This window comes from Vigna angularis, chromosome 11 (genome assembly GCF_016808095.1).
Source record: "Vigna angularis cultivar LongXiaoDou No.4 chromosome 11, ASM1680809v1, whole genome shotgun sequence".
Classification (NCBI taxonomy): Eukaryota; Viridiplantae; Streptophyta; class Magnoliopsida; order Fabales; family Fabaceae; genus Vigna; species Vigna angularis.
The window spans coordinates 2,816,268-2,886,290 of NC_068980.1; the positions used below are offsets into that span (position 1 = coordinate 2,816,268).

The 70,023-nt window shown below is 33.3% G+C and overlaps 9 protein-coding genes and 1 non-coding gene across 31 annotated transcripts in view; 5 read left to right on the forward strand and 5 right to left on the reverse strand.

Moving 5' to 3' along the window:
- Positions 1–1,309: 1,309 nt before the first annotated feature.
- Positions 1,310–2,652, forward strand: LOC108334219 (calmodulin-like protein 7). The gene has a single exon (XM_017569944.2). The coding sequence runs from the start codon at positions 1,418–1,420 to the stop codon at positions 2,063–2,065; it is 648 nt and encodes a 215-aa protein (XP_017425433.1). The 5' UTR covers positions 1,310–1,417; the 3' UTR covers positions 2,066–2,652.
- A 595-nt stretch (positions 2,653–3,247) lies between these two features.
- Positions 3,248–7,471, reverse strand: LOC108334218 (protein FAR1-RELATED SEQUENCE 5). 7 transcript variants are annotated; one of them, XM_052870762.1, is made up of 5 exons: positions 7,287–7,460; positions 6,972–7,033; positions 5,597–5,677; positions 4,689–5,247; positions 3,248–3,755 (listed from the first exon to the last, which is right to left on the reverse strand). In XM_052870762.1, exons 4-5 carry the CDS (start codon positions 5,238–5,240, stop codon positions 3,543–3,545), a joined length of 765 nt encoding a protein of 254 aa, XP_052726722.1. In that variant the 5' UTR covers positions 5,241–5,247; positions 5,597–5,677; positions 6,972–7,033; positions 7,287–7,460; the 3' UTR covers positions 3,248–3,542. The 7 variants fall into 7 exon arrangements, with proteins under 7 accessions (XP_052726722.1, XP_052726723.1, XP_017425430.1 ...); XM_052870763.1 differs by having other exon boundaries at positions 7,283–7,460; XM_017569941.2 differs by lacking the exon at positions 5,597–5,677 and having other exon boundaries at positions 4,689–5,299.
- A 2,596-nt stretch (positions 7,472–10,067) lies between these two features.
- On the forward strand, positions 10,068–10,656 carry LOC108333650 (uncharacterized). The gene has a single exon (XM_017569123.2). It carries the CDS (start codon positions 10,133–10,135, stop codon positions 10,502–10,504), a length of 372 nt encoding a protein of 123 aa, XP_017424612.1. The 5' UTR covers positions 10,068–10,132; the 3' UTR covers positions 10,505–10,656.
- A 1,521-nt stretch (positions 10,657–12,177) lies between these two features.
- Positions 12,178–27,023, forward strand: LOC108333935 (protein SEMI-ROLLED LEAF 2). Of its 6 annotated transcripts, none has more exons than XR_001832630.2 (22): positions 12,178–12,329; positions 12,475–12,540; positions 12,800–12,960; positions 13,303–13,377; positions 14,189–14,304; positions 14,767–14,881; positions 15,105–15,233; positions 15,752–15,799; positions 15,982–16,184; positions 16,276–16,472; positions 16,563–16,855; positions 17,020–17,169; positions 17,259–17,579; positions 17,828–17,977; positions 23,718–23,793; positions 24,059–24,186; positions 24,323–24,517; positions 25,245–25,385; positions 25,462–25,590; positions 25,685–25,891; positions 26,305–26,612; positions 26,723–27,023. XR_001832630.2 is itself a non-coding variant. In XM_017569456.2 (22 exons), the coding sequence occupies exons 3-21, from the start codon at positions 12,826–12,828 to the stop codon at positions 26,464–26,466; spliced, it is 2,970 nt and encodes a 989-aa protein (XP_017424945.1). In that variant the 5' UTR covers positions 12,178–12,329; positions 12,475–12,540; positions 12,800–12,825; the 3' UTR covers positions 26,467–26,514; positions 26,723–27,023. The 6 variants fall into 6 exon arrangements, 1 of the variants encoding a protein (XP_017424945.1); XR_001832627.2 differs by having other exon boundaries at positions 26,305–26,589; XR_001832628.2 differs by having other exon boundaries at positions 12,475–12,536; positions 26,305–26,589.
- A 1,604-nt stretch (positions 27,024–28,627) lies between these two features.
- On the forward strand, positions 28,628–32,172 carry LOC108332384 (endonuclease III homolog 1, chloroplastic-like). 5 transcript variants are annotated; one of them, XM_052871144.1, is made up of 10 exons: positions 28,628–28,756; positions 28,832–28,926; positions 29,056–29,158; positions 29,216–29,347; positions 29,950–30,016; positions 30,326–30,417; positions 30,521–30,658; positions 30,925–31,029; positions 31,508–31,591; positions 31,791–32,170. In XM_052871144.1, exons 1-10 carry the CDS (start codon positions 28,703–28,705, stop codon positions 31,932–31,934), a joined length of 1,014 nt encoding a protein of 337 aa, XP_052727104.1. In that variant the 5' UTR covers positions 28,628–28,702; the 3' UTR covers positions 31,935–32,170. The 5 variants fall into 5 exon arrangements, with proteins under 5 accessions (XP_052727104.1, XP_017423111.2, XP_052727105.1 ...); XM_017567622.2 differs by having other exon boundaries at positions 28,634–28,756; positions 29,104–29,158; positions 29,229–29,347; positions 31,791–32,166; XM_052871145.1 differs by having other exon boundaries at positions 28,646–28,756; positions 30,368–30,417; positions 31,791–32,172.
- A 397-nt stretch (positions 32,173–32,569) lies between these two features.
- TRNAP-AGG (transfer RNA proline (anticodon AGG)) lies at positions 32,570–32,641 on the forward strand. The gene has a single exon. It is a non-coding gene; the product is annotated as a tRNA-Pro (tRNA).
- A 1,501-nt stretch (positions 32,642–34,142) lies between these two features.
- On the reverse strand, positions 34,143–37,212 carry LOC108332340 (protein farnesyltransferase/geranylgeranyltransferase type-1 subunit alpha). The gene is made up of 5 exons (XM_017567557.2): positions 36,911–37,212; positions 36,615–36,724; positions 35,860–35,980; positions 35,653–35,748; positions 34,143–34,679 (listed from the first exon to the last, which is right to left on the reverse strand). The coding sequence occupies exons 1-5, from the start codon at positions 37,151–37,153 to the stop codon at positions 34,215–34,217; spliced, it is 1,035 nt and encodes a 344-aa protein (XP_017423046.1). The 5' UTR covers positions 37,154–37,212; the 3' UTR covers positions 34,143–34,214.
- Positions 37,213–38,102: 890 nt separating this feature from the next.
- On the reverse strand, positions 38,103–41,988 carry LOC108332320 (uncharacterized). Of its 7 annotated transcripts, none has more exons than XM_017567517.2 (9): positions 41,829–41,986; positions 41,494–41,559; positions 41,159–41,298; positions 41,003–41,068; positions 40,455–40,521; positions 39,965–40,065; positions 39,614–39,658; positions 38,723–39,193; positions 38,103–38,385 (listed from the first exon to the last, which is right to left on the reverse strand). In XM_017567517.2, the coding sequence occupies exons 3-9, from the start codon at positions 41,291–41,293 to the stop codon at positions 38,212–38,214; spliced, it is 1,059 nt and encodes a 352-aa protein (XP_017423006.1). In that variant the 5' UTR covers positions 41,294–41,298; positions 41,494–41,559; positions 41,829–41,986; the 3' UTR covers positions 38,103–38,211. The 7 variants fall into 7 exon arrangements, with proteins under 7 accessions (XP_017423006.1, XP_017423002.1, XP_017423003.1 ...); XM_017567513.2 differs by having other exon boundaries at positions 41,159–41,318; XM_017567514.2 differs by having other exon boundaries at positions 41,159–41,318; positions 41,494–41,623; positions 41,829–41,973.
- A 2,240-nt stretch (positions 41,989–44,228) lies between these two features.
- Positions 44,229–48,465, reverse strand: LOC128194782 (uncharacterized). Its single transcript, XM_052870883.1, has 2 exons — positions 48,409–48,465; positions 44,229–47,025 (listed from the first exon to the last, which is right to left on the reverse strand). The coding sequence occupies exon 2, from the start codon at positions 47,006–47,008 to the stop codon at positions 44,528–44,530; it is 2,481 nt and encodes an 826-aa protein (XP_052726843.1). The 5' UTR covers positions 47,009–47,025; positions 48,409–48,465; the 3' UTR covers positions 44,229–44,527.
- Positions 48,466–59,647: 11,182 nt separating this feature from the next.
- The window catches only part of LOC108333893 (probable E3 ubiquitin-protein ligase ARI7), a 13,256-nt gene continuing 2,880 nt past the window's right edge, over positions 59,648–70,023 (reverse strand). The window contains exons 8-15 of the mRNA XM_017569387.2: positions 67,301–67,408; positions 62,140–62,230; positions 61,928–62,017; positions 61,736–61,783; positions 61,112–61,183; positions 60,583–60,682; positions 60,372–60,498; positions 59,648–60,288 (exon numbers count right to left, since the gene is read on the reverse strand). Coding sequence (XP_017424876.1) covers positions 60,018–60,288; positions 60,372–60,498; positions 60,583–60,682; positions 61,112–61,183; positions 61,736–61,783; positions 61,928–62,017; positions 62,140–62,230; positions 67,301–67,408 — 907 coding nt within the window. The 3' untranslated portion in view covers positions 59,648–60,017. The remainder of the gene's footprint in view (positions 60,289–60,371; positions 60,499–60,582; positions 60,683–61,111; positions 61,184–61,735; positions 61,784–61,927; positions 62,018–62,139; positions 62,231–67,300; positions 67,409–70,023) is intronic.

Consider the following 70,023-nt stretch of genomic DNA (forward strand, 5'->3'; position numbering starts at 1 on the left):
ATTTTGTGAAATTTATCTAAGATTTTAAACATGTTTCATGATAACATTTGAATTATTTAACTTTTTTAATACTTTTTTTTTCAATACTAGTTATAAAACGTGTTTGAAATCTTTAATAAAATTTGATTAAAAATATTAAATTCACACAATTCTAAATATGATAAATTAAACTAATTCAAAATTTTAAAAATAGATTAATTCTAATTTTAAGTAAAAATTAACAACAAAAAACATATTTAAGTTAAATCATTAACGTATACTTAGATCTCAAAAGCAGGTTTTAGAAGGATTTTACGAGGTCATTGGGTACTCTGGAAGAGAAGAATAATTCAAAAAAATGGTTGTGATTTGAAGGAGGAAAAAAGAATTAATACTTAGGCTCTGATCCATTCAGAGAGGAGAGAGTCATGATTGGCAGACCTACGTTTATTTATTGTATCATGGAACCTCTTCCACATTATATTAATCACTTCATTAATTACATCAAAATCACTGCAACTCAAATTACAGGTAAGCCAACACCATTCATGGCCCCTTCCAAACCCATTATTTAATATCAACGCGTCTTTCAACAACCAAGTCATAACCATCGTTATGTTTCTTTATTCAAACCAACTGCATTTCACTGCTTTCCCTTCTACTGCACTAAAAAATATCTACTTTCTATCAAACACTCTCTTGCATTGTGTCTCAATAATAAAATACGATTCCTTCGACAACATGAATCTGTAACAAAGCGAGAGATGACTGTAATGATTGCAAAAACGCGTGAAAGATAAAGTCACTGAAAGAACGTATAGTTTTGTTGGATATGTGAAAAAAAAGAGGTTCATTGAAAAATACAATATTAGTTAGATTTGAATTCAATCACATAAAAAAACTCATTATTTTCTATCAAAAACTTTAATCAAAAACTTTAAGAGAATGAATTATAAAAAACTTTAAGAGAATGAATTAATGAATCTTTCATCTCTTTATATAATATTCAAGTATTCAACTATTAATTTTATGAGTTTATCCAAAAACAAGTTTATTAAAAAAATACAACATTAATAAAACTTGAATATAATAATTGAAAATACTCTCTCCTCAAAATCGTTAAAACAATATTTTCAATTTTAGATGATACTCAGTGTATTCAATAAATTAATTATGTCACTTTATTTTCTCATTTTTACTCGGAGTTAGACTGACTCTGAAATTCTATAAAGCTCTTCATGAGAAAAAAAAAAGAAGCTTAAGTAAAGTGTCGTTGTAGTTGGAATTGGTTTATGTTATATGTGTGTATATATATATATATATATATATATATATAAATGCAACCAACGAAGCTAATTAGCTAACCTAAGAAGTCTTTATTTAGAAGCCAAAAATCTCTCTTCACCGAAGAAACGAAGCACCACAAACATCTGTTCCGATGCCAACTATTATGCTAAGGTTTTTTCTTCTTTACAACCTCCTTCGTCCATTTCTTCTGTGTCTGGTTCCTAAGAAGGTGCGAGCCATTCTCTCTCCTTCTTGGTTCCGATCCTCCTCCACCACAGCACCAACACCAACACAACCATCTTCTTCTTCTTCTTCTTCGAGTGCCTTCACCAGAATTTCACTCTCGATGGATCCCAACGAGCTGAAGCGCGTGTTTCAGATGTTCGACCGTAATGGCGACGGGAGAATCACGAAGAAGGAGCTGAGCGACTCGTTGGACAATCTGGGCATTTTCATTCCCGACAAGGAGCTGACCGTGATGATCGAGAGAATAGACGTTAACGGAGATGGGTGTGTGGACATCGATGAGTTCGGGGAGCTCTACCAGACGATCATGGACGAGCGTGACGAGGAGGACGACATGCGAGAGGCCTTCAACGTGTTTGATCAGAACGGCGATGGCTTCATCACCGTGGAAGAGTTGAGGACCGTTTTGTCCTCGCTCGGGTTGAAACAGGGAAGAACAGTCGAGGACTGCAAGAAGATGATCATGAAGGTGGACGTCGATGGAGATGGGATGGTCGATTACAAAGAGTTCAAGCAAATGATGAAAGGGGGTGGCTTTAGTGCTCTCACTTGATTTTTCTCCATCTGCTTCCGTTTGCTTTCGTGTTTCGGATCCGTTTTTCTGGAAGCTAATCATTGTGGTTTCCACGTTCGAGAAGTCATCGTTCCATTCTTCAATTCCCATGTTGTAAATAAATCTGGGGAGAAATTGCTACGTGATTTGGGATTAATCTTCAAATGTCAGGTACTTCTGTTATATATACATGTGTCTCCTGAAGATTAGTCCAGAGCATCAACATCTGTGATGTTTTTTTTTTTGTTTTTTTGTTTTATCATGGGAGGGTATAAGATTTAGACCAATCCCATCTCATTCATCTTGTTCTAGGTGTGTAATCTGAGCTCGTGCCTCCCACTTACCATGCATGTCATGTTTTTATGGTTTTGGAAGAGGCAAGCGTCCAAGATTGTGTGCGTGTGTGTGTTATTTTTTCCAATGGACTTTTTGGAGGGTTAGCACCTGGCTTGATAAGCATAAATGAGATGAGCCTTGTTTAATGCAAGGTTTTTTTTTTTTTCTTGACTTTGGATGAAGGACATTGAAATCAGGGAACTACTGCTACTGTTACAACGTGTTGTGTTTGTTGAAGTTTTGAGGTGAGAGAATGAATGATTCTATTTTCCACTCTGCAACACTGTGCTGGATGATTCTGTTGAATTTTGAACACCTTTTTTTTAATCAAGTACAGCGTTAATTTGGGATAAATTCACAGAAAATAAGATGACATGGCTTTAATTAGTTACTTACTATTATTTGGCATGTTTGGTAGTTGGCAAAGCCCGCATATGCATGAATAATGTCCTGCTACAAGCTGCAAGTTTATTTGGCAGTATGTTCGTAAGTCAGCTTCAATGGAATAGAAAACAATGATTTGGACACATTTGCGATTAATGAGCTTACCCCAATGTTTAACCTTCAGGACTCAAGTTCATAGTATGATTATCTTTTAAGTGATATCTAACACGAATTGACAAGATAACAACAAATCATACCTGTACACTGACAATGGAGATAAATTTGACCTTATTAAAAAACTGAAAAGTGATGATTAACCAGAAATTCCAGCTATAATCAATAAATGCGTAAGCAGAATGCGAGCAGGGGAAAGTAGAATCGATAGTTGATGTAAACCACGATCCTACCAACTTGGAAAAGGTTGCGTGATGACCAAGGATCGAAATAGTTTAGTCAAAAGGAAGAATGAAATGGCTAAGTTATACTCACTGCTTTTGGGCAAGAGTAATAAATCATGTACAAATTATAATTTGAGAACCAACATAATCCACGAAATGGTGAACACCAGAAAATGAATTTCCGAGTAAACTATATGGTGCCTGAAGTTTAACTTGAACGGTACATGATCAAACACACTACTTCAAGCAAATCGCATCTAAATGCCGACAGAATAATGTTAGCCTTCAATGTCTAGAAGACGCTTTGACAATCTCAACCAGGATGTCTCCAATGAGGAAACAGGCTATAATAGCACTAATTACCCACCATCCGAATCTGATTTTTCCTCCTCAATCTCTCTAATACTTCGTACTACAGCAGCAACTTTTTCAGAAATATGTTCGGTGTGCTTCTCTAAATCATTCAGAATTATATTTAACTGCTCTTCATATGCAGCACAACGTCGTTTGCACTTTTGCCTTTCATTGTACAACTCAAGTGATAGCTCACGGATTCTCCTATCCTTCTCATCCTGCGGCACTAACAATGAAATCATCAAAAAACTTATCCAAGTAGCTTGAGATGTGCTTTCATTGTTATTCAACAATTTAATCAATCAGATTCACAGCTATTTTCTTCCATTTTTTCTCTTTCTCAATAACGGTCAATGTCATGTAATAATTTACTAAGAGGAGAGTAGCAAGACACTCAATTATTGGTTAAAATTTATGAAAACTACAAAATTATGGTTTGACTCATTTATTTTTTGAAAAAAAAGTGGGACCTAAAAAAGCTTTCTTTAATAAATTTTAATCAAAATAGTTTGTTAAAAGTTACTGACATATCTCATTTACCGATTATCATATCTTCCTGATGCAAGACTGACAGAACTCCCTTATGGTCTAAGGAACATACTGGAAGATGTTTAGGAGAATCAATGGTAAACACTGCCTTCAAATAACTAAAAGCCTGCATGACAGGAATGCTAACAGGAAGGTTTTGCTTGGGCCGGTGGAAGATATAGATAAAAACAGAGACACCAGTAAAAAGGCAGCAAAATATGAGAAAATGGTTGAGGCCAAGACATAACAGACCAAAGTGATAAATGTTTTGCAAACTCAGGGACTATAGTAATTGGCACTCGCAATTTCAACCCAAAATTAAGAATTTACTTGCATTTTGTTAGACCCCTTATCTTAATATGTCTATTTCAATCCCCCCAAAACTGATGTCAAACCACGACACTAGGAGTGAAGATCTTATCAGTTCAATCAAAACATACTTAAATTGTTCATTAAAAGTGCACTGTTTGACTGACCTTTTTGGATTTCATCCGTTTGACGACAACAGAATAACAAATAACAAAGAAAAAAGGATTTGGGAACTGTGCATTCAACTATAGATCACAAATCACTCTTCTTAAGAATCATCTAGTCACATTTGTCATTGCCAAGGAAAGACATACCTCGCTAACCAAGTGCTTCCCAGATCCTCGCCATGGAACTTTACTGGGACTCATTAGCTTATGATTATGCTCCTTTACAAATTTGGTGACAACCCACTTCCCTCCATCCCGTAAAGCCAGCCTTATCATGGCTTGACAACCTTCACGAGTGGCTGGTGGCGGAGGCAGCACCCTATCTTTTCTGTGTACATACTTTTTTGCACGAAAGCCTTCTTTTGAGCAGACAAAATCTTGACCAATAACTTGGTTATTTACTCGTGAACGACGGTTGTGGTGTATTCGTACCGTAAACCCTATTCGCCTACCATAGGCAATGTAGAATTCTCTCGCTTCCTCTCTTGAATTGAACTCCATGCCTATGAATGGTTCAACAGCTTCTATATCTGTTGGAATCTCTGTTGCAGGTGGTTCGACAAACTTCTCATCTTCACTTCCACATAATTCTAGGTCTTTTGAAAATTCATCTATTTTCTGGTGTTTCTCACTAATTTCTGCTTGCATTTCAAGGTCACTATCATCCGAGTCAAATCCTTGGCCAGATTCGTGATCCATAGCCTCACTATGGCAGAAGAATTACTCAATAATTAGATTATTCTTCCAAACCAGTTTACCTAATATAAAAATATATTAAAAAAATCCATGGCATATGCATAACTTTAGTACTCTTGACACAACAATCATGTAACATTTCAATTCCATAATAAAACAAAGTAACAAACCAGTGAGACAGTACGTCATTATTGAAGAAGGTCAAAATACACATGACCAAATCATATATAAATTCATAAAAACATTAGTTCTTAAAGTGAAAACATTTCAAAAAGAGTTATTTTCTTTACATCATTTAAGTCATATTAAAATTTTACTATATGTTGCCTTCAAAAACAGTCATAGCATACAACACTGACCTTGGATTCAATGAGGGGAAATTTGATTTCAATGCCGCTAAATTGCTTCTTGACTTGAGAGTTTATACAATATTCATAGTTCTGCAAGTTTACCAAGATTCTCCAAAAAAGAATTTGGCAAGTTAACTCATTTTCTCAACACATTATTGTTAACTCATAAGAGTCTACGCCTTAACATAAAAGTTTTAGACAAACAATAGCTATTTGATTATCTAACCATAAATACTGATAATAACGTTCAACCAGAAAAGAAAACAACAAAATCTAAGGAGAATTTGAAAGAGTTTCTATGAAGGATTTCTTATAATATGAGGAGTTTGACAAAGCTTGTGAAAATAATAATTAATCCTCCTTCAAGCTTTGTTTAGTTTATAAAAACAAGTGAAGTTAGTATTTGACCTTATTCCTGTTTGACTTCCTATCTCCTTAGAAGAAGCTCCTCCAGTTATACTCTACTTTCCAATTTCAACTTACCAATCATAAAAAAAAAACTACTTCTAGTTTTTATAGATATTCTTAATTTGTCTTCAGCCTAACTTTCCCATTAGAAAGAAGAGAAGCGTAAAAGAAGTTGGGTCAAACATTATCTAAAGGAGCTAGAAGGAGCGCTTGTAACATTAACCTATCAAAGTAATCTCATTGGATTGAGCAATCACAAGTTGAGTCCTCATAAAATGAATTTCGGTTCAAATGTGCAGTTTGCACCTCAACTTCCCAAGGCCATTAGGCGCTAGACTATGTGAAATGAAGGGATAAAGGGCTTCGAGTAGAATCTAATAGTTCTTTATGGGCAGAGAACTTAGGTTCTCTGAAGGAGCTTAGCTCAGTGGTAGCGTGAAAGTTCATTCCCCTGAAGTTCCTACGGTTTTCAGAAATAATATAGACCTTGTTTTCCATAATCGATCTATTTTCTTTGTTAATCGCTATCGTGGCCTTTGGGTTCGTAACATCATCCCTGAGGTGATAAGCTCTTACTGAATAAGCATACACTCAGTTTTTTTATCCAAGCTTCAAATCTAGTATGCTTGGGTGCTAACAACAAAATATAGACTATATGTGGATATTGTCCATCCTATTTATTCAAAATTATTGAATGAATATAAGATATTAGTAGCCTTAATTAGAGCTTATAAGCGAATAGAGATACATATTTCACTAACAAAGATCCCAATCTAGATAAGATACCTGTCAAACCCTAGACTAAAAATAATCTCGGACACGGGATGAGTGTATATTAAGAAAGTACATTGATGAATCTAATTATTATTACTTTGTATAAGTAAACAAACAAGAGCATGCTAAATTTCATTAACTAAGAATATATATATATAGAATTTTTCAAAAATTCGAGAAGATTAAGACAACAGCTTACTACCTGTCCAGCACAAGAACTAACCGAGATAAAATCAGCCAGATTTCAACATTTTACTGTAAAACCTGCAAGAAGAACATGCAAGTTATTAACATTGCATTACAGTTTCCCTTTCAACCATGAACCCCCCATCTAAATTCTGAATTGTCTGTCAAATTGACTGCTCACAAAAACTAGTATTTCCTGATGGAATGTTTCTAAATAGCCGAAAAATTCAAAGCACGAGGTCTAGAAAAAAAAAGTTGGTTTTCTTGATGAATACAAATTCGGAGCAGAAAAATGACACGGGGAAGAAAAGGTTGAAGAAGCCTTACTTACCCCTCCTCCGATTAGGTCCGCCAACCTAGAGTGGTTAATTTGGATCGGGTCGGGTTTATCAATTTGGGTCTCTCCGAATCCCAAAGAGTCGCAAACACTCAGTCACCATTGATGTACGGACGCATGACCAACAGTGACACCACGGACTGATGCAGTACACGCTCGCAGGTGTCATTTATTTATTTCAAAATTAAAAAATAAATAGGGACAGTTCAAATTATTATTTCCACCACCTGACTACTATTTAAAGACCCACCTACATCTATAAATGACCTTTTTACCCCCACACGACCCTTTCACAACTTTTTCCGGTCACCTGCGCTAACATTCTTTACTCCTCTTGTTTAATAATTATTGTATGCACTGCGAATATAAAAATTAAATTTAAATATAATTTTAAAAAGCAAGCAAAATTATATGCACGAGTAAATTAAAGAACAAACATATAACTAGTATGAAAATTATATTATTTAAAATCATGTCTATATAATAAATAAAATTATAAAAATTAATTATTATGCTAACTGATAGAAATAAGTATATAAGGACAAATTTTAATAAGTTGCGATTGTCGATGGAATTTGATGATGGTAAGGTTTTAATTAATAACTTGTGTTTAGAAATTATATGTTAACAATTTTTAAAAGAATATTAAGTGCATAAAACTCAGTAACTTAAGTGTTATAACAACTAAATCCCTTGATAAAAAAAAAACATGTAATTTAGTAAAAAAATTACGTAATTTAATCTTATAAATATATCATGTTCGGTTGGGACAAACTTTGATGTATAGTTTTGTTTTCCTTAATAGAAGAAGGAAAATATTCTTTTTACAAGATAAACATCTTTATTAACAAATTATTTTTGTTTCGGGTAGAGGGTAAAGTAATTTCTATGAACATTTTCATAATTTCCTTTTAAGAGTCGTAATTTGACTCTATCTTACCTTCGTTTCAATTGATGGGGAGTATCTGTCAAAGGTATTTCAATATTTAAGTCAGTAAATAAATAGTCCATGTTCAGGGTTAGAGCAACCATCTTAAATATACAATAAGTTGGATCACCTACTTCTTTATTTATAGTTTTTGAGGTTAGCCTAAGATTAACAGAATGTTAGTGACGGTCCAATCTTAACCTATTATACTAATTAATACTTATGTTTAAATTTGTTTCTTAATGTCTCTTTTACTCATAGCAGGCCGAACGAGTTCTAAGTTTGTTTTAGTTCCATCTCGAGTATTTATTAAGTTGGGTCGTTCGTCCTTTCTTTCCATATAGGGTCATCCGACCATAATAAAAGATTTAAAAGTATGGATAATTGATGGAATATACACAAATTTCATTATCCACGTTTATTTCTAAAGTAAAAATATATCATTTTTTATTCTTATATTTAAATTAATTTCCCATCTTTAATTTTTTTGTACAATAAATATATTCTATGTGTATTTGTTTTTTTTATTATTTTAATATCAATTTATTAATTTTTGTAGTGAATAAAAATTATAAAAATAAAAATAATATTATCAAATAGTTAATGTTAAAACATTACATTTTCATTTTTTTTATATCATAGAAAATAAAGAAGATATTTGTTTTATATTATAAATTAAATAATGAAGGAATTTATATTACACCATTAAGCACTTAATTGAGAGTACAAAATTATTATTTATATAAAAAAATAGTAAAATAATTAAATGTGAAACTTAAAATTTATTTGATTCAAAATATACCATTTAAACATATTTACACAAAAGATGTCTAACCAAAATAGTGATAAGAAGAAAAAATTTAAGTTGAATGGTGATAAATCTGATTCATAAATATTATATTATTGTATTATAATAAATTAAACGTCTTTATATAATTGCAGTGGTAAAATTATAATAATTTTAAAAGTAAAAATAATCACATAAAAAAATCTCAAAATTATATTTTTCATTATAATAATAGATAATAAATAAAAATAGAAAAAAGAAATGAATATCCAAAAAAAAATTAATATACTGTTTATAATTAAAAATATAATAAAATTGAAAATACTCTAAGGATCTAAGCAAAAATTATACTGATATTAAACTTATCAAAACCATTAGGAGATAATAAAAATTATACTAATGAAACCAAAAAAATTTTAAATAAAACAAAAATTCAAAATGAAAAAGTAAATTTTGTATAGAAGTTTTTTAAGTTAATTAATAAATTAAGAATGTTTTAATAATTTAAACAAAGATGAAAATATAAATAAAAATTTATATTGAAATAATACAAAAACAAAAGACAAAGTAATACATGTATATCCTATTTCCATATTCAATTAAAAAAATTTAATACTATTCATATTTACATCCATACTAATAAATATGAAAATTCATGTTAGAATGGATATATATATATATATATATACTGACTTGCAATCGAAATGAAACTGATTTATATTTATTGGGAGAAATTTGTCTAATTATATTTATTGAATATATTAGTTTGGTTAAATTTAAATATTGATTGCCAAATATTTTATTAATATCTTAACGTATTTTACTAATATAAAAGGTTACTTTAAAACTGTAATCATTTTAAATTCCAAATAATTTTTTTTAGGAAAGTATAGTGTATATATTTAAAAAACTTACATTAAAACTACTTTTTAATTAAGAGTTGATTAATTTTTTTATATAATATATGATTACAAAATGTTAATATTTACATCATAAATAGTGTGTAATAATATAATACTTAAATTACTTTATAATATTTAATAAAACAGAAGGAAATAAAATAAGCATGTGAAGGTGTTGTGATGTCCGCAAACTACCAAAAAGTTGTCGTACCGTGCGAGAGAGATGGCGGGTACCTACCATAACCAACACCGCCACGTGCTGCAGCTAGTGCTGTCATGCCGGAAAGTCACCGCCCAAGTCACCAACACCACCACCTCCTCCATAATAGCCATGGCCTCCTCGTCGGAGCAGGAATTCGCGGCTCACTACCGTGCACAGCTCAACCGGTTCCCCAGATCCCAGCGCTACTGGGACGGTAAAGTGGCCTCTCGCGTCGGGGAGAAGCTAGGGTTCCGCCTCAGAGAAATCGGTGTCACCACTGTGCAAATCGATCCTAGCGAGGAACAATCCCGTCCACCACACTACCGCGTCATGGTCTCTCCCTTGTTCCATTCCATCAAAAACGCCGGCGTCCACGTTTCTGGCGTTCACTGATTAATTTATCCCAAATTGTGAGTTTCAATTTTGAGGGTTTTTCATTGTTGAGCCAATTCTTCACCACACACAATAAAATTTTGACTCTGAGTCACTATTCCCTAATTCTATTATTATTATTATTATTGGGATCACAAATTGTTCAGAAATTACTGAGCGTTGTTGTTTTTTGCTCGTATCAACATCGATTGATTAATAACTTGGCCGCTCCAGTTGCCAGATTTTTGTTTGTTTTCTGATTGAGTTGATGGTTGCGAAGTTGTGTTCGGTATCCAAATGGCGTTTGGCATAGTCGTAGAATATTCTAAATAAATTCATAATTCTCCATTGCGGAAAACTGAATGCTCACATAATTTTTGTGGTTTGAATTGAAGTTTTTCTCAATACTATAACGTTATTACCAATGTAGAAATGTGGTTACCAATACAAGAAAAGTTGGCTTGCAACATTGACTAACCATGAAAATGTAAACAATTTGGGGTTGTTATGAACATCCTTCATACTGCACCATAAAAATTAGAATATATAGAATATATGCAAACCACTGTCTAAAACATTATGGATTGAGTCCAAATTGTCAGTTTATTTTTTGTATTTTTTTATTGATATTAATATATTAAAAGAATTTTTAATATATTTCAAAACATTAAAATCAGTGTGTATTTTAAAAATATAACAGAGGAAAAACATTAAGAACTTAAAAAGCTCAAATTGGATAAACCATCCTTTGAGTTTGTATTGACATGATAAAATATATGCTGAATAACGTTAGACACACTTTTATTTGACATAATTTATGCAAATAAAATAAAATAAAATTATATATATATTTTTAAACATTTAATGCAATTCTAAAGCGCACTTCACTTTTATTCTCATGTACATTAATCAAAATACAAAATACTTGTACACTTGTATTACAATTATCACATATTTAGTGAGCATGCACTTCTAAAAACCCATTTGAAGCCTCTCACGTCCCATCGATGTTTTATATTTTTCACTACAAGTTTTTAATAATATTTGGTCAATTTCTAAATAAAAAACCACTTCCAATTTAATTATGCGACTCACATAAAGAATAAAACAAATTTAATTATTCTCACTTTAAATTTAACCTTAATAGAATTTAGTGTGATAATATTTTATTTATAATGTTTTATACAAATTGGAATAATTATAGTATTTTTTTTCAACAACATTAGATGGTGTGATTGATCGAGAGACATGTGCAACTAAGTTGGCAAAAAGATGAAAGAAATGATATGGCGTGAGAATATAAAAGTAAAAAGAAAAGAAAAGAAAATAATGGAGTCACTTTCCTTTCCTTCTTTTTCAATTTTACTTTCTAAAAATCAAATTCCAATGTAAAAAAAGAAAAAAGCACCAACCCATAATTTTCGGACCGTTGGAATGAACAACTCCATTTCCCTTTAACCTATCAAGCAATAATTTTTATCCTTCTTTTTGTAAAAAATAAAATAACAAAAGTTCCATTCTTGTGACAAAATTGACACCATATGATGATGAAGCATTGGGTGTAGTCAACTTTGTACTACTCACCACATCAACGTTCCACGGTATGCGATGCTATAATAGCGTAATTTTTGTAATAAATAATAATTTATGCAACATTGATATATTATATGGAAATTACTAATATTGATGATGATAAATGACAACTATGGGTTCATGGTGGTTTGATTATACAACACATTTTGTTAGTAAGAATTAGAACGTTACATTTGATAATAGTGCCAAGGGTAGGGGAAGAGTTGCACCCTGACTCTCTGACTCTGACCCTGACCCATTGCCATTTTTCCTGGTATTTTTTTTTAATTTAATTTTATATGGTTTTGTTTTGCGTTGGATTTGATCGAGTGCATACAAAGATTTTAAATATTCGATTATTTTTTCTTTTCCTAAGCGTAATACACCCCAATTCTCTGATAATTTTGCTTTCTGCATAGATCGCGATCGGCGAAGCTTCATTTTGCGAAGGAGTGGAAACTATATAATTCGAATAGGTTGGGTAGGTAGGTTTCTGACGTTCCTAGCTGCGAATTGTTGATGAGTTTATTCAGTATATACCGCTCGTTTGGTCCTCAATTTTCGAGCGTTTTTTTTTTTGTTATTGGGAAATTCGTTAAACCCTGTGCGGACTCTTGATCGAGCTGAATTGCATTCGGTTTGTGAATATTGCTTGTGAATTCGTATGAATTTGAGTTCTGATCACTTCAATGTGAATGGTTGAGGAAATTTGGGAAGTGAATTTTGTTATGGACAATGTTGCAGGGCAGGGTTTGTGAATTCATTGCAAAATGGGGGTTATGTCCAGGCGGGTCGTGCCCGTCTGTGGTAACCTCTGTGTGTTTTGTCCTTCTCTGCGTGCAAGATCAAGGCAACCGGTGAAACGTTACAAGAAGTTGATGGCTGATATATTCCCGCGTAATCAGGTGAAATTTTCAGCTTATGTTGTTACACAGACTTTACTTGGTAGCTATTAACGGGACCCAAGAATTATAAGTTGACTTAGTAATTTTAGCTAATGTATCATCGGATGGTTATTTGTGTAGTTTTTAGACTAAGTAATACCATCTTGTGTATCATTACTGTTGCTCTTATTGGCTGGTGTACTGTTATGTTAAGATGAAAAATGATAAATGCAGGCAACGGGGTGACAAGACCTGTTTCTTGAACTGGTTTAGGTTATTTGAATTTAGCAAACAGAGAATGTTTAGAAGCCCTTCTTAGCCCTATTCCGATACTTATCAGGTGATGATTACTGTGATTTTCAGGTTGCTGAGCCTAACGACAGGAAAATTGGAAAGCTATGTGAGTATGCTTCTAGGAATCCAATGAGAATTCCTAAGGTAATAATTCTTAATAATCTCCCCTTGTTTTCGTCTCTTCTAGTTTGTTTCATGCAACCAAGAACATCATGATATGGTGGAGGAAATTTAAAATAATCATTCTCGTAAGAAACTGTTAGATTTGATTAAATTATCATTGTAGAAGTTCCAGTTGGATGCCATTCAATAATCACCTGTTTGATAAAAATTGATGTTAGAATATATGAAAATATTATATCATATCTTAAAATACCTGTTAGTAAATTAAGCATTTCTTTAACTTAGCACTTGTATCCCTAATTAACTAGGATTATGATTAGTATAAGTAAGGGTTATTAATAGGTTTTATGAATATAATAAATTCATCAATACATTCAAATACATCTAAATTATCAGTTTACTAAGTTAATATCAATTTACTATACAAGATTTAGTACTATAGTGTTTCTTATATATAAAACTATATAATTTCAATTTAAGCACTGAGATGTCCAGTGATCAAATTTGAAGCTCTGGTCCGTAATGCTTCACAATATTTTCATAAATTCTGAATATTTTGTTGAAGGAAAATTTGATTATTTAATATTTTGAATGAGGCTAAACTAAAGGAAATCTTGCTATTTAATATCTAAATAAAGAAACTGCTACTGAATGCATTAATAACCCTTCCATGTGCTCAATGTTTTCATTTTTTCTTCACTCAATCTTATTTGGAATTTGTTAAAAGTAAACAAACACCATCGAGTCACTTTAAGTACTGGATCTTTTCATTTTGATTGCTGATTTCTGATCGCTGACATATCTAAATATATTTGGTGTTTTGTCTTGGCAGATTACTGACAACTTGGAGCAAAGATGTTATAAGGATTTGCGTCATGAAAACTTTGGTTCGGTGAAAGTGGTCTTGTGCATATATAGGAAACTGTTATCGACATGTAAGGAGCAGATGTAAGTTTTCCACAGTATAAGTTAAGTGCGTGTTCCTTGGATTTAATTATTATTTGATCCTGACCAAATTCATTTAAACACATTTGGGTGTTGGGGGAAGGACCTATGTTTCGAATTCGTACATTCAGGCACCATCAGTGTATTACACTGCGGAGGCCATTTTGAAATTTATGGACATTTATGAGTTCTTTATGTTCAGGTTTCATTCTTGTAAACACTTTTGGCTGTATGGGTACTTTTTAACACGTGGTCATGCTTAGAACGCTGTTTTTTTTTTTTAATTATTTTTCTTGGTATTCTTGAGCAGGGTCTTGCAGTGTTAATTTGTCTCCTCTAGTCCTATTTGCTATTGTCTAAAGCATCATACCATGGAGTTGTTCATTTGATTTATTTCCTTATTGGATGCTACCCTTTACTATAGTGGTGAGTAATAGTATTCAAACATGCTTCTTAATCTTGCAGGCCGCTGTATGCCAATAGCTTATTAGGGATCCTTCGAACGCTTCTAGAGCAAACTCGTTCAGAGGAAATGCGGATCTTAGGTTGCAAGACTCTTGTAGAATTTACAGATTGCCAGGTATTTGGTTAATGAACCAATTGGACTTGCTAGTGTTAAAATTACAGTATCATTGCTTCAATTTGCAACAGATCTCCCACTGATTTAAATTTAACTTTAAACTTTGTATTATTATACGTTATTGTCTTGATATATTGCATTTGGTAGACCAAGTATTATTTTTCTACTGTTTTTTTTTTCAATGCCATAAATTTAGTGATATTGACCCTTTGAGTTAAAGTAGACAAATGGTACATACATGTTCAACTTAGAGGGTTTTATACCAAAACTATGTCAATTGGCTCAAGAAGTGGGAGATAATGAACAAGCTCTTCTTCTACGATCAGCTGGCCTACAAGCGCTCTCCTACATGGTACTTTTCTTTGGTCCATTGTTCTTGCAGTATTTGCTTATGTATTGTAAATTTATAATTGCAAGGACTTCTCTATTCTCTTTTTATCAGTATGTTCAACTATCTGCATATTTTGATTATTTTTAAGTAAAACAACCCTTTGAAGAGTATGTCAAGGATGGTTACTAACAGTTTTAATTATTTCTGATTAATAGTCATTAGATATTAAACTTCTTCATACTGATTGGAACTTTGTTTTAACTTAGTAATATGTTCTTAAAAAAATTGAAGCCATTGTAATTTAAATATTGAAATGAAATTTACTAAAATTAAAGAGTGAAAGTGGGTTTTTTAGTAATTTAAACTGCAGCAGGATAAAAGCTTTATTTTGGGAACAAAATTGTTAGAGTGGTACATTTCAATCATTCAAGTTGTTTACTGGCTACCCTGTTTCAACCACAGTATCTTTATTTAGTTGTCTTTCAAGGTCACTTATACCTTCAGTTTGCCTGTTGTTCTTCCTCCCTATGTTTGTCCAGGTGCAGTTCATGAGAGAGCACTCACATCTTTCCATGGATTTTGACCAAGTGAGTATTATTTCCCTACTCTTCTTATTCCTTGATTCTGTCAGAGACATTAAGCAAAGGGTTGCATTAAACATGTAAATTTAGTTTGTAAGTATTTATTTATAACCACAATTCAGCTTTTGACTTTAAGTTAGTTTATAATTGTCTTAATTTGTTGGGTGGGTGGGTGGGCTGTTCAATAGATTATATCAGTGATTTTGGAAAATTTCACGGATCTCCAATCCAAATCCAATCTTGCCAAAGTAGAGAAATTGAATTCACAATCTCAGAGCCAATTGGTCCAACAATTTCCCAAAGGAGGAGACCTACATTCTTTATCAGATATCAGTAAGAAGAATGCTTCCTTACTTAATGGTGTGACAGGAACTGAGACAGAACCCAAGTTGTAGGTCTTTTCTAACTGTTCTCCCATCTCTGTCTTGGTATAAAGCCAACATATGACATCCGGACAACCATTGTGTTCACTGTTTTTACAGAGATACTGCTAAAGATCCTGCTTATTGGTCAAAGATTTGCTTGTATAATATGGCCAAATTGGCCAAGGAAGCTACAACTGTGCGGCGTGTCCTTGAACCATTTTTTCATAACTTTGATGCTGAAAACTACTGGTCTTCTGAAAAGGGAGTTGCTTCTTGTATTTTGCAGTATTTGCAATCTCTTCTAGCAGAATCAGGTAGCCTTGAACATTCAATTTTATAACTTTTCTTACATATGAAGTTTTTATCTAATTTTCTATAATTGATTATCACTTTTTGAACACCAGGTGATAACTCCCATCTTCTGTTGTCCATTTTGGTCAAGCACTTGGATCATAAAAATGTTGCTAAGCAGCATATCCTTCAGATTGATATTATTAAAACCACCACGCAGCTTGCACAAAATGTGAAGCAGCAGGCTTCAGTTGCAATCATTGGTGCAATATCTGATCTCGTTAAACATTTAAGGAGATGCCTGCAAAATTTAGCTGAAGCATCCAGCATTGGAGATGCTACATATAGGTTGAATACTGAACTTCAGTCCGTCTTAGAAATGTGTATACTACAACTTTCAAAGAAGGTATTTGAACTAACTTTATGTATAGCTTCTTTGTTTTCCTTTCAAAATTTATATTATCTCGCACTTGGCATCATACTGGGGGGCCTTAGATGTGATTGAGTAAAGTTTCCTGGATTCTAGATATCTGTAGATCCAATTTGTTATCTATTCCACTATAACAACAGGTTGGGGATATAGGACCAATTCTTGATTTGATGGCTGTGGCACTGGAGAATATCTCAGTTACTACCATTACAGCAAGATCGACAATCTCTGCTGTCTATCAAACAGCAAAATTAGTCACTTCCATTCCAAACGTGTCATATCACAATAAGGCAAGTGTTCCTACTTGGATTGAAAATGGGATTTTGTGCTTAGCTCTAGTAAATGTCTAAACTTTTGGGCCACCTTTTGATTTATCCAGGCTTTCCCTGATGCCTTGTTTCATCAATTGCTCCTGGTCATGGTTCATCCTGACTACGAAACACAAATTGGAGCACACAAGATCTTCTCTTTGGTGCTTACGCCATCCATGGTGTCTCCTTGGTTGGACCACAAAACAATGACTGCTCATAAGGCACCGAATGATTGCTTCTGCAATCCGCCTGAAACTTTTTCTGGAGATGAAAACTGGAACGGAAAACTTGAAGAAGAAAAGACAATATCTGGTGTCAAAGGGAAGAAATATGCAATTCATCCATATAGGGGCTACAGCTTTTCTCCCAAGCTAACTGATGGAAACGAGGTAAGAATTTTATTTACGTATCATTATTAATTGTATGCATTTAATAGCGTGTTTTTGGTTCGAGAGGAAAAAGAATTTGCAATTCATATTCATGGTAATTTAGTTTTAGTTATTCTTTTTTAGTTTAATTATGTTAAATACATGGTTGAGCTACTTAGATTGTTTCTTTTTTCCTTTTTCCAACAATAGAGACCCTTGATCCTTCATTGTTCTGGTTCCAGACTAAATTTAGAGTCTGAAATTTTCAGGATCAAAGTTCTCTTAGGCTAAGCAGTCATCAAGTCAGTCTTCTGCTTTCTTCAATCTGGGTCCAGGCAACATCTGTGGGAAATGGCCCTTCAAATTATGAGGCAATGGCACACGCCTATAGCATTGCTTTATTATTTACTTGTTCTAAGGTGAGTATGGTTTGCTGCGTACTTGGTGTTCTCATTGCTTATAAAGATCCATGTCGGTAAAGACTACTGACGTTACTTTACTTATTTTGTTTAAATGTTTCTCATTTATAATTCTATAAAGACATATGTCGGTAAAGAAATTGTATTGTATTATTGGAAATTAAAAGCCAAAGTACAAGAATGATGTCAGTTATACATAGTTGATCTAGAGAGTCTAACAGAATGTAACTGACTAAGAAGAATATAGTAACAACCTATAACTAACTATGTTAGGTTTCTAATCAAGAAACCTAGAGAATTCCCCACTTACACACGCACAATACTCACTGAACACTGAATAACCTCCACTTCGTATTATTAACAGTAAGAAAGTCAGAAATAGGGTATCTATGGGAGCCTAACCTCCCCCACAGGAATAACGAATCCTGTACAAAGAATACAAGTAGTCCAAAAGTGACTTTTAGCAGATAACTACTTCCCATATATACAAGTCTAACCCGCGCCCCTTTCTAACTGTTAAGACAGTTAGAATAACTAACTCTTCCTTCTCCTCTCATAGACTCTTAGTCTCCTATCATTACCCCCTCCCTCATCAACAATCTTGTCCCCAAGATTGAGCTCCGGATATTGGTCTTCGATGACCAATCTATCTTCCCATGTAGCGCCTTCTCTCCCACCTGCTTGCCACTCAACCAGGACTTGGTGGACTACATCTTCTCCTTGCTGTAGCTGTCTTTCCTCGATAATCCGGAGTGGCCAAAAGGTTGGCCCTTCTGCCTGTAGTTCTACAGGTAATTCCTTCTCCACCCATTGATCACCCACCGCTTGTTTTAATTGAGACACGTGAAATACAGGATGTATACGAGCTGAATCTGGTAGCTGGAGTTTATAGGCCACTTTTCCCACCCTCTGCAACACTTGATACGGCCCAAAATACCTGGCTGAAAGCTTGGGATGTATTCTATTCGACATGGAGGCCTGTCGATGAGGTCTAATTTTCAAGTAGACCATATCCCCTTCCTTAAAGCTGATCTCCTTTCTTTTCTTGTTGGCCTGTTGCGCCATACTGTCTTGGGCCCGATTCAAATGAAATTTTAATTGTTTAAGTGCCTCATCACGCGTCATCAAATCTTGTGCCACCGCTTCCACAGCCGTTTCTCCGGGAATAAACCTGCTGAAAGATGGGGGGGCCTACCATACACCGTTTCAAACGGTGTGCAACGTGCTGATATCTGGTAACTGGTATTGTACCAGTATTCGGCCCAAGACAACATTTCATACCACCCCTTTGGCTGTTCCGAACAGAAACAACGTAGGTATCCCTCAACAATCCTATTCACCACCTCTGTCTACCCATCCGTTTCAGGATGGTATGCAGTGCTCATTTTGAGCTGTGTTCCTTGCAACTTAAACAATTCCTTCCAAAATATGCTTAAGAATATGGGGTCTCGATCACTCACAATCGACACGGGGATCCCATGCAATCTTACTACTTCCCTTGCAAATATTTCTGCTACTGTCTTGGCCGAGTAAGGGTGTTTTAACGCGATGAAGTGGCCGTATTTGCTCAATCTGTCTACGACCACAAGGATCGCGTCATGGCCGTGTGATTTCGGAAGTTTAACTATAAAGTCCATGCTCACCTCTTCCCATACCACCTGTGGAATAGGTAAGGGTTGTAGCAGCCCTTGGGGGGAAGCAACCAATATATGCTGCTGACACACCTCACACCTTGCAACGTAATCTGTAACCATCTTCTTCATACCCACCCAATATAATGAGTGGGCGATCCTTCGATAAGTGCGGTAAATTCCAGAGTGGCCTCCTGTTTTAGTTATATGGAATTCAGCTAGCAGCTTAGGGATCCATGCTGAACTCGCAGATATCACCATTCGACCCTTGTAGTGCAGCCTATCATTCTCCAGTGTATAAGCCAGATGACTATCGGGTTTCTTCTTAATATCATCAATCAGCCTTTCCAGTAATTCATCCTCCTCCACTTCCTTCAAAACGTCATTAAAATCTGGCCAGAATGGCCTGGATATCAATTGCAACTCCCCTTCCTCCGTGCTACCCTCATCTCTCCGAGATAGAGCATCTGCCGCTCTGTTTGTGCTCCCCTTCTTGTAGAAGATTTCAAAATCATACCCCATCAATTTAGCCAACCAATTCTGTTGGTTTTGGGTGACTATCCGCTGCTCCAAGAAGTATTTCAGACTTCGCTGATCCGTATGAACAATAAACCTTCTTCCTACTAAGTAGGGACGCCAATGCTGAATGGCCATGACTAAAGCCATCAATTCTTTTTCATAAATTGATTTGTTCAGTGACCCTGCGGATAATGCTTTGCTATAGAAAGCAATGGGTCTGCCCTCCTGAGTTAACACCGCCCCTACGCCCCCACCTGAAGCGTCACATTCTATGTGGAAAGCTTGCTGGAAATCGAGTAATGCCAAAACTGGAGCCGTGGTCAAAGCTGCTTTTAACTTGGCCATGGCGGTGCTTGCTGGTTCTGACCACGCAAACTGACCCTTCTTCAATAAATCGGTCAGTGGTTTTTCTATCCTCCCATATCCCAACACGAAACGCCGGTAGTACCCTGTGAGGCCCAGGAACCCACGCAACTCCTTCAAACTCCTCGGTTCGCCCCATTCTAACACCGCGCTCACCTTATCCCCATCCATTTCGACCCCCATTTCAGAAATTTGGTGGCCAAGATAGCGAATTCGTTGCTTCCCGAACTCACTTCTTACGGTTGGCTACCCAACGTTGCTGTTCAAGTATTCTTAGCACCAGCTCCAGCTGCTCTAAGTGATCTCTCCACGTGGGGCTGTACACCAGTATATCATCGAAAAAAACAAGCACGAATTTCCTGAGATAATCCTGGAACAACTTATTCATCGCTCCTTGAAACGTGGCTGGCACATTCATGAGTCCGAAGGGCATCACTAGGAATTCAAAATGACCCTGGTGAGTGCGGAACGCAGTCTTGGGTACATCGGCTTCATTCATTCTGATCTGATGGTAACCCGCTTTTAGATCAATCTTGGAGAAGTACTTCGCCCCCTTCAATTCGTCCAAAAGCTCTTCTATGACTGGAATGGGAAATTTATCAGGGACGGTGGCCCTGTTTAAGGCTCGGTAGTCTACACAGAAATGCCAACTACCGTCCTTCTCTTTCACCAATATTATGGGACTGGAAAATGGACTCGAACTGGGTCGGATGAGCCCCGCCTTCGTCATGTCGGCAACCTGCTTCTCGATCTCGCTCTTCATAAAGTGCGGATACCTATATGGACGGACATTTATAGGATCCACACCCTCCTTAAGTGTAATTCGGTGCTCCTTGTCACGTGATGGAGGTAACCCTTCTATTTCTTGGAAAACGCCATAGTGCGCCTGCAACAGCACCTCCATCTCTGCTTTTTGTTCTCCCGTCAAATTACCTTGCCACCCGTCACCCCTCTCCTGCTCCACCACATTCAGGCTCCACACTAATGCCCATGACTCAGCATCCACTATCTTTGATAAAGTTCTGGGCTCCACCAGCTGTCGCACCAACGTTGGGTCACCCCTTATCTTAATCTTCCTGCCTTCCACGTTGTATATCATGGTCATCTCCCCCCAGTTAACTCTTACTTCACCCAATCTTCCCAGCCATGCAACGCCCAAAATGACGTCCACTTCCCCGAGCTCGAAGACAAAAAACTCCTCCTCTACTGTGGCTTCTCCCAACTCCACTCTGATTTTCTCACAGCGGCCACGCGTCACCCTCTTGTGCCCATCCCCTAAACTGACCGAATATGGCCGCGTATCAATCGTGGGCAGTTCTAACTCCTCCGCCAACTTCCGGCTAATGTAATTGTGGCTTGCGCCGCTATCTATGAGCACCACTATTTCCCTTTCTCCAATTCTTCCTCTTAGCTTCAGGGTCTTGGGTGTTGTTAACCCTTCAGCGGAGCATGCGGACAACTCCATGGGTTTCTCCTCTATGCTATCCACTTCTTCGAACACATCTTCTTCCTCATCCTCCGCTAATAGCAACACTCGCAGGCTCTTCTCAGTACACCTATGGCCGGGTGCAAACGGCCCCCCGCAACGGAAGCACCGGCCTTCCTCCCTTCTTTTGAGAAATTCCGGATATGGTAGATTTCTCACCATTCGTCCTCTGTTTTCGTTCCCAACTGGTTGCCCTGCTCTCGCATTTGCATTCGTCGTCGCACCATCCCTTCTCACCGATCCGGTACTCTCCGTTCTCCCCGTTTGTGGCATAGTGTTTCGACTGGGTTCCGATCGCAGCACACTCCCCGTTGATCGTGTTCCCAGTAGGTTAAATTTGAACCCATTCGTGTATCCTCCTTGTGCTTGCATGATAGCCCCCTCGACATCCCGAGCAATCCGCATCGCCTCCATCAATTCCGATGGGTTTTGAATTCGCACCTGGCTCTTCACATCGTCACGCAATTCCGCAAGGAAGTAACCCAGTACCTGCTCATCAGGTATGCCCCTCGTCTGACCCATCAACACCTCAAAATCACGAACAAACTCCTCCACCGTACCCGTCTGGCGTAAGGTCGCCAGTCCCTCGAACACCGTTCCCCTAAAACCTCCTCCGAAATGGTTGATCATGGCTGCCTTCAGTCCCTCCCATGATCGATTTCTCGCTTTTTCCTTCCAAAAGGTGAACCAATACGCCGCACTCCCCTCCATGCTGACATACGCAATTTCAACTTTCTCATCGTCGCTCGACACCTTCTGTATATTGAAAAATCTCTCGGCTCTATGGAGCCAACTTAGGGGTTCCGCACCGTCAAAAGTGGGTAACTCCACCCTTTTCCTCCATGGTCTCTGTTGGTCACTCCCAACGCCAGTTCCTCCGCCTCCGACCTCCCTCACTACTCTTTGCCGATTGTCATTCACGGAACTATCATCGGAACTCCCTTCTGCCTGATCGGCCTGCTTCCCCATGATTTGTTGTAAGTCCCTTCGTACCGCCGCCGATTTCGCCTTCATCCCTTCCATCGTTATCTCAATCGCTTCCAACCTCGCCTCCGTCGCACTCTCCATTTCTCGCCTCATCCCCCCAACTTGGATCCGGTAGGTCGGACCAAATTGTTAGGTTTCTAATCAAGAAACCTAGAGAATTCCCCACTTACACACGCACAATACTCACTGAACACTGAATAACCTCCACTTCGTATTATTAATAGCAAGAAAGTCAGAAATAGGGTATCTATGGGAGCCTAACCTCCCCCAAAGGAATAACGAATCCTGTACAAAGAATACAAGTAGTCCAAAAGTGACTTTTAGCAGATAACTACTTCCTATATATACAAGTCTAACCCGCGCCCCTTTCTAACTGTTAAGACAGTTAGAATAACTAACTCTACTAACTCTTCCTTCTCCTCTCATAGACTCTTAGTCTCCTATCAAACTAGGAGTTCGTTTGCTAAGTACAGCTATCAAAGTAGTACAGCTGTCAAGAGTTGAACACAAAAGAAAGGGTCTATTTACAATTAGTTATACTATATTCCAATGGTCGTTAACAATAACCTTGTTTAAATTGGTAATTGACTTGATGACAGTGGTTGTATTTTGACAGGAAATTTTATCGTGTCAGAAATGAAGAAAAGATAGTGCATATTACATATGTTAAAATTAATCTTAATCACTTTTAAGCCTTGTAATATTACATGATTGATTTGCCTAAAGTTCATGAAGTTCTAACTGTTTTCCTCAGGTATCCAGTCACATGGGTTTAGCAAGAGCCTTTCAACTGGCACTTTCCCTCAGGAGGGTCTCTTTGGACCAACAAGGTGAGATTTACAGACAAATTTTCACTCTGGAGACATTGAGAAATCTTGTCCCTATGGAGTCAATGCTTGAGAAGTGGAATAATCATTCCATGACTTTTTTCATACAAAACCGAAATGTTCTTTCCTATGGAATGAAGACAAGAATGGAATCAAATTCCAGGGTTCTGAAAATGTTCTGCTACACATATATAGGAAATTCTCTTAATTGAGAATAATATTTTCTCTGGTGAAACTTTTCTGACATTTTCTTACACGCTTGTTAAAGGAGGCTTACAACCATCTCGTAGGAGGTCCCTTTTTACCTTGGCTTCATATATGCTAATCTTCTCTGCCAGGGCTGGCAATCTCCGTGATCTAATTCCAATAGTTAAAGCTTCTCTGACCAAGGAAACAGTTAATTTCTTTACCTTACCTCTGGACTTGATCCACATTTTTCTTTCCTTCATCTTCCTTTTAAAATTGAGTGTCACTATATAATTTCCCTTTTCACTCATGATTAGATTGACTGATTAAAGTTCAAAATCCACAGGTAGATCCTTTTCTTGAATTGGTTGATGATATCCGACTGCTGGCTGTCTGTAAGGAAATGGAGAAGATAACTTATGGATCTGAGGAAGATGAGGCGGCTGCTGTGAAGTCTCTTTCAGCTGTAGAATTGGATGACAAGCAGTTGAAAGAGACCGTAATATCGTACTTTATGACTAAATTTTCAAAACTGTCTGAGGTAATGTGAATTTACTTGGGTTGACGAAGAATACTTCGATATGCTTGGGAAATTAACAGTGTAGGTTTTACCTATATTAATAGTCAGTTAATGATTTTCTAAAGAAATGTGGCATTGATACTCTTTAATATGTATTACAACCCCTCCACATGCAATAAGGAGTAGGGAAAAATGAAGGTTAATAGTGCTGAGACATGTATTTTGATTTGCTTCACTATGTTGAATGTAGTGGGGGAGAACTTAAAGGAAGATATAACACAATATATCAAAGAGAATTCAGAGAAAGGAAATGCTTTATTATTATTCAGTAGAGTGTAACATATTGCATAGGTTCTGCATGTCACCCATATTTATAGTCTCTTGAAAAATACTTGGTTGAGGAAACTATTTCCTAGGCTGCTATTTGATTGTGCAACTTCGTAGACGCTAATGCCCGTAAGTGCTAAATGTTTTTTATTGTGTGATACATGAACATAGTAATTACTAGAGTGATAAATACTATGTGGTGTATAGCCATTGAACTTCTGAGTAGCAAGGATGTGGAAACTATCAAACTACATAACTTTTTAATTTAGAAATAATACTTGCGAAGCATGCAAAAAATGTGGACTGTTTAGCCGAAGTTGCAGTACTGTATAAAAGTATGTGGGTTGGGGGCTCAATTTGTGGCTCTGTACTGGTGTCTAAAAATGTGGAGATAACTAGAATTGTTTTCCATATTTACCAGGATGAACTGTCTAGCATAAAGAATCAACTTGTACAGGGATTTTCCCCCGATGATACATATCCATTAGGACCTCTGTCATTTATGGAGACATCAAGACCATGTTCTCCTCTTCCTCTGATTGAACTCCCAAGTTTTGACGAGGTAAAATTCTCCAAAGTTGCAACTACATTAGTGGCTTGTCAAACTTGTGCGTCAAAGGTTGTAATTGTTTTTCCAGATGATGATTCCGGATGATTTGACGGAGATAGAGACTGGACCTGAGCATAGTGGAAGCCAGTCAGATCGCAAAACATCACAGTCAACCAACCACCCTGATGTTCTAAGTGTTAATCAACTATTAGATTCGGTAAAAACTTGTGTGCTTTTGTTTGTATAGTAGAGGAGAGAGGATATTTTATTTCTTCTTTCCTTAAACATACTGTGGGCATCATTGTGTATAGGTTTTGGAAACTGCACGGCAAGTTGCAAGTTTCTCCACTCCCTCAACTCCTCTACCTTATGACCAAATGAAGGACCAGTGCGAGGCACTTGAAGCAGGGAAACAACAGAAGATGTCCGTCATTCAGAGTTTCAAGCATCAACAAGAAAGTAACGCCATAATTCTTTCGAGTGAAAATGAAGTTACAGTTGCCCCTCTACATGCTAAGGTTAGCATTTTTTACAGAAGTTTAACTTTTCAGTGAAGAAAAAATTGTCGTATATTTGCCATTGAATTTTACGTACATATTTTGAAGAAAAAAAAATCAGGATCTATATTTTTTAGAAGTTTGTCGTATTGACTACCATGGTTGGGTGATAAGGTAGGGTTTGAACTAGTTATTAACGATTTTTATTTTTTTGAAAATTGAAATGCTCCCATAAACTTAAAGTTAATGAATTCTCATCTGTGATAATATATCCTCTATAAATTTATTTTCTTGAATTCTGTATTTCTATTTGAAATTTATTACCCAGTTTGTTATAACTAGCTACTTAATGTTATATTTTGAGTATGAACATATATTTGTTTGTGACTAAGACCGGAAATGATTATTATTTATTGGCACTGTTCATTGTGCAGGCACTGGAATATTCAAAAAGTGATTTGCAGTTAGTAACTCAGGAAACATTTAAAGCACAGGATCAAGCACGCAACCATTATCATGACTACGGGCTGCAGCATTCTTTGAGGCTACCTCCTTCGAGCCCCTATGATAAATTCTTGAGAGCTGCGGGATGCTAATGATACTAACCTGCAATAGATGCCATTTTTTCATTCTTTGCAATGCTGGTAAAATGTTTCTTTAGATGGTTTCTACCATTCATGCCCCAAGTACGTGAAATATGCTTTCTTTTGTTGGGAGAGGTGAATGTTTGTTTCCAGCAAATGTAGGATTTTCCAGCAAATATTTGTTAATATTTATTTATTTTAGTTTTTTCATTTGTGAATAAAGGGTGATACTTTTGTTTTGCTGAAACCGTTTTCTCTCGTTCTCTAGTGTGGACCAAATGCTAGAAGCTCCTAATGAATCATGAGTCGTGAAGAATGAATTCCTGTGCGGCTGCTACGCTTTATCTCTACCAAATTCCTGTCAAAGCAAGCTCTGGGCGTATTACCATACGTATATTTTATTTTTAATTTTTCATGCATATATTCATATCAAATATGTATACTATTCCACGTGGAACACGTACGCTTCATTGTTATTGTGTATGGGTGAAAGAACAACTTTTATAGATGTGAATGTGATAATGTGATGGAAAGAAAAATTTAATACATGTTGATAATTACTCAATTGATATATCTCTCTTTGATATTAATATGCTGTTATTTTAAGAGAAAATACTTTAGTATCTCTTTACTTTGAAATAATTACTACTTATATTGTATTTTGGGATATTTGAAATTTAAATTGTTTTACTAAATTTTATTATTTTAAATATTTTGTTTGATTAAATAATTTTTTTTATTGTTAACTTGACAGAGTAACTTAATTTTTTCATATACAATTTTTTGAAATTATATATTTAAAAAGTTCCAAATTTTAATATTGAACTTATGAAAGGAAAAATTAATACAATGTTTTACAATTTTAAAAAAAAAGTTACTGGTAGACAGCATTATAAAAATTTAAAAATACTAACGTAAAAGAGGGGGAGGGAGTAGAGAGAGGAGAAGAAATACAAATAATAGACAGAAAAGAAATAAAAATGTCTTTAATTATATTTTAATTTAATTATTATAAGCAGAAAAGTTAATGTGGTAAGACATAAAAATGTAATCATACATAATTATATATCAAAATATACAATATATAATCACTTAAAATTACAATAAAATAAAAATAAAAATCTATCTGAATTAAAGAACCTTAAACAACTACAGAGTATACGCTTATTAATTATCTTACTGAATGTATGCATTTAATTTGTCTTCAATGTGTGGGAAGATTTTATAGAATTATTTTATACTGCCTTTTTCTATGATCAAATGTCAATAGCAGTTTTGCAATGGAAATGTAACCCCCGCGAATTTTATTTAAAATGTAGCCCTTTTTTCTCGTCATGCTACCTCTAAATCTTTGTAATTTTTTCTTTTAAATATCTCTTTTGACAAAAGTACTTCATAACATATTTCATTGAAAACGAAATCCCTCAAGTATAAAACTTTAACTTATTTTCTAGAAATGTTGGCGGCAAAGTGCTGCTCCAAATGGACAAAATCCTAGTTACTTATTAGTGAAATCCATTTTTTTATCATAATAAAAAAATAAAAATTACTCAAAAAATTAAAATTTATATTCAAATTATAAAAATAAATCTTTTTATTAATTTCTATGATATCATATTTACATAACATTATTTTTTCTCATTCTCCAACAAAATTGAAATACTTAACTCCTTAATCCTTAATCTTCTTAAATCTTGATTGGAGAGTCTGTTTGTGTATATCCAATAATTTTATATAGTTTAGAAATAATAATAAAAAATAATTTAATTATATATTTTTTTCTTTAATTTTCCGAAACATTTTTTTAAAACAAAATAGTATGAGTTTTAAAGCAGATACCACCTTTGGTGCAAAAATATTGATTTTAATGATAATATGTCATTTGAGAGTATGAAATAGTTTTAAAGATGAATCATGATTTTCTTTAGATCATAAAATATATTTTCTTCTTACAAAATCTAACGAAGATTACTCCTTTCTCCTACAAACTTTTAAAATATCTTTTAAATACAAAAGTATAATAAAAGACTTAATGTCAAAAGAGAGAATAGTTGAATAAAAATTTCATATTTCATATATTATATTAATTGAATTTCAATTTACTTCTTTATATTTTTAAAGTGATTAAAAAAGCAATGTGACAAATTTTAACGGCGCGTATAACTAACAAAATCACGCACTCTTCTCTCTTCACACCGACACAAACATCTAAAAGACAACATTTTTCCTGAAATGTTGGGACGAATCCATGTCTCCATTCCTGCCAAAACCACTCAATTTTTTCCCTCAAAACCTCACCCAGGTTTTGTAAGAATAACTCTTCTTCATTTTTGCATCTCCATCACTAATAAACTTACTACTTTCTTTCCTGCTTCAGTGTCTCAACTTCGAGCCTCTGTCACCACCAAAACAACCAGAAAAAGCTTGCAGCTTCATCACGTTCCCGAAATTGAAACGGAAAATCATCAGAAAGTAAGACTTTCAGTTTCATTGTCCTTTGGGCTTTTCTGACCCCCGGAATTTCAATTTTCAATCAGAAATTTTGAATCTTTTAATTGGTCCCATTTATGAAAACGCTTTCACTTGTGATGCATCTTGAAGAGTAAGTCTCATTCCGATGACATGTGATGGGATTTTACCCACATGCAGGGGATCCCTGGATTTTCACTTGCACGCGCAAGATCAAATGAATTGGTTCAGAGTGGTGAGTTTTTCTTGCGTCTGGGCTGCGTCCTTGGTTCAGGAAGCTTACATTTTGCAGTTCATGTATGTAGGTGAAGCCCCTGCCAACTGGGAAAAGGTTCTTCAAGGAATTCGCCAAATGAGGAGTTCTCCAGATGAACATGAACCAGTTGCACACGAGGAAACTGCTGATAATACTGTTCTTCCTAAGGTCTAGCATTGTATCTTGCTAAGAATTGGTCTAAAGATAAGATCAATTCTATTGGATGCAAACCTTATCTTTCGAGTAAAACTTAAAGTCAACAAGAAACAGTATTTTATTTTTGTGTTTTAGAAATGGATTGCTTATTGCCTGGGCAAAGAAAATACAGTGTCTGTATGTATGCGCTTGATTTGTTGAACAGTTATGCTATGTTTATAATTGCAATGATGGATAGAATGAGATTAAAGTGAATAAACTTATCATGACTTTGTTTTGATATTGTATGATGAAAAATCAAGGGAATGGTAAAGAGATTAGTGAAAAGTGGGGGAAAGAAGGATATAGGTATTCCATCATATAATTTGGGTCAACCATTAACCATTAAATGCATTGCTTATTCGCATCGAACTGATCTATAACCTATTTTCTGTCTCCTATTAGAATTACTCATTAGTACAAGTTTTGAATCCTGAATTGGTTGGATTGCCAGAGACTTTGTATTAACTACTGTGATTGTTGGAGCATTATTTTCTTCTAATTTCAGCATACTGTTTGAAGCATGATGTCACTGACAAATTTACCCTTACGCAATTTCTGATGATTACAACTAGGAAAGAAGATTTGCTGTCCTTGCATCTTCCCTTTTATCAAGCCAAACTAAGGGGCATGTTTCTCGTGGTAAGCATTCATGCCTTCCAGAGTCTCTTTTTGTTGTTAGCTTGCAGTATACTAAGACTTATTCTGAGGACAAAGATATACTAATATTGTTTTTTTGTTAGGAATCTAAATGTGAGTTCTAGAAATTGAATAGAAATAAGAAAGTTGATCATCATATAAAAAAGAAGACTCACAAATATATTCTTTTAAGGTTTTTATATGTGATTAATCATGTTAGTCACCTGCCTTCTTAATGTGATTAATCATGTTAATCAAGTTGCTTATTTAAACTGCTTTAAATTTTTAACAAAAGTGTACTTTTAAGAATAGGAGCGAGTCAATGTCTTCATGAAAATGGCCTGCTTACCGCAGAAGCAATGAACAAAGCTGATGAAGAAACCATCAAAAAGTTGATTTACCCTGTATGTCCTTCGCCAAAGTATCTATGGTAGCTTCAGGAAACCAAATTCTCATCCATTATTTCCATAATACCCATTCTTATACTCTATAGTGTTCTTTTCCAAGGTTGGATTTTATACAAGAAAAGCCAGTTACTTGAAGAAGGTTGCTAACATTTGCCTCATGAAGTATGATGGAGACATACCTAGCTCAATTGAGGAACTACTCTTGCTGCCAGGAGTAGGTCCTAAGATTGCTCATCTGGTACGTACAAAATGCTTTTCTATTTTAAACAGCATTTTCCTTTAATTTTTTGTTAAAATAATCACTGGTTCTTGCACATAACATAAGTCTTAGTCCTTATAAAGAACTAAAACTTACGTTTTCTTTTCATAGTATGACTGATTCGTAAATGAGTGTCACCTACAGTAACAAAAAATGATTATTTATACTTTTTTAAGCTCATTCTATTAGTGATAATAGTGTGGCTTTTTTTCCTCTTTAAATTCACTTTGTTAGTGGCAGTACAGGTTATGATTCGTGGATGGAACAATGTCCAAGGGATATGTGTAGATACTCACGTCCACCGCATTTGCAATCGTCTTGGGTGGGTTTCGAGATCAGGCTCAAAACAGGTTCATACTAGTTTGCTGGCATCACATATTTTGCTTCTTCTCTGATTTTCTGAAATTGACATTCATATTGAAAAATTTATACTTACTATGATACTTTTTTCGCTGGTCTTACAAAATCTTAATTAGTTTGTTTCTTATTCCAAACTTGGACGCCTGAGTGTTATGCCAACTGTCTAGTATTATTGGACTTTGCTGCAAGGTTTCATTGTCTCCCAGCATCTAGCCATCTAGTTTCTGACACAGAGAATTCCTAAGATGTGCCGGTCAAGTAAACATTTGCAAAGAATTCCTAAAATTTCAAGGCTTACATATCTTATGTATGTTAGAACAAGGGAATGTCACTGATATTTATCACACCATATCACTTGTTTACCATGATATCTGAAAGTTGCTGCAATTATGAGTCTGTTCAGCAAATAAAAATTGCTTGCTTCTATGGTCACAATTTGGAAGTTATTAATCCTCTTCTATTTGCTAGAAAACTTTGACACCAGAAGAAACCAGACAAAGGCTGCAACTATGGCTTCCGAAGGAAGAATGGGTTCCAATAAATCCTCTTTTGGTATGCTAAGCTCATTTCTTTTGGCTGATAAAACAAAAAGGTCATTTCTTTTTACTGTATATCATTATCAACAGATGCCCAGAATGGTTACTTTGGTTGCCACACTATTCTGTTTTTACTGCATCATAAAAATGCATGTTGGAGCTTGTTTATCCTTCTATTTTTATATTACAACATTCTCTGACTTGAATACAAACAGGTAGGATTTGGACGATCAATTTGTACTCCTCTACGACCTCACTGTGGAGAGTGTAGTGTGAGTAGCTTCTGTCCATCAGCATACAAGGAGGCTTCAAGCTTTTCATCCAAGTCCAAAAAATTTACATTGAACAAGAAGCCTTGATCTAGTCTACTGGAGCTGATAAACTTTTTGAGGTTCATTTGGAAGGATTTGACTCCTTTGAAAAGGAGAAAGAAAAACATGTAATTTCAGTGTTAATAAGAACATCAAATACTCACCTTCTAACACATGCATGTACATGTAATACCAAGAATTAATAAGATATGATCGACGTTTGTAAGCTGAAATATTGCTTTAAAGGTTTAAACTGATGATCTTCTGATTATAAGATAATATAATAACACTATCATGTGAAGACTGCAAAATCTTCATTTTAAAAATAATACTTATTACATCTCACATAACTTTATTCATGCACTTGATTTATTAGATGATTTTTTTGAGATTAACTTAGACGAGGATGGAGACATTGTTTCGTAAACTGTAATCATAATTCCCATTATAAGTAGGCTATAAAAAGACAGTCTTTCCTGTATCTTATAACTAATTTTACTTCACATTTCTCCATCACCTTTACCAAACACCACCCAAATATATTTATGCTGTTTAGACCCAAATCTAATTATAATTAATAACCTTTTTATGGGTATGTTGTAAAAAAAAAGGGTAAAGTACCAATTTACAACTAAAAGAAAAAGTAATCTAGAGTCTTATATATTATAAATATAATAGCGAATGGGCATTTGGTCTAGTGGTATGATTCTCGCTTAGGGTGCGAGAGGTCCCGAGTTCAATTCTCGGAATGCCCCCTTTTTATGAAACTCTACCTTGAACCTTAATTTATGTTTGGTTTTTGTTTCAGGTTTTCAATATTTCTTTTTATTACTACATTAATTCTTAATTTTTTAAAATTTAATTTTAGAGTTATTTTTCTCAACTAAGTTTTTACCGTAAGAGTCTATATTTTTACAGAGAATAGAACTTAATATATAGTATTTTCTAATATGTATTTCAATTTAATATATGTAATAGAACTTATGCAAGTAATAGAAAAGACTTAAAATAAAATTTTTAATTTATTAAATACTGAATTTAATAAACAAGCGTCAGATTTTTCAATCTATTAACAACCTCCATACAAAACTGAAGACTTAAAGGTCATCAACCTTCAATCTTGTAAGAATGGATATGGTGAAGGAAAATATTGAAATCTATTTTCCACACAAACAAACTTACCTTAATGATGCATGTCTCTTGTCCCTGTAATCATCACGATGATTTCAAAAGCTTTTTTAATTAAAAAAAAGGTATTCTTAATATTTAGAAATACTCACTTCATGTTTCATTTATAGTTATCGTTTATTATAATGTTTAGAAATACTCACTTCATGTTTCATTTATAGTTTTTATGTCTTGTAATAATTAAAATCTCCGTTCTGTGTTGTCATGATGGAGTTTTATTCACTAAAAAAACGAATAAAAGAAGAAAAATAATAAAACAAATGAAATAAGATGAAACATCTGCAATAGTGACTGCATAATAGGGGGGAAAAGTAAAGTAAAAAAAAATGCTATAAATGATATTACTATTTGTAATATGTTGTAGAACGTAAGATTTATACCGATTCATAATTTTAGAATTGGGCAATACAAATATAAGGTACAAATTAAAAATATAATGTCCATTCAATACATTTTTATAGTACGGTTTTTTATGGCAAGAGGTTTAAGAAGTAGAATTTAAATTGAATGCACTAAAAGTATAAAGATGTTTTACATTATTCTAAAATTCCAAATTATTATATATGATAAGACGAGTATATTAAATTTTAAGATAACTAGTTTAGAAATTATTTATCATTTTATTTTCCTTTTCTAAAAATTACCACTTTTCTCACCAACATTTATCTAGTTAATTCAACTTGTTCACACCACATTTAAATATTATATAAAAAAATTTCAACAAAAATATCTTCATTAAGATTTCAAATGAAGAAAAAAATTACAATAATGCATTTCATCTACATGTTATATATCTTAAGACTTTTTTCTACACATCCATATCCTAATTAAAAAAATTGTTAATTTTAATTTTTAAAGAGTCAACGTATTTATTAAATTTATACATAGATAAGCTAGGGATGATTTATGGATCCAATTTGAACCCAATCATGCCCCCCAAATAAAAAGAATTAAATTTCTTATTTTGCAGAGACTAAACTATATTTGCTTTTCAATCCATACACTCAATGACAGTAATGACATGACAAAAATAAATAAATCTGCACCAAAAGAAACAACATGGCAACATCGCAAAAAATCAGGCATAACTTCAATGAGCTTTGGTACACACGACATAGTTGTCCTAAAAAAACTTTGGTACTAGGCCGAAAGAGGAAGCCTACTCTTGCGCCAAATCCAATAGTTGGTTCTAATTGGATCAACGTGTTCTAGGATAGAACAAATATTTCGTGCTATATTTAAATTTTGATTTTCCCCTCTCCCGTCACCTTCTAAACCGTGTTTATCCATATCTACTGCATTTACAGCCTCAATGGCATTTCTCATGTCTTCATTTGGTTGATAGCCATAGCATATGAGATCCAAAACAGTGCCAAGAGCAAACATGTAGTTGCTTTTGGTTCTTAAAATCTTTAAACACACAGAAGAAACTTGAGGATCATTTACCCATGATGTGATTTCACCTTTATAAAGTCCTCGTAAATATCTCCACGAGCTTTCATTTTCAGGCTGGGATACAATGGCTTCAATGGTATAAAGCACTTCAGACTCTCTCATAGCTTTTAGCCCCCCCAAGAAAGGAGACCTTGTTATGACAAAATATCTCTGCAAAACTTATTAAATGTTAATTTTCTAAATTAAGAAAAAAAAGAAGAAAACTTTTTAAAAGTAAAATACATTTGTCATGAACATTAATAACTTTACCCCTGAGCATATCATATTACTCAAGGATTTTACTTACTAGTTAATTAATTAGGTAGGGTAAGAAGACAACAAGGTGTCAAGCACAATATGTGGCACATCTTTCCCCTTTAACAATTCTTATAGCAGAACTTAGTTGATTCACACCCATATATTCAATTTGAGACCTCATTCTTGTTTCTCACGAAGTTAAATCATACTCTTTCTTCTAAGGAAACCACATCATATGTAACTCTTTCTTCTTACGAAGCTACATCTTACATGCAAATCTTTATTCAGATAAAACCACGTATTTATTGTAACATGTGTCATTAGTTATTCAAATAAAGAAGATTTTCACTTTCAATAACTCTATTAATCAACACTAAATTTTCTTCAATTAACAGTAAATATAACAATATGTTTTTGAATCATCACTAATACCTTTTTACTAATTAGAATAGTTCAGAGATTTAGAAATTTAAAAAAAAAACCATGTTTATTAGATATTATCATTGAAATAACATTTATCCATTAATTTAATTTCTTCCATTTCTATAATATGCCTGTGTATTGCGCTGAATTCTTACTGGCTAAATTATATTGAAGATATTGAACCTCAAATCAATTTACGATTAGAGACCTTTAGTTCGTAAAGAGCCTATAAGAGAATAACGACTCTCATAAGCTAAAATTAAAGTTGATACGGAACTTCAACAAAATACAAGGAAAATAGTTACTTCTCAATTGTAATTATTGGAAATGTAAGATTAAGGGTGGGGGACGTGTGAGAGAAGGCGTCTCACATCAATTAGTTAGGCAACAATCAAGCAAATCCATGATGAGTATTTATGATGTCCTGTATAGACTAAACATAACAGGTAACATAGTTGCATACCTGATTCCAAGCAGAATTATTAAAAATGTCTTCTTCAAGAAGTTCTGAGCAATAATTAAGCTCATCTTCCCATCCTCCAAGTGCTTGAAGAACCCACTGTTCACGCAACAAAAGAAGGGTTTCAATAATTAAACTACGCCTCAGATAGAGATACAAATACTAAAATTGAGAGCATTTAGATTTGTGGTGACAATATGACAAACAAACCTGTCTATGCGACCATGCATGATAATGTTTGGCGTCATTTGAGAATATCTTTTTGGTGAACTCAAGCTCAACCTTTCTAGCTTCAGGTCCTAACTTCTCAGCAACCCATCGTCTATGATGCCTACAAAACATCTGGCATGAAGATCAATATGATGGTGTGTGTACAAAAGTTGTATTTATAAGCACTTCAATTCACGACGATTTACATAAGAAACGACTGTCAAATACCAAACATAGCATACAGAAGAATCATGGTAAAAATGCTTTTGTGCAACTGAAAAGGCTTGTCATCATGACAAAGAAGAATTTCAAAGCACCAGCTTCAGAGACACCACAGTTCATAAATTTTCACATTGTAAACCCTTTTTTTAAATAAACTTCTTTATAAGCATTTTGTTCCTTTATAAGCATTTGATAGAAAAGAAAATATGAAGGTAAAAATGAATTGTGCTACTCGTGTGAACTACAATCAACTTATACCCCTAACTTTAATAACATTCTTATTTACCTTAACTTATCCAAAAACTATAGTGCTTATAGAGTGAGCCAAAATCAACCTATGCCTAAGTTGATTTTAGCAAGTTCTACCTCTTATTTTCTTCTCATTCATAAAGAAGTGTATTAAAACAAAGTCTACGACCAAATTTACTTAAATGAAAAGACAAATATATATTTATTTGATTCCTAACTAATAACAAAATCCTTATAAGGTTCGCGAGAAGTCAAACAACCAAGAGCAGAGCAGAGCATCTCACCACATCTGATAATTTTTGGAATTTCCAGCGGCCATACGCTCCACAAACTCCAGTTCACTGCACAAGTCAACTTTTAGCGACTCAAGTAACAACCGCCGGAAATGCCACACCTGCAAAACAAACCACATACAACTCACTTCAATCGAAAAAAGATAATAACATTAACTTCAAATATTATAATACCACACATATTGGTGAGGAGTGAGTAATGAAGATTTATAGCAGAAAAAAATTGAAGCGCGATTTGAATTGATTTAGGTTGTAATATCGAGAGAGGGGTAGCTAGATAGTCATACAGTGTAATTGCCGGAGTTGAACTGGATAACTTCCGCGGTGAGAGCTAGGGCGCGAGGGGAGCGTTCATCAGCGTGGTAAACGGCGCGAAAGTAGTCCATGACTTCGGTGAAGTCTTGCGTGTACTGGATCGGAACGACGGGGTTGGGGCCGTCGTTTTGCGGAAGAGGAGTAACATCTGACCACTCCGGTCTCTCCCTCAGCGGCACGCGTGTTTGCTCCTCCTCTTCGCCTTCAGATTCCATCCTTCGATAACCTTCTTCACTTCGCTTTACTCTTTCCCACGCCCTCTCTATTTAGACTGGGGTCTTAACTTTTGCTTTAAGCCTTGGGCTTATGGGCTTGCTTTTGTAGGCCCAATAGAGTTTCTCTACGATGAAAAGCCTGTGTGACGTTTCATGTGAATGTGATTCCTTTCTTTTACCTTTGACAAAAGTGAGGGTTGCTTCACTTTTGATATTTTCTTAAATTTATTTAATCTTAACTATTATAAATTAGTTAATTGGTTCTTATTAAAAGAATTAGAAGAAATAGTATTTAATATTTTCAACACATCCTTCAATTTCCACACACACTTTTTTACTTACTATGTTCAGCCAATAGATATGACTCATTTATATGATTCTATTTTATTATTAAAAGTATATGATACATTGATACAATATATACAATGTGTTTCAAATACTGCTCAATTTTGAAAATAATATATATATATATATATATATGTGTGTGTGTTATGTCTGTAAAATTCGCACCTTCTCACTCAGCCATGCAACACAGTACTACTACTTTTTCAATACTCTACCGTTTGTTTGATTTACAATTCCAATATCTTAATTTCTTTTCCATCGATATAAGTGTGCAAAATAATTTGGAGTAAATCTTCACATTAATTCTCGAGATTGTAGAATCATATATTAATCTCTAAAATTGCAAATCACTTAACAGATTTCTTTTTTACTTTATTTTCTGCTATCAATTTACATTTACAAAGACTAATGAATGTCACCTTGTAAAATCAAAGATCTACAGCTTTTAAATACCAAGGACTAAAATGTTCAACCCAAGCAATCTCGAGGATTAATGTGCGATTTACTCAATTAAATGAAACAGTATCACGGTAAACATAAACTGATAATTCAAATTCAGACCGCCATTATTGTTAAGCTATAAGAAAAATGAAGAAATTATAGATTTAATAAACAAAAGAATGCCTGTGATTCATATTATAAAAATGCATGGTGTCATTAGAATTTTTTTATCGTATGTCTACCAACGTAGTATCTGATTTCCAAATTCTCGTTTACTTGTGAAAGAACTTCCAGATATCCCTATCAGCCAAATCCTTGACTAAATGTGCTCCAAAAACGCCCTCCTCGTCTAGGAGACTCCTTAGTTGCCGCACTCCATTACTGAATCCAACATAGTGCCTCTTGGTTGGAGCTATATATACCACACCATATGGCGGCCTCAAGCACTGATATAAAAAGGAAAATACAAAAGATGAATTAAAGTTACGCGGTTACAATTTGGAACTCGATTAAATATTAATAAATGAGTAAAAATAGAGGAGAAACTTCGAAAATCAGGACAGAAACATAGTTACAGCTGCATAATAAATATGCTACTGCCCAAGGCTAAAAATAAATCAACAAATGAGGGTGGAAGACACAACCCAAATCCAATCACATGATGATCAGCCAATTGTGTAATAAACATATGCCACATGTGTGATGTTTACCAGAACAACAGAATAAGCAAAGCACTTACAAGATTTTCAGTAAGTATAGACAACCAAGCATAGGAAAACAAACCTTCTTAATAAGTGCATACAGCTTCTTCAAAGAGGTAACGGAGTATGGAATCTCTGTCATTAAGATAACATCATATCCACCCTCTCCTTGATCCGCCTCACTGCCTCTTTCCCATGCTCGACTTCCTGAGAGCTTCCTAGACCGTCTTGAGTAAGATTCCTGACCAATGATGCTACCATCTTGGCTGCTACACCCTTCCATAAAATCTTCCTCAGAAAAACTCAAACTCATTCCAGGCATAACTTCATATCCATCACTTTTCACAATGGACAGCACGGTTGGTAATTCTTCCCAGTCCCCAGCATAAAAGTTAACCGATGGTGCCAGAGTCTGTCTTGAAGGGGTAAGAGGAGATTCAGGCTGTCGACTCTGCCTGTCACGGGCTTGCTTGAGATTAGCAAGGACATTTGGTATGGTTGTGCATCTTACAGTTTCTGCACTCTGATCTTGAAAATGCACCACAGAAGCTCCCTGTTAAACAAAGAACCAAATATAGGACAATCCGTGTTATTTGCAAAGCTTGAGTGTATTTCTTTAAATATGCTGGTAAAAAGTTAACTCGATGCTATTTATTCTCCCCAAAAACACTACAAGTTTCTCGTATTGCTATTTACCTGAGTGTCTGACACTAATATTACCCTGAAAAAAAATGAAACTTTTGGCAATCACGCCACGAAGACAGTGTAATTCGAGCAATCAAATGACAAAAAACCACTGCCTACACAATTTAGATTTCAATCCATGTCTATCAATTGTATAAACAGCTTGCCAAACAGACTTTGCTTTAGGAAAACGTCTACCTAATGCATTCTTTCCAGCTTATACATAATAGACAAGTGACAAATGAACCAGCAAAAAAGATTAAGTGATACCCAACCGTAGACTGCATACCTTCAAGCAAGCAAAAATTCCAGGCAGTCCATAGTTGCAACTGAGCTGCAAAATACATGAAAGCAAAGAGATTTGTAAATTATGAATAATCAATAATACCTTCAGTCCTTTATATAAGAAATAAATTATAGTGCTTTAACACGATGACTTGGTTTTTATACCAAGGACCAAGGGGAAGAGAACAAACATGATTGAAAAAATAGGGATCAAGGAAGAAGAAAGGAATGGAATTTCATTGATGTAGCTGACATTTTGAGCATTTGAAAAGTGAGGAAAGGACCAATGAAGTGCAAGAACTGAATAAGATCAAGTTAAAAGTAGTATGCAATAGAATGTTCATTAACAAGATACCTCAAGTACTCTTTTTCCTCTAAAAGTCAGTTGCCCGTCACGAATCTCATGCTTAAGAACACTAACAAGATCAATGGAACTAGTCCAGGATTTCAGATAACCTACAAAGTCAAATGAGTAAATTTGATAAGATCAGTCCTTCATATTCGTGAGACAACAAATTACATGTATATAGCAAAGGCATAACTGTGAAAAGGCATTTTTCTCAACACGAATCTTGTCATTATTTTTTTTCTGATTTAATATGGATTAGGGGCTAGGTTAAATTTGTTAGGATGATAATAAGCTCACCTTAAAGATTTGTCACCTTCCTTTCATGCCAAATAATATTTTGGTTTAAGAAGTATTATAACATAATAATGATGTATGCTGTGTTAATTCTCAAGTATCTTACTTTTATGGATTTATGAAATTGGAAGAAAGTGCTTCTTCGAAAGAAAACATCAATCATGTATCCAATGCATACAAGTCTGAAACATCAATTGCATACCGTCAGGTTTCAAGGATATTGCCTCCGAGCCACTGAACCCAACAATATCAGCAACACTAACTAAACCCTGTCAGAGGTTTAAGAGAGTATCAGCGCTTAGCTATAAAACTGACTGATACAAAAAAATATCATTAAGCTTGCTGAGTAGAAGATTCATACAAGGAAATTTCAGAAAAATAAATGAGACAGTTTTCGAGAAAAAAGAAAAATATTAGGTGCTATTAAAAAATATTGAAAACCCATCGTGTAAAACACTTGAAAAGCACACAATAAACCATGGAAATATAACCAAATGATCTTATTTCAATATGACTTAGCAGACAAATTTAGTCAGCGAAGCATAACCTTTATGAAACCAATGCCTCTCATACGTCAATGTCAAGACATAAAACTTGCATCCATGTCTTGATATTTAACACAGAAAAGACAACAACAAAAAATCTAAAACCTTTTTCTTAGCACCAATCTGCCATAAAGAATTGTACACTCAGGAGTCAAGCCATCCTTCACAAAACAAATACTATAATACGAACCACAATAAGATGTACCTTAAAATGATCCATATTCTCCCCATTATCCTTGTCAGTGTGAACTGCCTGCAACGCACGACAAATCTAAAACAGCGTCACACTTTTTACCTACAACATTTTCAGGGAGTTGAGTGGTGATGATAGGATAGCTGATTGTAGAAACAGGAATTGTACCTTGGAAGGGAGAATCTCCACGGCCGGTGACGGGAGCTGAATATCTTTGTCAGGAACGGAAGATATGCTGAGACTTCCACGATCATGAGGCACAAGGCCAGGTAAGCACTGAGCAAGTAAAGCCGGTGCACGCATTGCAGCTGATATTATAAGCAATCGCCTGCAATAAATGTTAAGTAAGCCACTCTAACATATTCAAAATTTAAATATAATACATAAAAACAAAAGCAATAATAGCCAGTAGCCAGTAACATTCAGCGCGCTTTACTGCGACGGAATCGTGCAATCAAAAAGCAGGAAGCAAGAAACAAAGTTTGAGGTAGTCAATTACATACAAGGATAGAGAGAGACAAAAGCTTTTTCTGTCTCCGAGCTAAAAAGAGGGGAAAATCCACCGGTGGCTAAAAGGAAAAGACAGTAGCAGTTATCAAATCAGCACGGAGCTTCAAATCGAAAGTGCCACGACTAGTAAGAAAAGAAACTTAAGAATTCAAGCGATGCAAATTCAAATAGCGAAATTAAACAACGCGTGAGTAACAGAAACTGGAAGTGGAATCGAGAAGGCGGAATGATTGACGATCAGCAACATAAACCATTGATTAACAGTAATAATAAAATGAATTGTGGAAAAACGAGAATTGAAGGAGAATCGCGCGAGAGAGGAGAGTACCTGAAGAGAGAATAGGTCAATGGCAGTGTGAAAGACGAAAGCGGAGTTGGATTTGGTGAGAAACGAAAAAGAGCCAAAAGTTCAAAGCTGTGATTTCTAAAGCAGAAAGAAGAGCAGAAACAGGAAACAGAGAAGGTTCGACGTTAGAGGCCTGCACAGCACGAATTTCCCAAAATGCCCTTTCTATGTATGTATGTGTGTGTTTTGGTTGGACGATTACGGAGTGGGGCCAGATCATATCACACGCTTGTCTCTAGACTACGCCTTTTTCACTTTTCTTCTTTTTCGTAATTAAGTAATATTAACCTCAATAGTTTTTTCGCATTAATAATACGTTTCATTCCATAAAAGTGAGATATAAATCAAATTAAAAATATGTAATTTTTCTACTATTTTAGAAAACAAATTGGAAGTGGGAAAATGACTCTTTCATTTCTTTCGTAATTTCCCATTAAGTTATTAATCTCATTTTTTAATCTCTAATTCATTTTTAATCCTTGTTTAACGTAATAATACAAATTGCTATTTTGAAGTTGTTGCTTCTGAGATTCGTTGATTATCTTCTTTTTCAATAAAATATCCAATTTTTTTACTTTTGAAATTTAGGTAAGATCTGCGTAAGGATCTTTGGGGCACTAACCACATGATAATCATATATAAAATAAATAAATAAACTTTGTTATCTACTGTTTTGGTATAGAGCACGGCTAATAAGGGCTCAATTGACTGTTCACATTGTGATGAATTCAATTAATTGGAGACTTTGACGAATCCGTAACTATTTAAAAACTAATGCATGGAACATGTATATTTTCATAGAAATTATATACTGTCAAACATTTAGATATTATATTTATATGTGAAATAGGATTAAAATGTTATCTACTTAAAAAATATTGTGACTAGCATTTTGTCCTATCAAAAAATATTTATGTTGATAAAATATATCACATAGTAAACATGCTACCAAAGACTCTAATTTTCTCTAATTTTTATTTATTTTTTAATTCAAATACGACCATTCAAGTTTTTGGATCAAAGAATTATGATTTCTCCATTCATTCAATTTTATTTATTTTTATTTATTTTTTATTTTTTATTTTTTCATTTAACATCAAATGTTACAAATTTTAGGATATAGTTTGATAAAAATGCATTATTACCAGGTCAAAAAATTCTATTTAATTTTGTATACGAAAACCTTTTCAGGATAATAAGTAAGGTTTTGTAGAATTTATAACCTTTATTATTATATAAAATTATTAAAATCATTAATTATGGATTACATTTAAAAAAGTAATAATTAAACGGAATTTTTAAGATATATAATACAAAAATTGTTTTTAAATAAAAAAAATTAGTTAAATCTAAATAAATAAAAATAGAGGACTATAAATATGACATAATATTTGAAATATATTTTTAACTTAAATAACTAAACATATCCTTTTATATTTATCAATTGCTTGTTTTTAGTTAATTTTACCAAATAATGTTAATTCAATTGAAAAGCTAACTTATAAGCCTCCAACTCTTATATTAGCTATATTCTGAGCAAACTTTTAAATTACTTCCACCAAATACATACATGTTTGTTGTTATATTTAACATTTTTTTTATGCAAGTTGTTAGTTAACTTAATGAGTTTATTTTATGAAACATATATCATGTTCCTCAGATGGTTTGGTATTTCTTCACCTTAGTTTGTTTGTACCAACCATCTATAAAAGAATAAACATTAAAAACTTAATTATTTATCTTTAAACACTATATACAACCATCATTATTAGTTAGCATAAGTAGTAGGGACTTATGTCTCATAATTGAGTAACACAATTTGATGTTAGTTATTACTACTAATAATAATTAAAAAAAAAACTATATTGACATCCGACAATATATATTTATACATATAATTTTATAATTTGTAAGCAGTATTCTTATAAAGAAGTTGTACAGGTGTCATATGAATATCGGTTTAATTTGTTCTTAAAAAAGAATTTGAAAGATTTAGAAAGATGAAGATGTTAAATTGGGTCGATTTAAAAAATAAAAAGTTAATGAATATTTTATTTTTGAGAAAGAAATGGAAAGACAAAATAAAAGGAGGAGTTGTTGAGTGTTATTATTGTTGTGTTTGCATTTATTTACCTGCCGAATCCATTCAATTATTAAAAGGTGGTTTTTTAATTTTTGTGGCACATGACAGTGAGTTGACCATTAATATAGAAAAGAAGCTCGTGGGGGAGGCGTAGGAACGTTCGTTTCCACCTCATTCTCCCTCTCAGCATGAACAGTTCTAGAAAGGTGCAGCAATGGATCAAAATTAACCTGGGAGGTAAAATTAAAAATGGTGATGACAGTATCAGATACAAATGTCTCACTGTCTCGTGATGTGATAGATACCAAACAAAAACAAAATGAAGAAACTGTGAAAATAAGCATAAACATAAGCATAGTCAAAAGTTTAGCCAATAACCTAACTATTTCTGCTGGAACATGATGTGACCTATATGTACAACCGTGCCTAATTACCTGTTCTATTCAATTAGGATAATACATATTTGATTAAGACACAGAAAAACATTAGATCATATAAACAGGTAAGTGGGTTAACAGCCTAAGTAAGTATTCTGATACGAGGATTTACTGTAGTAAGTTGCAGTTGTTCTTCACAAGGTTAGGAATTATTGGAGATATTACACGCGTAGCATAAAAGCATCATTGAATTCAGAATCAAACCCCTCATGTCCATCGAATTCCTTGAGCCCCACCAATGTCTCAATGGTACTCAAATTCTCCTTTCCCACCAAAAGAAAGTCCTTTGCTGATTCGAATTCCTCATACTCTAGTGGTACTATCTTTGCTGAACTTTTAAGCCACATGCTTAACCTTGAAGTTTCACAGTTCACTCTGCATGGAGCCTCATCGCCTTTTTGTTTATTACATTCCTTTATCTTTGAAGTGGTTGGTGTAGAGTTCAATGCCAACCTTCTCCTCGGGGAGGTACAAAATGAGCTCCAGGGTTCCTCAGAATTCCATGCGAGTTTCCCTTCCAATGGCCAAAACAGTGGTTCATCAGCATCTACTCCTGCGGTTTCTAGTAGATTCTCCACTGAAATGCTATCTTCTGAGTTGCCAAAGTTTACTGCTGGGAAAAAAATACCGGTAGAGACTGAAGAAGGAACTGTAATGTCCCAACTAGTTGAATCTGAGAGCCACTCAGAGTCTTCATCTTCAAGAATGAGTAAGGAATCCAAGTAACTTGCTTTGTCCAAATCTGAAACATCATAGTAAGAATCGCACTTGGAGCTAAGAGGAGTTGAATTCTCAGATGAACATCCGCAATATGAATTATAATCTAAGAGCCGGTCGGAGTTTTCATCTTCAAGAATGAGTAAAGAGTTCAAGTGGCATTCTTTGTCCAAATCTGAAATATCAGAAACAGCATCAAACTCGTAGCTAAGAGGAGTTGAAGGGTTCTCAGATGAGCATTCAAAAGATATCGAATATGAGAGCCACTTGGACTCTTCACCTTCAAGATTGAGTAGCGAATGCATGTAACTTGCTTTGTCCAAATCTGAAATCTCAGAGAAAGCGTCACTCCTGTAGCTAAGAGGTGTTGAAAGGTTCTCAGATGAACATGCATGAGGCTTTGAATCTGAGAGCCACTCAGAGTCGTCATCTTCAAGACTTAGTAAGGAATGCAAGTAACCTGCTTTGTCCAAATGTGAAATTTCGCTCTTGTATCTAAGAGGAGTTGAAGGGTTCTCAGATGAATATTCAAAAGACTTTGAATTGGAGAACCACTCGAAGTCTTCATCTTCAGAATTGAGTAAAGAATGTATGTAACTTTCTCTGTCCAAATCTGAAATCTCAGAGAAAGCATTACTCTTGTTGGTGAGAGGAGTTGAAAGGTTTTCTGATGAACATGCATACGGCTTTGACTCTGAGAGCCACTCAGAGTCATCATGTTCAAAAATGAGTGCGGAAGGCAAGTACCTTGCTTTGTCCAAATCGGAAATCTCTGAAGCTAAATCAATCTTGCAGTTAAAAGGAGTTGAAGGATTCTCGGATGAACATTCAGAGTCTTCATTTACTAGATTAAGTAAAGAATGCATGTAAACAGCTTTGTCTAAATCTGAAATATCAGAAGCAACATCAAACTTGTAGCTGAAAGGAGTTGAAGGGTTATCAGATAAACATCCAAAAGACTTGGAATCTGAGAGCCACTCGGCGTCTTCATCTTCAAGACTAAGTAAAGAATGCAAGTAACTTGCTTTGTCAAAATCTGAAATCGAATAGTGTGAATCACTGTTGTAGCCAAGAGGAGTTGAAGGCTCATCTGATGAACGTCCAAAAGACTTAGAATCTGAGAGCCATTCAGAATCTTCATCATCAAGACTGAGTAAAGAACGAAAGTAACTTCCTTGCTCAAAGTCTGAAATCTCAGAAGCAACATCAAACTTGTAGCTAAGAGGCGTTGAAGGTTCCTCTGATGAACGTCCAAAAGACTTCGAATCTGAGAGCCATTCAGAATCTTCATCATCAAGACTGAGTAAAGAATGAAAGAAACTTCCTTGCTCAAAGTCCGAAATCTCATAGTAAGCGTCACACTTATAGCTAAGAGGAGTTGAAGGCTCCCCAGATGAACTTCCACAAGGCATTAAATCAGAGAGCCACTCACATTCATCATCTTCAAGGCTGAGTAAAGAATTCATGTAACATGCTTTGTCCAAAACTGAAATCTCGTAGTAAGCATCAGTGCATAGCTCAGTATAGCTGTGTGAAATTTTACGAGAACACCCTGAACTAGTAAGCGTATCACTTGCAGCAGTTGCATCATTCTTTATGCTTGCATTTGAGACAATACTGTCAGATGAAGAAACTTTCTCTGCATGTCTTTCTCTACAACTGCCAACAGTATTGACACTTTTGCACGGGAGAAAATAAGAGCTTGCCACCAAGAACAACCAAAAAGTTAACACATTGGTAAAAAGAAAAACTGAATTAGCAGGATAAAATTTGTCTTCAACTGATAGCGAAGGCCACTTTTTGCTGTTGTCTGATGATACTCGCAGGTTTCTAAGATTACAAAAGTGACCTGTCATTTTATGCACAGGTGCCATGCAGAAACCAGCCCCATTTGCAGTCAAATTCATTCCAGTTTCTATCCTCATCAGGAATCAATGGCACACTGTTACATTGGTATAGCAAGAAAATTTGTGTTAAATATGTTAAAAAAACTGATCTCAGAGATAATTTAACTCTTGAATTTAAGGAGGTTCAACCTTGAAAACCTTTGAACAGATATAAATAGAATCTTAGAGAAAATATAAATAATAAAAACTGATAATAAAATATCATAAGACTTAAAATAAAATCTACTTAATCTATCTATATTTTATATCAATAAAATAAAATAATATTATTTTTAAATAAAAAAAATCAAAACTACCTATATATTTTATGTTTATCAAAATCAAACTAAAACTAAATACTGCTGTACAACTAAAACTAATAAATAAGATTTCAATAAATTTCTAAAATTTAAGTTTATCCTAATAAAATATATTCAGAGAGGATATAAAAAAAAGAGCAAAGAAAAAGAAACAGATCACTGCCCTCAGTCACTAAATGGAACTTCGTTACAATGAATGTTTGTTTGAATTCACATTTCATCGTCCAAATTCACATCAATACCAACTATGTTATTTAGTTTCACACAAAAACTTGATAAAAGTCTTACTTTGATTTAATTAAAACAAGTTTAGATGGGTTTTGTTGTGTTGATTAAACACATTATACCAAATTTTAGCATTAATTTGTTCCAGGATAAAAACATACAAATAAACCACTCTATTAAAAAGTTAATTAATTTAAGTAAAGTAAATTTAATTCAAAAATAAAATCTTCAACCCCAATGAAAAACAGATATCAAAATGGAAAACTTGAAAAAGAAAAAGAAATTTACAAAACACATTTTTGTACCAAGATGTAAGCAAGGGTTATATCATGTTTAGAATTTGCTTAAAAGGAACTAAAAGATGTCTTTTTCTTCCAAAGTAAAAATTTCTTTTTTTTTTTTTGTGTGTTCCTTAATATAATTTCTCAACTTTAATCCAAACGTAACTCATATAATGATCAAGCACAGTGTTGGTCGACATTCAACTGTTGTTAATATTTAAAATGAGAAACAAACAAAAAGAAAATATCAAATATGCTATAATGAATGAGAAAGAAAAATAGTAGCACATCATATCATCACAAAAAAAAAAATAAGGACTAAAACCTAAGAAGATTGGACAAAGCTCAAGCAGCAATAAGTATATATGATATTTGGCAAATATATCTTTATTTTTAAAGACCTTAAACATCAATTACTTTTCTCTTTAACCAATAATAAATGTTCATCTATCACTTCTCTAAAACATGGATCCAATCGTGTAAATTTCTGCAAATTGATGGTTTCAGAGACTATGGTAACGGCAATACGCAGAATCGAAAACGAAAGAGAAAACAACGTAGAAAGATAATACACAAGGAAGAAGATGAAGAATTGAAAAGAAAAAGGGTTTACCTGCGATGATTTTGAAAGCAGTTTAACGCAGTTCTGATCATAACCAAGAGATTTTTTGAGAAGAAGAGAAAAAGGAATTAGAATAATGTATTACGTTAAGAAGAGCAAATAACGCCACTAACGTGGTGATGTGTGTACTAAAAAGTCATAATTGTCGTTTAATATCAATTAATTCAATCTTAAGTAAAATCAATGTCAAAACAAACATGGTAGCTTCGCATTTCAATTCCCATAATAGCTAATATAATTAAAAACATCAATATAGCGTTTTCAGAAAGACACTATTATTGCGCAATTTATTATATTTTTAAATCTATATTAGTATTTAATGTTTTATGCTTGAAAAACTCATTACAATTTTTATATTTTTTTCTCTCTTAAAATTACCACTACAACTTCTTCTTGCGGAGACTTTTTTTTAATTGATGTATATATAAAACTGAATTAATTTTATAAAAAATGTTTTCGTTAAGTTTTAAAACATAACGTGTTGACAACGCATTTTCTCTCTTTTTATTTTCCGTGTTGTAATTATTAAATTAAGAGCATATATAGAAAAAAAAAGTAATGCTATATTAATTATAAATAAGTTATCTAATAATCTTATAAGAATAATAATTCAAAGAATCGTATATTTATTTAATTAATAAAAATACTAAAGTCATAATAAGGATGCAACACTTGTATTACTAATATAAAAGTTGTTACATTAATTAAATAAATTCATTATAAAAATAAAAAGTAATGTTAGATTTATATAACATAAAAACCTACACTATTAAGTATTATTTATTTTCATATCAATTATTTCCATAGTTCATTCATCTTTTGATCTATGCTTTTTTCATCCCTCAAAGATATATTCAGTAAAAGGATACTGAATACATTTCATGGTTTATTAAAAAAGAGAAACTTATTTAATGGTTATAAGAATTGAATAAAAGTATACCATGGAATAAATGTTTAATTCACGAGAAATATATATCTGTTAAATAAAATCATTTTACTAAAACCACATGCTCACATCTTAATATTTATGGTTTACTATTATTTAAAATAAACTATTATATGATATACTTTTCGAATTGTACTTTATATATATTAAAAATGTATTATCTTGAATTAATATTAATCAAATACATTCTAAATTGATTATAAAATTAGAAAGTATGATATAGTTAAAGAAAAATATATATATTAAGGTGGATTTTATATACAAAAATATAAATAAGTAAATTATTTTCCTTGTATAGTTATTGTAAAGGAGAAATATTATAAATATAACAATATTATATAAACTAATATATAAATATAATGATATTTTTCCATATATCTTCAAATTTTTGTTATTTGTATGACATTTAGTAGGATTGAAAAGTATTAAAATTGAAGAGTAAACACACCAGGCTTCAAAGGAATAGAAACTGGAAGAGAAAATCTTTGGAGTATCATCTGTGTTATTCTTGGGAGGTTACTGCATGCATACAAATAATATATAAGAAATTGATGAGATGTTAAAATAATATAGTGTAAAAAAGATACACATAGGTTATGAGTGAAATATGTTTTCATCTCTTAAAAATATTATAAAAAAATGTGTTTTGTTTTTAAACTAATTAATTATAAATTATTTAGTTTCTGCATTTTATGAAAATAATAAGGGTTAAATATGTTTTTAGTCCCTAAACTATTGGTCGTTTCTGGTTTTCGTCCTCTTTCAAAATAAGGTACGATTTGGTCCTCAATCTTTAAAAAACGTCCGTTTTAGTCGAAAAAAAACGACCAATAGTTTAGGGACTAAAAACATATTTAACCCAAATAATAAAGTGTTTTGTATATGACAAACGGAATTTAACTAAGGATTATAATATAATATTTATATGTTATGGGTTGTGAATAATATTTTATATAACCTTTTCTATAAAATATAGAAAAAAAATTATAATTTAGTTTAAAAATAAAACATAATTTTTTATAATAATTTAGAAAAAAAAACATATTTATCCATATATTATTCACACATGATTTAACAATGATCATAAAGTATTGAAATTACCAAGCATATTCGTAATATGTTTATTTGCTAAAGGACTTCGAACACAAATTCAATGTTGTTATCAATATAACAAGGCTTTCTATTCATACTAATTCACTATTAATTTGAAGAATTTTCTTTCATATTATTTTTGAAATATAAGGAATGCTTGGATATATTTTACTTTTCATAAACTTACAAACTCTAATAAATGAAAACAAAACAAGATGATGAAAAAATATATATTTAATAATTACACATATAAGAAATAAATAAACTAATTAAAAATATTCTGAAATAAATTAAAATCATTTTTAATATTTTCTGACTAAAACATACATTATAATATTTTAATCATATATTTAAAATTGTTAAAAAATATAATTAATAAACTTTGAATATTTCATATACTCTAACCAAGATATTAATTATGTTATCTTTAAATATTATATATAATTAAAATCGATAGTATTATTAAAAACTATATTTATTAAATTCAATGATATATATATATATATATATATATATATATATATATATATATATATATATGATAAAATTATTATTAAATAACTATATCTCTTCACCATTAGTTTTATTTTAGAATAAAAAATAACATAAATCACATTATTTCAAAATATTTGTTTGTTCAATCATTTTCAACACATAATTGAATGAGAAAGCCAAAAGATTGGACCAAGTCTATGCAAAAAAGTAAATTTATAATGTAAGTTTGATTAATAAGGTAGATAAAAAAACAATCGATTCGATTCAATTTGTAAATTTGTATTCATGAAAGAACAATCTAAGTGAAGAACAAACACACAAGGCTTACAATGAAAATATATAACTACTCATATAAACTCACAAGAGATGATAATTCCCAGTACAAAAAGAAATAAGATAAAAGCAAAAGCAACATATCAGTATACCAAAAAATTATTCTTTATTTTTTTAAGAGAATAATTAATATTTGAATTCACCATGGAAAAAAAATATTCACACCATAATAAAGAAGATGAAGAAATGAAAGTCAAGAATGGTTACCTGTGTTGTTTTGAGATGCAAGTGAAATTGTGTTGACCAAGAGATTTAATTAGAGAGAGGCAGAGAAAAAGGATTACAGAGAAGAAAATAAAAGCATAAACTAGGGCATGTCAGAGATACATAAGCAATAATAATAATAATAATAATTATTATTATTATTAATTAAATTTTAATATAAATTCAATTGATAAAAATGAAAAGTATAAACCTAATGCCATACAAGGTTTCGCGCCATATATTGAAATATTTATAAACAATATCAAGAAACTTTACTACCAATATTTTGAAGTTATAAAAGAAATTATTATTTCATTAAAAAAATATTTACTATAGTTAAATATTATTGTTTCGACCTTGAGTATATTAAAATGATATTATTATATTAAAGTATTGTTTGTTTTGAAATTTATAATTTTCTCGTGGTATTGTTAATGTATTTAAATTTTTTATATATTGAGTCTTAAATAATGTGAAATTATTAAATGTATCTAAATAGTTATAAGTTAATTTACTTAAAATTAATTTTACTTAATTTTAAATAAAAATATGTATAAATTCTTTGGAATGGACATGATGATACCGTAGATTTAATAAATATATTAGAGGTTGGAAGTTTTAATAGTATAATTAAAACTTGTAAACTCTTTACTTGAACATGTATCATTATTAGTTAATTTTAAACAATTTCTTCGACTAATTATTTCTAATAAATATATTAGTTCCAAATTCTTATTATACCGCGATAGAATCATATTCATTTACGTTTGATTCTTTGCCTCTTAATCCCAAAACAAATTAAATTAGTCCAAAAAATTAAATTGCACTAATATGGTCTTTATTTTTGTTTTATTTTGTGTTTTTAGTAAAATTGATATAAAAATTAGATAAAAGTAAGATGGCGTAAAGCATGACAATTTCTTATACTAATTATGTTTCATGCATATTATAGTGTAAGGCAGTAGATAGTAACAGAATATATTTAACATATTTTTGTCATATGTGAATAATTGATTCCAAATTCCTGGAAAAAAATTGTACTAGACATTCTTTGGGGAGGTTTTAGGTAGAAAGATAATTTAGAGTTTTATTAGAATTTAAAATGGAAAAACCATATACTTTATTTCCTAAATATAACGTTTTTAGAAAATATTGTTTTTTGGTAATGATACTGTCAAGCTTTTAAAAGAAAATATTTTAATGAGATATTTTATTGTAACTTTCCTAAAGTGAAAGAAAAAAATGTAGTGAAAAAACATATTATATTATTCTTATTAAATAATTTAATATGATAATTAATTAAATATTTTAGTAAAAATATCAAAATATTTAATTTCAGAAGATTTATATAAATATTTTTAGTAATATTTTTTATTAACTAAATATAATTTGGTCATTCATAAAAATCACAATTATCAAGATTTATGATTATTCTTATCTATGAAAAATTATTGTATTTGATACAAAAAGTTCTTTGTTGTATTTTTATAAATATATAAATAAATAAATTTTATCCTTATCTTGTACTATTATATATTTAATTAATAAATGTATCATATAATTAATTTTCATGATATTATTAAATATTTGACTTCTCAAAAAATATAATGACATTTTTTTTATAATATTATTAATGAGTGTATAAATTAAATTTAATATATATAATTATATGTAATTGTAATTAAATATAATTTATTAATTAAGTTTTAATTAAATATAATAGAGTATTTATTACATGTATAAATTTTCAGACAAATATATAAAAAATATATATTTTCTTGTTATGTTACTGTTGTATTTTGATTGTATTATTAGTCCTGTAAACATCATTGGAATTTTTTAATTCAAGATACAGTTATATCAATAATATGATTAAATATAGTGCTTTTATTAATTTTTGTAAATGCTTATATTAATATTGATAATATAGTATTTATTTATTAAATTAAAAAAATAGTGGTATGTTGTTTTAAGTTTGACTTCTTCGTAATTATCTTTAATTCTTAAGGAATAAAATCTTTGAATAATCAAGTTATTCTCTCATAAGGAAACAAATCTAGAGCATCATTATGTTTGGTAATAACACGAGCTTTCTAAGAAATTACAGATTTTGAAGTTGAATATTTTTTTTTTGCTGAAATTGTTGAAAGTTAAGCTTAATTGTATAATTAGAGTTTAAAAATTTAAGATTTGATCATTTTGAAGGATGTTAAATTGATAGAGATGTCGTTATATTTTTATATGTGCTGAAATTTGGAAAATATGATTGTTATTGATATTTGATTTGGAAATATAAAGATTGGTCTATAATGTGATTTTCATGTTCAATGATTATTATGAAAATGGAAAGTCATTTTGGATTAAAAAGTGATTTGGTTTGAATAAGAAATGAAAAAGGACGTATTTTGAATCAAATTTGTTGAGTTTTAATTTAAATTAAGTTTGTTTTGTATTTTTTTATACCTATTTATTTTGTTTAGGATGTTGCTTAAGGTACATGAAAATAGAAAATAATTAATTATGTGATAAAAATTTATTGGAAGAACAATGTAATATATTGTCTCTTTTCTATATGTTATTCCTTACTTCAACGATATTTTTTAGTGTTATAACATAGTTTAACCTTTGTAAATATTTTTTAGTGTTAATAACATAGTTTAACCTTTGTATTTCAAAGGGTAATTAATGTATTAAAATAGTTTGAATAAGTGGTGAGTATTATATTATTCTTGACAGAAAAATATGTAAATATGTAAATTATTAAAGTGATATGGTAAGATAAATCTGTAAAACCACTAGTTATCGAGGATGAATTGTTAAGTGAATATTAAGTTAAGTGATCCAATGATATATTCATATTTTATTGATAATTTAAGTCAACTTTTAAGTGTTTTATTACTCTTAAAGAAAGATGTCGGTCAAGCGAGTAAGTATTATTCAAGTGTCATTCTTCTGCTAATATTTTGCATTTTGTTTGACTTTATTATTTTAGTGCTGGTTGGTTGTTTAAAATGAATATTTAGTTATTTTAATGCTTATATTTAATTATGTAAGTTGGATATAACGAGTGAGTTAAAAATGTTAATGTAAAAGTCATATAGTCTAATGAATATATAATAAATGTATTAATGGATAGAGAATGGCTTTAAAAGGTATTATGGTATTTTAGTAATAACTATAGTAGTATCACATAGTTCAAATGATAAGCTATCTAAAAAGTAATAAAGAAAGAGTTGTTGATTTGATGATTTGATGTACAACATAAGTATTATAAGTTAGTTTAACCATACATGCGTAACATTAAAAAATAAAGCATAAAATCATATTTAGAATATTCACATGTAACAATATTACAATTCAGTTCTGAAAAGAAGAAATACAGTTATGACCGAACGACCTTACAAAAATACTTGAGAATTTAAACTTTACAAAACGATGATCTAGACCGAACGGTTTCAAGATTAAGCTTACACCGATCGATTATACAAAATAAGACCAATCCTAACGACCGAACGGTCCTATGGTTCCGCTTTCACTTCCACTTCTTCCAAAGCCTCTTCCAGCAACTCTTCTCCTTCTGCTCACATCCACAAGATGTTCATTGCAACAGGAAATAACGACCGAACGGACAATACAAACAAGACAAAAAATATAGGGTAATCTTATGTAATTTAATTAATTCAGTAAAACCTATACTTCACATAAATCTAACATAATTCAATATACAATCATGTAACATCCAATCATGCACTTCCAATCAAAATTATACGTCAAGCATGCAATGACCGACCACTTTACTCTGACTGTCCAGACTGTATGAATTCTGTGTAGCTACGACGTTTTTGCACCCGGGTGATGTAATAGTTGGGATGCCCTCAACAGCTGCCACCTGAGGTTATTCTGTTCCGTCCAAGTTCACCTTATGGACTAGGACCTCCTGCCATTCTCACACATGACTTACTCCTCTCTACTTGAGAATGAGTAATCACAGAATATCAGGATAACCGCTAGCTAGGCATAACCGCATTCATACTCTACCATTCAATAATCACTCATGAGATATTCCTCCCTGGAATACTCTTTCATTTCCATATTATTCCATTCATATACCATAATACAATCAAACCGAACCAATAGAAACAGATCCCATCTGAAACCAAAACTGAACAATAACATCCACCCTAGTGACAAGACCGAACGTTTTGAATACTTTCTAGACTAACACAGCTGGACACTCAGTGTAAGACCGAGCGGTCTTCCACTTATACACAGAACAGGACGGAACGGTCCATTCTAGATAAGACTCCTCATAAGTCGAACACTTTCATCATAAGTCGAGCACTCGTAGTAATATTTGGACGTTTACTGGTTACTCAACAGTTACTACAGAAAGTTATTTTACTAGACAGAACTTCTAAGAATGTACCGAATATTAAAGAATACATATATTTTAGACTTGACTGAAAATCATAATAACAATTGATGAAACCTAAGAACTTAAACCGAATCCTACAAGCTTAATCCGAACACTCTTAGTTCAAATATAGCACACAATGGAGTATAATATAAATACCAAGCGCTTGGTTAAAGACCAACCACTATTGAGATCGAGCGCTTGGTTCAAGACCAACCACTACTGGGACCGAGCACTTGGTTCAAAACCGAGCACTATTGGGACTGAGCGCTTGATTCAAAATCGAGCACTATTGGGACCGAGCGCTTGGTTCAAAATCGAGCACTACTGGGACCGAGCGCTACTGAACATATATTAAAAATGAAGGGGAATGTATATACAATTACACAACACATATTTTCAATGAAGGATAAAGATAATATCTACGACTTTAAGTATTATAGAATACTTTAATTAAACTGATTAGGGAACATAAAGGGAAACTATACTTAGACCGAACGCTTACTTACAAGTATATTAAGAGAAAATCGATCGGTCATTAACTGAAATTCTCCACAGAAGAATAATCCAGTCTAGACCAAATACCCAAGGATAAACCGAACGGTCAATAATGACTCTCTGTGATAACACAAAATTACGCAATATACTGCAGACTTAAAATCAAAACCCTATATCAATTCAGTTTCTCATCATTTATAACTCATACATTCATACAACCAAACATGCAGTAATAACCATACTTCATATTCATCCAACGATCAACAAACATGCAACCATCCAAAACAAGAATCATAATCAAATTATATAAGCTTCCCTTACCTCTAAACGTAGCCGAACGCTCACAGTTTGAATAGAATAGCTCACCACCAGAAATCTTAGAATCCTACGGGTCACGATTTGTGAAACTAAATCAAACAAAAGACCAGAAATGTGCTTATAATGAGATGATAAACTCATGCAATCAGAGTCTGGGTTTGCATGTGACAGAAAACGAACGGTCTAAGAAGGGAAATAATTCACCAGCTTAAACCACAACTTGATCGGTGCAAAATGTAGCTCTTGGCACTAGGAATACTCAGGCGTTGCCTAAATGATGATCGAAGAAAAAGAAAGGTAAGAATTGGTAGAGAGAAGATGGAGAAATCTAGAGAGAAGGAGGAGAAAATGGGGTTCAGCAGTTTGGAGAAGAAGGGTGCATGCAGAAAGTTGGACCGAATTTCAAAATTTCAGCTTATATACCTCTTGCACAAATCGATCGGTCCACTCTCCTACAGCCACCTGTCTTCCACTTTCTGAAATTCTGAACCCTTTCATTGACACTTGTACTCTACTAACTACTGAATTTAAGGGTCCTGACAACATGTATAAACATTAATCAATGTGAGATTTATGTGAATATCCACTTGAGAATCAATATTGTTGAAAATTCTACTAAAAATAAGGTCAATTTATAATATGTAAGTGAGTGCAAACCTACCTTACAAGCTGATTTTGTAAGATTGAATTAGATTTAAAGTCCACTTTTTAACCTCTTTATTAAGACTAACCTTTCTTCAAAAATAAATTTAAAATACACTTCTAACATTTCTTCAAAAATAACTAATTCTAACCATCATATAAAAATACTAGTCTCTTAAGAATCACAACTCCCATATAACTATTAGAAAAAAAAAATTATTATTCAGCATTAGACCTTGTAAACTCTCAATAAAATACACACAATCCAATCAATTCTTATTTTTTTAATAGTTTTCTTAGTCTCTATCAGATTTTGAAGAATAACCAATTAAGAACCAACACGTTTATCTTTAATCGTTAACTTTTAAAAAAAATGAATAATATATAAAATAAATATCTAAAGCATCTCTAAAATTAGCTATATCAATTAAAATATATTTTGATGTTATTTCTGAATTGGGATACATATTGAACAGAATTTTATGATTGAACTGAATGCATGAATTTGTTTGGAATTGGAATTTAGGGCAAGTTGCGCACGTGATGACAGTACATATACTTCCCCCCAAACATAGAAACCAGGTACACATAACCTTAATTATTAAAATATCTGTCTCATATCTTCAACTTGTATGCATATTATATATATATATATAACCTCAAGCACCCATATTCCTTCACATCGACTCTCTGTCTCTCTCTAAGTGTTGACCAATGGCTCAAGCCAGTTTCACAGAAGAGATGTATCTTTGTCTTGCAATTTCTGTATTGCTGGGTTTGTATATGTTTCTGCTCGCCTTGGATTCTCCACTCACCAACAAAGGACTTTCTTTGAAGCTGCAAGATTGCAGCTTCCCGATTCTCGCAGAAACTATGTATAACTCAGAAGAGGGGATGGATCCTGGAAGGACATTGCGGAAGCCATAGATTTCTTCAGTTCTCGATATTCTGCTATTTTTGTTTACTTCTTTTCTGTTATCTGCGAGATGAGTGTCAATACTGTTTATTCAATTGTAAATATATAATTTACACAAGTGTAACTAAATTGCATCTTTTTTTTTAATTTGAGGATTAACTCGAGAGTTTATGTTTAGTTTCTTAAATTCTACGGTGATGGTATAAGCAGAATACATGTTTTGAACTTCTGCTTTTGTCGGTGAGGGAATTGAAGATCATCGCATTCTTTTTGACTGAGAGATTATTAATTGAATACTTAATGCTAATTACGTAATTAAAGGGACTAAAGCGGCGTCAACGGAGAAAACTAAATATTGACACTGAAAACAGATGTAATATCTGTTATTATATCATATAAAATTTGAGCAGATTAAAAGGATGGATTTTTTTTAAAAATAAAATATTTATAGAATCCTCATTTAGTCATTGGTAGGTCGAAGTCTTGCTCCTCCAAGTCAACGACAACTTCCTCTTGCTTCCTTCTTATTGTGGAATCTTTCATTATGCTTTATCTTGCTGTCGTTCTGTCAGAGGATTTGCGTCGATTTGGTTAAGCAACATAATAACATTATCTTTATCTTTATCACTACAGGTATCATTACTTCTAGAGAGAGAAAAATTGAATCATAATAATAATTTGGCAAAATTTATATCATTTTTAGAAAAAAAAAAAAGGCAGCTCTATAACTAGTATAATTTAATCCATATATTATGTTTATCTTCATTTATATTTAATTATTTTAACACGTAAATTTAAATGATATTGTTTACTAGAATATTAAAATTATATACTGACTATTTAAATATTTTTTGAACATTGTAATTTTTACAATATAAAAATGTGGGTTTATAAATAAAATATTCCTTTATAATCTAGCTAAAACTATATTTTTATGATTTCTGTAGGTTGAAAGAATATAAATTTACGCAACTTAAAAATTATCATATAAGTATAACAATAATTACATTTTAATATTATCATTTAATTTGTTACTTTTAGACACTAAACATTGAATATATTTATATTCATTGTTATTTTATCTTCTACTATCATATCACATTATTTAAACAAGATGAGATAAATAGAACAGCTACAGATGGTTATGTTACAAATACAAATTACGAGACATATTTTTGATACCTTAAAAAAATATCACTCTAGCAGTGGGAGTTCAATGTCGGCTTTAGATTCACACGATACATATCGAGAAAGACCAAGCCAAATTCTCAATCCAGTGAAAGTTCAGAGGTGCTATAAATCTGCGTAATACTTGTGTATTTCCTGTCAAATGGTCCCTTATTCGTGGAATTCAAGAAAGAACAAGTGGGGCTTATACATAACTCAAGGTAAAATTAAAGAAGCTGCAGAGAGATTCAGAAGAAATCAGAGGACACAAACAAGCACATTTGTGTTCATCTCCAGTATGTTCTGTGTATGATATTCAGTTACAGAAGCCTGTTGCATAAACCCAACACTGAAAGTTTAAGATAAAACATTATATACATTAAATTGTGGTGTATCCAATAGGATAGGCGTGCGAGGAGGATAACCTTTCTTACGCGACTTAACCCCCTTTCACATTAAAACAGCCTTACAAAAAGGGAGCCAGTATATGATATAACAGGAAGTAAAGACTCCATTTCAGCTTTCGGTGCATTGGCCTGAGGCAGAAAACATTTGTTTCTAATGGAGGATCCAAGTCATCGCCGCTGTTGATTGCACATCTGGCATGTGGTGGCAGACCTAACATTTGCATAGGTACAATGTTCACAAGACCAATGATTATCATCAGTCATTCTGCTGGATATGCTAGTTCGGATAGTTGTTTTTCCTCTTCCTCCTCTCCCTTTGCTGCTCCCTGCTGCATTTTTGGAGCTCGTTGCTTTGCTCGAAGCAGCCCCATTACTATCCACATCAGATAAACCATTCTCCAATGCCCTCACCAAATTCTCGAAGTAGTTTCTAGTCACACTGCCAAAACAAAATGAATTAGAAAACATATATAACTATATTCATACTGGAACATGAGCATCTATACAGACAAGGACATCTACCTGGTCAATCCAGCTAGTTTGGTGCGGAAGTCATTGAATTCTCTGGATGGCCCATCGGCATTTAGGAATAGCTGTAGTTCCTTTTCAGCACATTGATGAAGTCTCTCCAAACCAGATTCTGCCTCACCTGGTGGGAATAAAAACATCGTTTGTAGGAGAACCACCACAAATGCAAGACATTTCAATGAAAGTTAAAGTTGACTAACAAAACCTTGTAAGTACTCAAAGAACTGCTTTTTAGCATGTTCATGCTCCGGTAAATAGTACCCATATGCATATGTCCATTTCAGCACCCTCCTGCATTCAACAATCTGCCAACATGAAATTCAAATTAGAAAGCCTTCCAGTTTACAACATTTGAAAACAATCTCATCATAGGACTACCTTCAGAAAACAGTTCAATTAATAGTGAATTATTAGTCCTAAAACTTGTTTGAAAGAACTTTTGCATGAGCACTTCTAGGAGAAAAAATAAAGAAATATTAAAATTAAATAATGCATAAGTAAATTTGCAGAAGTTTTGCTCATATAAGTTTTCTTAAGTTTGTACTTTTGAATTGTTCATAAACTAATTTTTGCTTCCTATTTTTCTCTCCCATAAATGTTTATAAAGAAGGTCGTCCAAACAAGTTCCTAATAAAAAACTACTATGCAGTCCAAAACAATCGAAAGTTTCGTAAAACAACCAACAAATTTAACAATTCATTATACCAAGTTCAAAACTATTAATATTCATTTACCTGTAACCAGGCCTCCGTTATGAACTTAAGCTGTGATTCAGGCTGGCATTGTGTGTCACTAAGCTTTTCAATCTGCGAAAGGAAAAAAAAAAGACAAATAGTACACAATTTTAGAGTTCCTGAAAAGCAAGATATTAAGCCCTAATTATAAGTAAGAAAAATGCCAAAGCGATACAGCAAAAGGTATATTTGTCTTCTTTTTTTGTTCGAGAGTTTATATTCACAGACTCCTGACAGTGAAATAATTAAAAGGCTAAGAAAGAAGTAAAAAATAAAATAAAAATTGCAGCCATGAGGAATGCGGCAAAAACTAAGACCTTGGCTAGTTATTTTCAGTTTGTTGATTTCAACGTTGAATTGTTTTTTATTGTACAATGAAAGGATGAATAACTTAATATTTTTACTGTGTCAACTTGAGGGACTACACATATTTTTCCCTTTGCAATTTCACTTTCCATTATTCCTAAACTTTTCAAAGCACTCTTAAAAAGTCAGCTTTCCCAGCACAAAAAATTAGATTTCACTTCAGTTGTCAAAGCCCCTTGCAAGCTAATTGGAGGGAAGAAGGTGGGAATAAAATGGAAGAAAACAAAAAAAAAAAAAAAAAAAGTATGAGTAACGTACATGAACAGTTTGCATCTGGTGTAGATCTGCAAGAGCCTTTTGCCTTGACTGATAGTTAATGAAAAATAAAATTAGTTATACGTCACTAACCCAACCGAATTCAAGCAAAATAAATATTAAACAGTGGATGTGGGAATTGTAGATAAAACATCATAACCATAATGGACAGAAAAAGTGTCAAGTCGTGCATACAGATTGGTTGCTGGCCCATCGCTCATAATAATGTGTGTACCTCTCCAGCGAATTCTTTGCCATTTCTCTTCTTCTTTCAGTTTCATCATACTACATGTAACAAGATTAAGGTCATAAGCAGATATCATTATCAAAATAGATGCCAGGGGTAGTCAGATAATGCCAGCCTGAAACCTGAATCAAGAAAAGTACAGCATTACAAGGTCCCTTACCACTCCCTCTTGTTTAGCTGCTTCATAACGATTGCAAGCATAAAAACCACCCGTCCTTTCACCATGGTCTGACCACGCACCAAGGCATAGCCTATGCAGATAAAAGAAAATATCAAGATTAGGTAAAATTCACATAAGCTAAAGTTGTTTGGAAATAGATAGACATTAGACGTGTTATATATGTGTGAGAAATATCGTTTCTACCCTTGTTTTGTTATGTTTATTTGCTTTCTGTTACTGTGGTAGATTTTGGTAGATATTTCTAGCATTCTGTTATTGTGCTAGACAGGCTGTAATCCTCTTTATATTCTTCTTTTTATTTTGTACAATGTGCTGAATATATATTGAGCACTTTCAGACTTTATTAGACAGGATGAATAATGAGGATTAAGGTTTATCTTTGATTGCTTGGCCATTACTCTGTCATGGTATCATCGCTAACACCCACTGCTTCTTCCGCCTGAAGCTTCTTTTTCTTCTTCCTCATTTTCTGAAAATGGCTTCCCTGAGCCATCCTATTACACAAACACCGGATCACCTTGTGAATCCGGCAAACCCACTTTATCTTCATCCTGCAGAAAACCCAGCATTGGTGCTTGTTTCCCCTCTCCTTACGGAGAGCAATTTTCATCAATGGGAACGTGACATGGTCGTCGCACTGGAGACCAAAAACAAGGAGAAGTTCATTGATGGTACTCTTCCTTGTCCCCCTCTCTCAGATCCACTTCACGAAGCTTGGCGTCGCTCAAATCGAATGGTGATGTCCTGGCTCACACGATCCATGACTTCTTCGATCAAGCAATCGGTGATGTGGATGGATACAGCATCAGAGATTTGGAGAGATCTCAAGGATCGATTCTCCCATGCTGATAAATTTAAGGTTTCTGATCTTCAGGATCAGATTCTTGCTTGTCATCAAGGTGATTTACCTGTTTCTGAGTATTATACGAGATTGAAAATCCTATGGAAAGAGTTGGAGCTCTATAGATGTGTTCTCAGCTGCAATTGCTTAACTCCCTGTGCTTGTGGACTTCTTGCGAAACTTCAAAAAGAAAGAGAGGATGATTATGTGATTCGATTTCTCCGTGGTCTCAATGAGAGCTATGCCCAAGTTCGTTCTCAAATCATGATAATGGATCCCATGCCTTCGATTGTCAAAACTTTTTCTATGGTTCTTCAGCATGAACGTGAGTTCATTGGCACCAATCCTAAACATCCTGTTTCCGATTCTTTGGCCTTCACTGCAGTTTCGAATGCTCAACCACGGTTCAACTCTTCCAACAAAGTCCCTTTCAATGCTAGTAAGAACAATTTCAAGAACAACAAATTCTGTGAAAAATGCAAGAAGACCAATCACACCATTGAAACCTGTTATTTTCGCATTGGTTTTCCTGCTGGTTATAAAAAGAACAAGCCCAACACCAAAGCTTCTGCCAGTTTGGTTGAAGTAGATTCAGCTGCATCTCTACAGCACCTTGATTTGAATGGTAGTCCTCCCAATGACCAATTCACTTTCTCTAAAGACCAGTATCAAGCAATTTTGGCTTTGCTTCAACAGAGTAAGGATCACTCTTCCTCAGTGAATCAAGCCTCTGTTAAACACTCAGGTATATCTTCTGATTTTATTCCCTGGATATTTGATAGTGGTGCCACAGATCATATTTGTCCCACCAAATCCTTATTTCATAACCTTCATGCCATAACACCCATACACATTAAATTGCCTAATCACACTACTGTCACTGCCAATTTCTCTGGGAATATTCACATCGGTGACTTATTTCTTCTTGATGTTCTTTTTGTTCCTGACTTTTCTGCTCATCTCATTTCTATTTCCAAACTTGTTTCCACTATTGACTGTATGGCAGTATTCTGTGATTCTCACTGTCTTCTTTTCCAGAAATCTCACTTCAAGATGATTGGAGCAGCTAGGAAGATTAATGGCTTGTATTGTCTTGCAGAATCAAATGCTATGTGTTGCAATTTACCTTTCCAAACTGATGTTATCAATAAATCAAATGCTTTCATTGTAAATGCAGTCAATACCAGTGCACTTTGGCACCATAGACTAGGCCATACTTCAAATTCCATTTTACAATTGTTATCTTCTCAACATGCTGATATTATATACAAGAATTGTACTCCTTGCGACACTTGTCATTTTGCCAAACATAAGAAATTACCTTTTTCTCTTAGCACCTCCAAGAGTTCTCAATTTTTTGAGTTGTTGCATGCTGACATATGGGGACCCTTAAGCACTGTTTCTATTGATGGTCATAAATATTTTTTAACACTTGTTGATGATTTCAGTAGATTCACATGGGTTTATCTTTTAAAATCAAAAGCTGAGGTCCAAATTGTTCTTCCCAATTTCATACATCTCATTGAAAATCAATTTGACACTAAACTTAAAAGACTAAGATCTGACAATGGCAAGGAGTTTTTCTTAACTGATTTCTTCTCTTCTAAAGGCATTTTTCATGAAACATCATGCATTGAATCACCCCAGCAAAATGGAATAGTTGAGCGCAAACATCAACATATTTTGAATGTAGCTCGCGCCTTACTTTTCCAATCACATCTTCCCTCTGTTTTTTGGTCTTTTGCTATAAGACATGTTGTACATCTCATAAACAGGCTCCCAACTCCATTTCTCAAAAACCAATCTCCTTATGAAATTGTTTTTAGCAAAACTCCTGATTTTAAAACGCTTAGAGTCTTTGGTTGTCTAGCCTTTGCAAACACTATTACTTCTGGCAGAACCAAATTAGACAAAAGAGCTTCTAAGTGTATTTTTCTTGGTTTCAAATCAGGGGTCAAAGGTTTTCTGTTATATGATATGACTACACATCAGCTTTTGCTCTCTCGTAATGTCATTTTTTATGAGTCTCATTTTCCATATTCTGTTTCTCATCATCATCACACTGGTACTGCTGCATCCCAACAATCATTTGATTCTTTGATTGCTTTTGATATACCTGGTTCACATTTTAATGATTTTCGTCTTATTTCGGATGTTATCTCTAGTAATAATGATCATAATGTTGTTGAACCAGTTATGCAATTTCATAGTGATTCTACTGATATTGTACAACCTGTTGATCCACCTGGTAGACTTTCAACTAGAATTAGGAAGCCACCTGCTTATTTGTCTGATTATGATTGCTCCACTGTTTCTTTTGCTCCTACTTCTAGCTCCACAGCTTATCCTTTACAATCATACTTGTCATATTCCAAATGTTCTAACTCTCACACTGTTTTTTGCATGTCTTTATCTGCCTTCATTGAGCCATCTTCTTTTAAAGAGGCTTGTCAACATGCTCATTGGCAGCAGGCCATGCTTGCGGAAATTAAGGCTCTTGAGAGGAATAGAACTTGGTCATTGGTCCGATTACCACCAAAGAAAAGAGTTGTTGGTTGCAAATGGGTCTATAAGACTAAATTGAATGCAGCTGGGGTTATAGAAAGATATAAGGCACGCTTAGTTGCCAAAGGGTTCACACAAACTGAAGGCATGGATTTCTTTGATACTTTTTCCCCTGTTGTGAAGCTTACAACTGTCAGATTTCTCCTTTCCATTGCTGTTTCTCATAACTGGTTTTTACACCAGCTTGACGTTGATAATGCCTTTTTGCATGGTGATTTGGATGAAGAGGTTTATATGAAACCTCCGCGGGGCTTGATTCTTCCCGAACCTCATTTGGTTTGTAAATTGCACAAGTCTCTCTATGGTCTTCGCCAAGCTTCTCGACAATGGAATGCTAAGCTCACAGCTGCCTTACTTTCTTATGGATTTTCTCAGAGTACAGCTGATCATTCATTATTTCTTCGACAGTCTGCTACCTCTTTTACTGCTCTTCTAATATATGTGGATGATATCGTTCTAACTGGTGATAGCATGGATGATATTGTTGCTGTTAAGAAATTTTTACATCAAGAATTCTGCATCAAAGACTTGGGAAATCTCAAGTATTTCCTTGGTTTTGAAGTTGCTAGATCACAACAGGGTCTTGTCTTGAATCAACGCAAATATTGCTTAGAAATTTTAGCTGAATTTGGTCTCACTGGATGTAAACCAGCACCTTCTCCTTCAAATCCTACCGATAAGCTAAATGATGATGATGGTGATCTTCTTTCAGATCCTACTTCTTATAGGAGATTAATTGGCAAACTACAGTATCTAACAAACACACGGCCTGATATTTCTTTTGCTGTTCAGCAAGTTAGTCAGTTCATGTCCAAGCCCAGATCCTCTCATCTCAATGCTGTTTTCAGGATTTTGAAATACCTCAAAGGTTGTCCTGGATTAGGCCTCTTTTATCCTTCCAGCAATCCTCACAGACTTCAAGCTTTTTCTGACTCCGATTGGGCTACTTGTTGCATCTCTAGAAAATCCATCACTGGTTATTGTGTATTCTATGGGAATTGTCTTATCTCTTGGAAATCAAAGAAGCAATCCACCGTGTCTAGGAGCTCTACTGAAGCTGAATATAGAGCTTTAGCCTCTGTTGCTTGTGAATTGCAATGGTTGAAGTATGTTGCTGATGATTTATGCCTTAAAATTCCAATTCCTTTTCCTACATTTTGTGATAATCAGTCTGCCATTCAATTGGCTAAGAATCCATCCTTTCATGAACGCACCAAACATATTGAAGTGGATTGTCATCTTATTCGTGCTAAGGTTCTTGATGGGCTCATTGTTCTTTCTCATGTTCCTTCGAAGCATCAATTGGCAGATATGTTTACTAAGTCACTTTATCCTGGACCTTTCAACATCAATTTATCCAAGATGGGATTGCTAAACATTCACCACCCATCTTGAGGGAGGGTGTGAGAAATATCGTTTCTACCCTTGTTTTGTTATGTTTATTTGCTTTCTGTTACTGTGGTAGATTTTGGTAGATATTTCTAGCATTCTGTTATTGTGCTAGACAGGCTGTAATCCTCTTTATATTCTTCTTTTTATTTTGTACAATGTGCTGAATATATATTGAGCACTTTCAGACTTTATTAGACAGGATGAATAATGAGGATTAAGGTTTATCTTTGATTGCTTGGCCATTACTCTGTCAATATGCAAATATAAAAGCATCATACATACCAATAAACGGAAAAAAAGGAAGTGGAAGCATGCAAAATAATCAGGTGGGAAAATACATACCAGCAGAATTCAAATTTACAAGGTGGAGTACAAGTCATATGCATGCACCCTTGGTTTTTTTCAATTGGTCGCTTGCACTTTGGACATGGCTTTGAGTTAGCAAGTATCCTGAAAAACACTAATTAATAGTTGGTTTGGTGCGTCAAATCTTGACTCTCCAAAAAATGACACTGTAGTAGTGTATAAAATGGACATTGGTTATCATATATCAGATCATTCTTCAATCTCTGAATTTTTAAGTGTGAATCGTAAATTGTAACAGATCATATGATTCAGAGAAGAAATGAAGACTAGCTTGAATTACATTACAAATTTTATGAATAGCTACATGTTATTAACAAAATGTACAACATCTATCTCTCAAAAACAAAATGAGGATTTATGTAGAGAATGAATTGAACAAAAATTAGAAAGCAAAAATTTACAATGATTTGATGTGCAAGTTAGTATCTGAAATTTAAAAAGAAAACATCGACCCCTATTTATACTCTATAACCTAATTAAATCAAATAAGGAAAGAAATCATGAAAGAGCTAGAAAATATGAAAGTCAATCCTAAGATATCACTAAGATGCCATACAATATTGTAAGATATATTGATAAGAATATTTTTCATGTACTTTTAGCTCGTAACTAGTAGGTGGACAAGTAGTCCAAATCTGAACTCTAAAGTTTGTTCCTAGCTCTGTTCTCAGGTACAGTTGAGGACAAATTGGCAGAAATAGATTAATTATATAGGTTTTTTCCTACATATTAATGTGGAAACTGCAAATTATGCATATCTGTCCATTTTTATTTTTAGTTTAAGTGTCTTTTCGTTTCATCAGATCACATTGAATCATATTGACCCAACTGTGTGGCCCACACAATTTACAAACAACCCACACAGTCAGTCATTACACAACAATTCTGATCTGTATCAAGTAAATCCACCAATTTGTGACACAATTTCAGCTGCCATGTGATTGTCTCCTCAATTTGTATATTTTGCATTGCTAATCGTATTGAACCATTAAATAGAAATCATGAATAGCTAGGTTTCTACACTATGAACTTCACTGCTCGGAGCAATGCAATACATCAATATTCCATGGATTAAGAACTGATTCAGTACAGTTGCAAATAGAAAAAATAAAAACACAAAATACACAGTTTTGTGCGGTTCTTTTTTTTAAATTCTTTACACTCCTCCAGCTGTCATTTAACCAAATTCAAGTATAAAAATCAAATATTCACAAGGGATCACCAGTTTCTCCCTTTAAAGTGGGATTAAAACAAACAAAAAAGAAAAACAAAGTCTACTAATGATATTAAAATCAGAAAAAAATTAAAAAGAGTAGTGGTGATGGGTGGGCTAAACGGCATCCTAACCTCTTTGGAGAGAGGAGAGGCAACTCAGAGAAGATGACAGTGCCAGAGAAGAGCAACAAAACAGTGGTTGGAGACATTATCGTGATGCCAAACGTTGTGCAAAGCAAAGGTGACTCAACAACAATTGGAAAAACAATAGAAAATAGACAGGAACATCACCAAAGAAAAAACGACTTGAAGTGGTGATCACCAGAGACGAAGCATGAAATCTAATTGATCACGTGGAAGTACATTTTCTGTTTGGAGAAGCTAGGAGGACCCAATCTTATCATTACTAAGTGTTTTCAAAACACATAATTGATTTTGTTTTCTAAAAACAACAACATTTCATGTTGTTGTGTCGGACTTAGTGACTCAGACTCGCGAGTCCACCAAGAGTGAACCAAGTTTGGTCAAGTCTACTCCGAGTCCATCAAGAAACAAGTTTTGAGATCAGTTAATTCATAGCAAGAGCTACTCGTAGATTCGTAGAAGTTTGTGAGTTGACCTGTGGGTTTTGATAATCTTGCTTTAAACAAGTTTTGAGTGAATCAAATTTAGTCAAGTCTACTCCGAGTCCACCGAGAAACAAGTTTTGAGATCAGTCATTTCATAGACAGTGTCACAGTGAGCATAGTCAAAAGTTCGTACAAGTTTGTGACTTGACCTGTGGGTTTGATAACCTTGCTTTAAACCCACCCACAGGCCACAACACACTCAAGAAAAAATAATCTCACCCTTCCATTATTACTCCTCAGTTCCTTTATCCTATTTTTATAATTGAATGTGCTTAATTTCAAAACAATAAATATAGAAATATATTTTTATATAATATAATTAAACACCAGGAGTATTTTTTTATATTATAAAAGTGTTGTATAATGCTGCTCCCCTTTGGTGTTCTGTGATGTGTTCATTATGGGGAAACTGCCTATGCTAGATGACACTCACGTTCCCTCTAGTATTAAAATAGGCATCCCCCTTTCTTATGTTGGTAATAAAAGGGCATTTATATCCCCTCTATAATAGACATTTACCCCCTTATAGTTTTGATAAAGGATACTCAACTCCCTTATTGTATTTGAAAATACCATACTGACTAAAATATAGCAATTAAAGTTTCTTTTATAAACAAAGAAAACATATGGAATGTAAATGTGATTTATTAAAATCATAAAGGAGGTGAATGCTTATTTAAAAATTATAGAGGGTGTGAGTGTCATTTCATTAGAAACACAAGAGAGGTAAGTGTCTATTTTAAAACTAGGGAGGATGCAAGTGTCATTTAGTATAACCTTAAGAGAGGAAAGTACAAAATACCCTTTAATTAATATTGTGTTATCAACTCCTATGCACACCCAGATGCAAAGATT

Coding starts and splice junctions, on each gene's coding strand:
- LOC108334218 (XM_017569941.2), bottom strand. CDS start 5,240: ATGGATCACGAATCTGGCCAAGGATTTGACTCGGATGATAGTGACCTT. Junction 3,756..4,688: donor GGAAGCACTTGGTTAGCGAG/GTATGTCTTTCC, acceptor TTAGTGCCGCAG/GATGAGAAGGATAGGAGAAT.
- LOC108334219 (XM_017569944.2), top strand. CDS start 1,418: ATGCCAACTATTATGCTAAGGTTTTTTCTTCTTTACAACCTCCTTCGT.
- LOC108332384 (XM_052871144.1), top strand. CDS start 28,703: ATGTCTCCATTCCTGCCAAAACCACTCAATTTTTTCCCTCAAAACCTC. Junction 28,927..29,055: donor AAACGGAAAATCATCAGAAA/GTAAGACTTTCA, acceptor TGCATCTTGAAG/AGTAAGTCTCATTCCGATGA. Junction 30,017..30,325: donor TAAGGGGCATGTTTCTCGTG/GTAAGCATTCAT, acceptor TTTTAAGAATAG/GAGCGAGTCAATGTCTTCAT.
- LOC108333935 (XM_017569456.2), top strand. CDS start 12,826: ATGGGGGTTATGTCCAGGCGGGTCGTGCCCGTCTGTGGTAACCTCTGT. Junction 17,978..23,717: donor TATTATTTACTTGTTCTAAG/GTGAGTATGGTT, acceptor TGTTTTCCTCAG/GTATCCAGTCACATGGGTTT. Junction 24,518..25,244: donor AATTTTCAAAACTGTCTGAG/GTAATGTGAATT, acceptor CATATTTACCAG/GATGAACTGTCTAGCATAAA.
- LOC128194782 (XM_052870883.1), bottom strand. CDS start 47,008: ATGAGGATAGAAACTGGAATGAATTTGACTGCAAATGGGGCTGGTTTC.
- LOC108332340 (XM_017567557.2), bottom strand. CDS start 37,153: ATGGAATCTGAAGGCGAAGAGGAGGAGCAAACACGCGTGCCGCTGAGG. Junction 36,725..36,910: donor TCAACTCCGGCAATTACACT/GTATGACTATCT, acceptor TTTGTTTTGCAG/GTGTGGCATTTCCGGCGGTT. Junction 34,680..35,652: donor ATAATTCTGCTTGGAATCAG/GTATGCAACTAT, acceptor TAAGTTTTGCAG/AGATATTTTGTCATAACAAG.
- LOC108333650 (XM_017569123.2), top strand. CDS start 10,133: ATGGCGGGTACCTACCATAACCAACACCGCCACGTGCTGCAGCTAGTG.
- LOC108332320 (XM_017567515.2), bottom strand. CDS start 41,293: ATGCGTGCACCGGCTTTACTTGCTCAGTGCTTACCTGGCCTTGTGCCT. Junction 41,069..41,158: donor TGGAGATTCTCCCTTCCAAG/GTACAATTCCTG, acceptor ACGCTGTTTTAG/ATTTGTCGTGCGTTGCAGGC. Junction 40,066..40,454: donor AATATCCTTGAAACCTGACG/GTATGCAATTGA, acceptor TTGACTTTGTAG/GTTATCTGAAATCCTGGACT.